Source organism: Tetrao urogallus (assembly GCF_951394365.1).
Source record: "Tetrao urogallus genome assembly, chromosome: 2".
Taxonomy (NCBI): Eukaryota; Metazoa; Chordata; class Aves; order Galliformes; family Phasianidae; genus Tetrao; species Tetrao urogallus.
Window position 1 is genome coordinate 72,491,564 of NC_136814.1, and position 72,089 is coordinate 72,563,652.

Sequence of the window (72,089 nt, forward strand, 5' to 3'; positions counted from 1 at the left end):
TTAAGAAAGTATTATTGGAAGAGTGCAAATAACATGGATGTCTCTCATGAGTCAGAAAAGAAAGATTGTTTCCTGAGAGAGTGCCAGGACAGATGGCATTTGCAAATGAAACTGCGGTGATGACAGAATTTGCCCAAGCAAATTCAAGCTACTTCCAGGGAAACAAGAAGATGTTGAATGAAGTGGGATCAATGTCAACACCTATTAGAATGGCCTATCTGAAAACATTGTTGGTTATTCATTATGTTACAAGCTGACAGCTTAGAGACAACAGTGTTGTTTATGGGTTAGAAGACATCTTTGTCCATGGAGAGATGTCTACAAAGAAGATGTAATGGAAGAAATGCACATAGCAGGAACCAGGCTGGTAGATGTAAACCATCAACCGCTACTTGCAGCTGGGGAAATACAGCTCTTACAGTTTCAATTGCTACTCTTTTATTATGAGAAGAAATATTTTTAGAATGCTTGTGTTACAGATTAGTTCCTCTAAAGCACGAGGGAAACTTCTTCTTTTTCTGATAGTCTTTAGGCACACTTCCTTTGGGTATATAGGAGAAACTGTGGAATCTGTGCATCTTACTCTTGGGAACCTCCTCTAGTAGGGGTTAAACAAGATGATCTCTAGAGGTGTCTCCAACCCCTACAATTCTGTGATTAAATATTTTGACTTCAAGATTTGTTTCCATTTCCCCCATAGGTAAGATATATTAAGCATTAAACCTGATCATACACGTCATTTACTCAACTTATCATAAAGCAACAAAGGACCGATTTAACAATAATTGACATATATATTTTCACACTTTTCCTTTTGAATATTGTATCAAGAACAATATTTTGTTTTGCCTCTGTTTAAATATCTTTTTTTTTTTTTTTTTTTTTTTTTTTTTGCACTGTATGTGCATACAGATGCGTGCTTCATTTGTAACAAGATGAGAGCATTTTTCTGTTCTGCAGATGGACTGGAGCACTTGTATTGTATTGTATATCACAATTAGGCTTGGTTGTCAAGTGTATGGTAATAATCTTAAGTGCCATACGTTGTGTAACATTTTGTATAATGCTTAATGACCTCACTATTTGTCAGAGGCTGAGAGTACTGAAGTGGCCACAAAAAGAATCACATTCCATCTACACCATATATATATACATATGTATTTCTTCCCCTTACAGTATGAAAAACCTGCAAACAATCCATTATATCAAAACATATTTTACATTCATCCACATGCAGGATAAATATGATGGCATGCTTCTAAGGTTAAGAGACAGATGTGATACAAGACAGCTATGAATATCAAGTATATTAAAAATAATTACACATATATGAGGGGGAGGGGGGGATCTTGTGGTTGCTTAACTTGAAGGTTAATGAAGAAAAAATATCTTCCCCTCTACTAATATTCCAAGTTTTTCCACAGCTCCTGTTCTACTTGTAAGTCAATTACATTCAGTTCTTTCCAACATCTGCACTATCATGTTTTCTGTTTTCATTATTCCTATCACGAACACTCTCCTGAGAGATGACAGGAAACACAGGAACAATGCACAAACTGGTATACTGATATCTGCTTAGTCATACTGTTAAATTCTTAGCGTGGTCCTTGAAATAATACTGTACTCACCAACCAGCACTCTCTGAGACAATGCCCAAGCACTTTGGTGGTTCACTTGGCCCAGGGACTCCTACTCACAGGCAAACAGGATGCAGTCCCCATTGTTTGGGACAAAAGACCACTTATTCATATAAAAATATATCATGCCAAGGCAGCTGCCAGCAGGGATAAATAGTAGTTTATAGTGTATTTTCTTTGTTAGTACAGACATACCCATAGTTTCTAGACAATGAACATCATGCACTTCCCATGTCACTATGTCTATTTGGATTTTGCACTTAATCTTAGCTTTGAAAGCGTCATGTGCATGAATCCAAAAGGCAGCAAGATTTAAGCAGTACTGCAAAAGACTTTATGTATTTATTTTTAACTAAGGTAAGCAGAAGATTAAAATCAACTCTGTTTTTTTTTTTTTATTAAGGCAATACTCTGTGATAAAATTTCCTTCATAAAAGAAGTGTTCTGTGGGAATCATAAATGATTCCATACAAATTATGTCAAACTCTGCCAAATTCCCAGAAACATTTAAGATGAACTGATGCAAGAGGCATGCTCCAGTCTGAGCAGTGCATGTCGTTTGTTTTGTGACATTCAAAGCTGAAGATAAATCCCTGAATGTCAGCGAGACATTCAGGATTCCGTATAGTAGTGTCTGCAGAGAGCGTTTGACCTTCACAGTAGTATTTGCTGGGGGCATTCTGGTCTCTTGAATGCTCATAGGAAGCCACAAATACCTGTGGCCTGTTTTGGCAGAACATAAAGTCTAGTGTTGAGCAATTTTAGGTTCCAACAGAGCTTGAAATGCAATTGAGCCATTTCGTTTCAGCACAAATACCAGGTGGTATTTTGGTTTCCAGTTTTTTGCAACATCAAAAGTTGGAGATCTACCTTTACTGACTTAGTGGATTTAGGATTAGGTTCCATAAAAATAATTTGGAGGAGGTATAAACTTCCTCAAAAACCCTGTTCTTAATCTGTTAAAACTTTCTAAGCAAATCTATGCATATGCTTTTCTAACAACTCCAAGTTATTAGATTTATCATTGCTACTTATCTAGAACTGCCTAACCAGAAAAATTCACAAACTTCAGGTGCAGGCTCTTTATGATATGAAGTAAATTAGATATTCCTCTCTGCTTAGTTTTGATTCCTGTACTTTGCATGCTTTCTGTGACAGTACAAACTTTGAAAATATTTGCTTTTGAGAACAGTGATTTCTTAGGCTCTGACTGTATTCTTTTTCCATGTACTGTGATATTTTTTCAGTAATTAAATAAATTTCTATTTAATTCTTCCTCACTCAGGAAAGTAGTGACTTTGAGATCTTTCTGGTGAAACAGATGCAGGGAGCAAGGAATACATGTTCGAAAGAGAGAACTGGCTTGCTATTTACACATCTTGATATTTGAATATATATATATATATATTTTTATATATATATATATATGAGCTAAAGGCCTGCCTTCTTAACAATGACACATACTTTCCAAGGACTTCACTCACATTCCCTACCATATTTATTTGTATAATAAAAAGTAGTTTGATAAATTTGTAAATTTTCTTATGAATGACACATTTTAAAGCATTCTGAACCAATTAATACCCACAGCATAGTTCTACAGTAGAAAAATCTTAGGAGAATGTCTACTTACACTTTTGTAATGTTCTGTTCTGTAGCAGCTTATTTAAATATGCCACTAAATAGAATACAAACTGTTTGATCAATTGTTTGCTTTCCTTCTTTGCTGTATAAAGGAGGCACTTTATTTATTTTTTTGGCTAGAGTATGTGAATATATAACTCTGAAATGCATCATGAGCTCACAGCAGGAAATTTATAACTCATGCTTCCTTATCTGCAAGAAGCATGCTCCCATTATAGAACAGGTCAAGCATTCTTCTTGCCTGGACCACATTAGACTGTTTTTGAGGGCTGTCCTGGGGCTTAAGAAGCTCTTGCTGAAGGACTAATAGAAGATAGTGGAAAGTTCAGAATATTAAAAAAAATTCAAAGCCTTGGGGACAAAACTTTCCTGCAGTTCCTACCTGTAATCATCAACATACACCTGGAAAAATTCCACTGAATTCAGAGAATTACTTTGGATTTACACCAGAATTACTATAAACAAAAATCAACCAAGTAAGTTAAGAGAAAATAACAGTACAGAATAAAATGCACTTTAACATAATTGAAAGGAAAAACTTCACAATATAAAATGTCACAACAGTAAAATGGAACAACTGTGCCACTGTTTAGCTAAAATAACAAACACATCAATGATAAATCTAACTTTGTCTCAAATATGAGTTAAGTCAAATATTTTTTTCTGAACTGTGAAAAAAAAATGAACATTTTGAACCCTTAGATTTGGAAGGAAAATGAGTCAGTTTGCCCACAAAGGCTGTATCTAGCACTTTCAGTACAACTGGAAGCAATAAGAATGCATGATTTAAAGCTTGTAAAAAGATTAGCACCTCTCATTACTGCACAGCTTATAACTTAGAAGTCACAGCAGTCTTCAAAACCTGGAACATGAGATTTAAAATATGCTGCAGGTATCTTTTCAACAAATCCACTGATTCCAAATGTACCGTTTCCTTTTTCCGCAGGTGGATGGTTTGGGTGCGATCACACACTGAAGCAAGGAACCACCTCAGCAGAGCAACTGTGGTGCAGCAATTCGCCTCGGCAGGGCAGGCAGGGAGAATGGGCTATTGCTATGTGCTTGGGTGACCGTTAATCTGCTGCCTTCCAAACAACAAAGCCAGCTGTGGTCTCCACCAGGCTGAAAGCTCCTGACAAAGAGCATGAGGCTACCCAGACTGAGTGCCTGCCCAGAAATGCAGCTGTTCAGGTGGGTGATCTACTCAGTATCGTGGTAGAGCTCAAGGAAGAGGTGGAGAGATTAAGGAGTATCAGGGAGGGTGGGCAGGAAATAAGCTCAGTACAGGGGGGATGTGGACTTGTTAGAGTGTATCTGGAGGAGAGCCACAAAAATGATACGAGGGATGGAATACTTTCCCTATGAGAACAGGCTGAGAGAGCTGAGACTGTTCGGGTTGAAGAAGGCTCCTGGTAGTGGCCTTCCAGTATCTAAAGGGGTCTGTAAGAGGGAAGGAGAAAGACTATTTAGCAGGATCTCTTCTGATAGGACAAGGGGAAATGGTTTCAAACCAAAAGAGGGGAGATTTAAATTGGATATGAAATTTTTTTGCAGTATGGGTGGTGAAACAGTGCAACAGGTTGCTCAGAGAGGAGGTGGAAACCCCATCCTCATTCAAAGTCGGGCTGGATGGGGCCCTCAGCAGCTTGATCTAGTTGCAGGTGTCCCTGTTCACTGCAGGGGCATTGGATTAGATGACTTATAAGGATCTTACAACTCAAGGATTCTATGATTCTATGATATTACTTCTAGTTTGGTTCACTGCATTTAGATGCCATTTGGAGCAAACTGAGCACTGCCTTTCACTTCTGTGTTCTGAACTCCATTTTTACGGCACATGCTTATAAAATGCATGCTATAAAGCATTTAATGTAATCTTTATGTAATCTTTAAGGATATGGACTAGCAAAGTTAATGGCATTGGGCTACATGACTGCTCTAAAAGAGTGCAAATGTTAAGATGCTGTGCTATGTGACAAGCTTGTGTGCAAGACTGAATCATCAGCATAATAGCACACATGCCTTGACTTGTTTTTGCCTTGACTTGCCCTCATAATCAGGACATATTATTATCAGGACATAATATTAAAAATAGTTCTGTATGGAGGTATATAGTTTCAGAGTCAATGAATAAAACTGTGCAAGTCCTGATTCCATTGAAAATCAACTAATTTTGGTAACTTATGCCAAAAATCACAGTCGTGGGGACAAACTGGTGATAAACACAACACATGTAAACTCCTACTTTATGTTGTTTTGAGGACTGTTTCTTCACACAAAATCTTCCTTGCCTTGGTTAGGGCCTTAAACAATTTTACATGCAATTCAGACTGAAATTTAAACACTTAACTCTAATTGTCTATAGGTGTGTCAGGTGTCGGAAGTTTTGTTTATGGCAGTAGAGAATTGATCCACAGAAGTAATATAGTTAATAAGTAATAAGTTAAATGTAGATATTATTTTACATGCTCTGACATGTCTTGTCCTACAGTTGCATCTGGTTTAGTCTCCAGCTGCTGCTCCAGAAAGGTACAATATAGCACTGCAGTATCAGCCATTCTTATGAGCATATCTTGGATACCCTCTAGCATTTTATATAGCACTAGAGAACAATGTTTAAGCAAACAAATATCGCCTTAGGTATTTATGCTCAGTTGAGATGAATTTCCCTCTAATCTCTATTAATTACATTGGCAAATCTCCACTGATTATAATGGAAAACTAGAGTTTTTTGCATACATCTGGATATCAACTTGCAGATCTTCAGTGACAGTGTCTTGATCCCATAATGAATTCCTGCTATCCATACTGATGTCTAGTTAAAAATATCTTAACATCGTATCAACAACTTACTGAGTTTGATGATTAGTTAATATTTGATCTGCTTGCATTACCTTATGGTGAAAAGAATTTACTATACTATTAGAATTGTGACCTGATTAAAAATTAGAATCATAACCACCTAAACTTTTCTGTTTTGGTAATACAGAGAGTAAGAAAGGAGAATTCCACCACAACTAAAGGATAATGCGGGCAAGAAAGTATTTAGTGATACAGGAAAGAAAATGGGAGTAAAAAGAATGAAAGAATACATCATGACTCGGCAAAAATAAGGTCATAAGGTTGACAAGTTCTTTCTGGGAACCTGAGAAAAGTTGAATTACATCAATTCTTCATATCCCTCCATACTTCTTTCACTTTGTCTTCATGAAGGACAAACTTCCAGAATACAAATTAGGCCCAATCACAATCCCATTAAAGTGAGTAGTAAAACTCCCATTAATTTTAGTGGGTCAATGGACAACCTCAAACATGTTACCTACCAGATTGATTTGTGGATATATTACAGAAAAAAAAGGGGGTGGGGGGAGGGGGCTGAATTTCATGAAACCACACTAAATTAGTTTCTGCTCTACTTACATATTTTTCTGCCTTAGAAATTCAGTTGTTCCCAAGCATAGATTGCTTTTTTTTTTTTTTTTTTCTGTATAATTAATTGAATTGTGAAAATGCCTATTCTTAGTTAGAACAGGCAAATACTGAAGGAAAGAATTCCAAGATCTGTTTGCATTAGTATAGTAAATATAAACTATATACAAATATATAAAAATATAATAATAAATATATATATAAACTATATAAACTATAATAATATATAAGCTATTTATATATTTCATTCAAAAAGAATTGGACAAGCCATAGTCATAGAAGTAGATTAAGCATGTGTTTCAAAGACAACCCATAAAGTGAGAAAAATCATTAAAATATTTAAATTTGAAGAAGCATAAATGCACACACACACACACAAAACCAACAACATTCAGATGGTTCAAATACAGTGGATGTTTGTGGACAACTTACTAGGAAAGAGAACAAAAAATGAGAAAGAGAAATAAACTTGTACATTTTATGTTAAATTATTATATAATTCTGTTACTGGGATTGTTTAAATCTTGTACTGGATGCTTTCTAGAACCAGGTTGACTTTGTGAGGAGATGGTATAGAGGAGGGAGTTCTTCAGAGCATCTAGAGTGCGACAAACCTAGAAACAGGATAAAATATGACTGGAGAGGATCTGTTTTGTTTACATTTGGTTATCAAATTTGGGGTAAGGACCTATTTCTTTTTTTTCCTGAGAAGGAGAATATGACCTGCTTATTTCCTTAAAGAGTATTTTATTTAATAGCAGAAAGGTGCATAGACAAACTTGATTTTGACTTCTACCTGGAAGTTTTGTACTGTTTTTCTGCAAGACTTATATTTACTAAGTATTTTGTAGACTTTTTTTTTGTCTGTGGATGTCATTAGGTGTTTTGCGCACTCTCTGGAACCATCCAAACTTAATGACCCATATGTCTCTTATTCATTACTAAACTTCTTTCATGTTATTTTCATACTCTTTGGTCACACATACTAGAATTCACCAATTGAAAATATGAAAAAGTCGCTGGTAATTGCCACACTAATTCAAGTTCATTTTGTCATATAGTCTGCGAGACACTGTTTGATCTACACATAGAATAACTGTAGTTTGAACTTTCTTTTTCCCTTATGTAGTTCAGCAATGGGATAAGACATGATAAACTTACAATACAGAAGTAAATATGTGACTGGACAAAGACCTTAGCAGTACAAAAATCTCAATATGTTACATAACCTGGATATTTTAATTTTTGGCACTTTTTTTTTTGTTTGTTTTGTTCTTATTTTGTTTTCTTTTTCTTAAAACTATTTATCGGTGTTTGGAATACATACTGCAATATTCTCTATTCCTGAATTTCCTCAGGCATATATAAGTGCAGTCACTCTACACCCTGTACATACATTCAAACATTATTCTCCCTAGAGATTCCTGTGGGAAATATTCTTTTCTTGCTTTGCTTCAGTCAAAATCGTCTGCCATGGCATATTGGTTACAGCATAAAAAAATAAGTCTCTACAAACCTAACTGGGCAGCAAAATAAGGTAAGTAACATAGGAATATTTTGCTGGTATGTATGTTTACTCCTTCACAGGAAGCTCTCAGGAGAAGCAGACTAAAACCTTATGATGAAAGTCTCAAAATTTACTTTAGATTGTTCAGATTCCCTACAGAAAAGTAAGGATAGATGTACAATAAATTAAATATTAAAGAATTTTCACATAGCTGCCAAAGCTTTGTATGTAAACAATTGAAATAATTTAGAAAATATGTACTATTTAAAAATAGTACGTAGGTTCTCAGTGCTTTTAAGTTTTGACTGATTGTATATACAATACTTAACAAGAATGAATATTAACTTTATGTCTTTATAACAAGTGTTAGTAAATAATGTGCAAACACTTCTTCAAATGCAGTAGGACTTTTAGGATCCACAGCTGATGTCTAACCATCTTCCCTGGCCAACACAAGAAACAAAAAATGCTAAGACAGCATAATCTGCTTAATAATTAAAGAAGATAGAGAAGAGAATCTAGTTAGGTAAATTTTAAATATTCTTTGGACTTATCATTTATACTACATACAATCTGATCTTAAGTATCAAAGCTAATAGATTAACAAACATTAATTAACTTCTTCAAAATCCAGAGAATCTGTTAGGGATAAATATGGTGTTAGTTGTCATGGCACAGGCAGGAGAAAAGTCAGCAAAAACAAAAATATATATCTCTATAGGAAAAAATTCTGACGCTTGCCTGGCTACTCAGATTTGGGGGTCTTCTCTTTGCTTCATCTGAAATTATAGTTACTGAACATTTGTGGAGATTATGAAAAATTGAAATCCACTGCAAGAAGCATAGCTGAATCCCAAGGGATTTAAGGATGCTTTCTAAGTAACACTACTGTGACAAAATTGAAAAACAGTAGAAGAGGCAAAGCATAGTATCAAAAATAATCTTTAGTTAATTCTGCAATTCTTCTGTTGATAGATTATATAAGATCTTTTCACTAAATGCTTCTGACAGTCCACCACTTATGTTTTTGGCTTGGACAGTTGCTAGGACACTCACCAGTTCAGATCTTCACTGGTATTACATTTATTTATGAAGTGAGTGGCATGTTTTGTCAGCAAGTTCTTGTGTACACTAAATCCCAGCAACAGGAAGCAGGGAATGGTTGTAATCTAAAAAAATTCCCCATACCTGTCTGTACCTCTGTGCGTAGATACTCTGCTATTGTTCAAACATAACAGAACCAAAAAATACACTCTTAAATGAATTTCTGCTATTTAGACAAAACACATATCCTTCAGGGGAATTTCACAAGGAAGATACTAAGCAATAAGGTTACGATCTGTGTTACAAATGCATAACTTTCTTCCTCTTCCTGCTTTCAGTAGAGAAGGAGTTCAGTTCTTTATTATTGGTAAAAAATAACTATTTCCTAAAATGGATTAAAGTACACAATGTATATCTAAGACAAGACTATTTGATTTATACCAACAAAGAAAAGGAAAATTAATAAACTATATATTAGGAACTTATGACAAATGACTTTGCTTACTAAAGCTAACTGTTTACCCTATCCATGAGGAAAAGGTAAGGTTGAATCATGACAGAGAAAGCAAGTCAGATGATCATCATCCTACGTGGGTTGTGGATGTGACAGATCATGTGTGCAAGCACACTATATCATAAGGTTGTAAGGAGTTGCTTTGTCTATTTATTTATTTATAACTTCCCATATGTGAACAAAACACAGATAAGTCTTTTATTTTTGTTTTTTAGGCACCTTAACTTCAGACTGGACACAAGTTCATGAAATAGACTTTGGATGGTAGCAAAGAGATGATGTTGAGATAAAAATCTACTATTTCATGCTAAGGTTCAAAAAAAATTGTAAGGAGATGGTATTCTTTCATCAGAAAATTGTCTTCTGCTCTGATTTGTTTTTAAGTTTATAAAGTTAGATTATTTTGTAGTGTCTGTGCAAACATAAGGTTAATAATTTGTTTGTACAGTCATGCATATGTACTGTATTTTGAGACTCACAGTAAAATCAGGTCATTCCACAAAGTTGTTTGGTATATGTGCATTAAATCCTGACTTTGAATTTTCATGTCTTCAGAAGTATCAGGGAACATATCTGAGTTCTGAACCTGGGATTTTAAGTAGAAAGGAATGGGTTCAGGGCAGCTCTGATTCCAGAGCTTTCTCTTTCCAGTACATCTCTTTGCAGTACAAGAACAACTGCTGGCTATGCTAAGGATATGAAGTAAATGGTATGTTACATGTAGGAGAACTGGTATGAATATTCTCAGTGGAAGGGATTTTTCTTTAGTTGTTTATTCCTGTGGAAATAACCACACATGAAAACAACAAAAAAAAAAAAAAAAAAAAAAACAACAAAAAAAGAAAAAGTGCTCTGTAATCGTGATTACTAACTAAAATTTTAAAATACTACAAAAAAGATTTGTGGAATTAAAAATGAAGTTACATAAGAATTGTAAAATTCATATTTAAGAAATTATGCTGACTATTCTGCGTAGTTTTGCAGGCTGCCACTGTTATCTTGGTATGAAGTACTCACTAAAATAACTAAATCACATTTCTATGAGTCATTAAAACTCAATGTGCCAAAATCAAGGTAGTAAGTCTTTCAACTAATCACTGATTTGTAAGATTTATAATGCTCTGTCTTATGAATGCCACTTGATTTTGGCCCAGAGGAAAAAAATTAAAATGGATTTATGATTCAAGAATATTTGTTTGAAAGTATATATTTTTTTAAAATTTATTTTATGTATTGACTTCACATTTTTTTCCTTCTCTTTTCAGTTAGCAAATGCCTTTATGAGTTATAACCTTTCTACTTCTAGCCGTGAGAATTATTTTACATGATTGATTGGTATAATTAGACTGTCTAGTGGAGCAGTGGCAGTTCCTTGTGCTGCCAAGCAGGAGGGACCTCCGTGCTGAACTCTCACAGCCTGGAGTGGCCAACAATGGGCCTGCCATGGAGAAGATGGGTCTGACCTTTGGGTAAGGTGGTGGACATGTCACTCAAAGAGCAGAGCAGCTGACTGTTAGCAGAAAGCAGCTGTTCATGTGCCTCTGATCGCTGGACACAAACTTATATATTTCATAAGGCTCAATGTAAAGGAAACTAGTGAGACAAGGATCTTTGTGAATATGAGGGCTGCAGCAGAATGGGCTGGACTTCAGAGTTCAAAACTCATGGCTCCCCTATTATGTCCCTGCACAGAGTATCTGTAAATATGAAAGCATATTTAAAAATAATGTAGCCATCAATTATCTTTTATCTTCTATTATGTTACCTTTTCCCTTCATACTCCAACATTGCAAACAGATCCTTCACATTAAGTCCTTTCATTTCTCTCATGAGAAATCCGGAAAGCGAAAGTATTCTTTTTAAAAGACAGAGAGATGTGTGCTCTTTAAAAGAGAGAAAATTATAGCCAAAATGGTGATTAAGCACCCCCTTCTAATAAAATATTTGACCATATATCTAGACACATGAATCAAATATATATATATATATATACATAAATGATTGTACTTTCTTATCTGGACTGTAAAACAAAATAATTCTAAACCTGCATATAAAAACAAATAATGTTTCCTTGAAAAAAACAAACACACAAAAAAAGAACTATAGCCTCTGTCACATTTGGTTTTTTGTTTGATATTTTGTTTCAGCAGTTCTTAATTTCATTTGTCTTACTTATTGTAGTTAAAAGTCCTTACAAAGGCAAATCAGAAGAGTTTTTGTGGTTCTAAACAGCAGGTAAACACTAGCTGTAGTTCTTGAAGCACTAATCCAATTAAAAATGCAAACGAGTTGGAGAATTTGAAGTTAAAACAAGAGGAGGATGAGTGGACAGAAGTCTTGAAAACTAAACTGTCTAAAAGGAAGTAGCTGGAAATACATGGAGAATCCATATGATCTTGATAAAACTCCTTTTAAAAGTGCATGTGTTGAAAATAGATCAGAGCTATTAAGCAGGGAGATATTAAATATTTTTGAGTGATACAATCTTAGACCAAAAGAAAATCATGTTTCTGTGTGTATGTTTATACAGAAAACAACAGTAAACTGTCCCCTTAAAAACTGCTAGAAATTTCCATATCACAGCTGCCCAGAGTGCATAACAAGGAGAATATTAGTAATGTCCAGATGCACATAAATCTACAGGGATGCCTCTTGCCAAGAGCAAAATGAAAGGGATGACAGTGTCAATCACATCCAATAGACTATGTTAATTCTTTTCAAACAGTTTTTCCACTCTCAAAAATCGTGCTCATTAATAATGTATGGTCCAGTATGAAGGAGAAGGAATGTTGCCTCCAAAACTGATAGAATTCATTGTTCATCTCTATACTCATCTAAACAATAAAGCCCCATTTCTGAAGGACAATTTTTCTTTTGTCTTTAGGACTGTGCTGAAATGATTTCAAACCTATTATACTAATTGGCCCCTTTGGTTTTCAAGCATTTGCTGCAAATGTTGCACTTTAAGGGACTTCTTTCCCTCACTGCCTCCAATCCCCCTCCTTAGTCTGAGTGGCATTTCTGGATTGTATGAGTAATTTAGCAAGATTTTCAGAATTGCTGGGTGACTGATGATGTAGAATTTTTTCTCTGTTCCTCCGCTCTGTTGTTCGAACAGCTGTCAGGAAGGTGGGCCTGTGGGTTTGCAGATATATTTTGAGACTAACAGATTGTAAACTCACACATGAGAACAGAAGAAATACTTAGAATCTGGAAAGGTTATCTACCCCTTGGAGGCTAATCTCCTAATTTATTATTTCTGTCGAAAGCACCTCAATTCTCAAAAAATCACATTATTTTTGCTTTACAAATCATTTAGAGTCATGTTTATAACTGCTTGCTTGTAAAAGAAGACATCTTTTTATGCCTGTATGAATTCAAGTTTTATTTACTTTCAGTCAATTCCCTTTGTTCTATCATCTAAAATGACAGCCTGTATTTGAAACAGTGACTTGTAATGTTCCTGCCCCAGAGGACAACCAGATCAGCAAGAGAGAGATCAGTGCACTTTCCTCACTTGCTCTGATAGAAGAAACAGTCAGAACAGAGTTGACTATCAAAATACTTTTCAGGTTGCTTGTCACAGATACTCCCTTCAGCTTTGCACCAAGTGTAAAGGATGGTTCTTCTCAGTTCCTAGACTGACTCGTCCTCTCTTTTCCACACACATATATATACAAATATACATGACACTAAGGGTATCTCTCTACACAACAGGAAAAGAAGGAGTTCAAATTTCATGGGTCCTTGATCTTTCCAGTCAGTCAGTGTTAAGTTTGGACTTTGAATATTTTTTATATCTATTTACAGTACTGCTATAGGAAGAAAGGAAAGGAGAAAAAACGTCTGTTAAAGCTGCAGCCTCATAGCTCCCATCCTCAGCCTATTTTCATTTTATAACACACAGAACTGTCCTTTCGATACCCTTCTAACATCGGTGTTGTCTCACCACAGCCCATGAGAACTCATTGATCAAAACAAGTTTTGACTCGGTTAAAATCTGTAGCTATTGCTAAATCAGGTCCTGATATTTAAAGTAATGTTTTACGAATCTGCCCAATTTTTTGGCTTGTCATATACTTTTCTTTTTTTCTTTTTTTTTTTTTTTTCTGACAAATGCCTTTTTTAATTTTGAAAATATTCCAAGCAGACTTTATATCTTGAAGAAATGTATGAATTCTCAGGTCAGGAACTGTTTCACTGTACATATTAAATTATCCCTCATACAGCCTCTTTTATATCTTTTTTATCTTTGTTTCATTATATAATATATGATGATTTTTTTTGTTACATATGCCTCACGCAATGCATTTGAATGTTTGGAGATGAAAAAGAAATAGGTAAGGTTAAATTAAAATTAATTTTGAAGATCCCAGTTAGAAAGCAAATATAGAGCTCACCAGAAAGCAATTAGTGAAACGGGACTTTCAAACAAGAGAAAATTATACAGTGTCTGGTATTTTTGGAAACTATCCAAAAACATGCTCTCCTGGCTTTTAGAACTTATCCTCAGTGCAAACTCAGAAACTGTGAAATGTTAGACAAATTAGTTCTGTTATTCATTTTTTTATGAATATTTGCATTAAAAATCACAGTGGTACTTCAAAATTTTGAATTTGAAAATGATTATGAATTGAATTGTCTGAAGCATGGATACCTTCTTTATGAACTTGAATTACATTTAAAAAACAAAAACAAAAAACAAACAAAAAAGAAAAACCAGCAGGAGATAGATATAGTACAAGATTTACAGATTGATTAACTCTTATGCAGGGGAAAACAAAAGCACAGGAGTAAATATTTGATTCACCACAGCTATAGTGGGCTGAATTAATCTTTTCAACTGAGAGTGAAAATAGAGAAGGCAGATCAAGAAAATGCTTGAAACCGGTTCAGGGCCATCTATTAGGGAACATCAAACACCAAGCATGCCTGAAATTTGTCTCCATTCTAGATTCCAGAAGTCTTTTTAAGGCACTACTAGTAATTTTCTCTCATTGATTATTATTCAAAATATTGCTAACTTTCAATTAGCACTTAATCCGAGTCTTTAGGGACTTAGAGATAGACTTCTGATATGCTTTTGGGGAATTTTTTTTCACATAGCATGACCGCTCTTATGCATTTCTTTTTGCTTTCTACTCATACAGTATACTGGGTTTACAGTTTAAAGGTGAAGTTCTTCATCAACTTACAGAAGATTTTAGAGACAAGTGCATCAATTCAAGGACTTGGTATAATCAAATACCCTTACTAAAGGAAGTTCACAACGTAAGTTTGCTTCCACATTTGGTTCCTCTCCTTAAAAACCTATGTATATATATTAGGGTAGGACTTCAGGGCCCATATATCTCCTATGACATTTTATCCAAATTGTTCTAGGATAATTCTACTTACTGTTTTCCCACTTAGGCAAATATCTCACTTCCAAGCTATATTATCTGGCTACAGTGAGTTCCATAGTTCAAAACTATGGTGAGTTTTGTAGAGAGTTGCAAGTAACAGGAAATATTTTATTTTGCAGTTCATACTGGAAAGATGGGCTGATGACCACTTCATATTTCACAGAATTTGGGAATGACAGATAGTCCATGTGTCAAGTGTATATCTAGTCCCAGGAATAAAGCGAATCTGGTAATTGCAGGAAAACAAAACAAAACAAAACAAACAAACAAACAAACAAACAAAAACAATACAAAACCCCAGTATTTTCTGAAAGATTTTAGAAACAATAAAGAAGCTGCACATACAGAACACATGAACATGAAGAAACAGAACTTTGAAAGTAAGTTTAGAAAATGATGGGAAAAAATTTCAAGGTCTGAAAATTTCATTAGAATGTTCCTAGATATTTTTATTTTCAAGTTAAAAAAAAAAAAATCAGAATGAGAATGTTATTTTAGTGAATCTCTGAAAATTGAAATGAAATAGTTTCTTACTGTCCAGTATGTTCTAATTTATTCTTTATTCTGGAATAATTTAAGCCTGAAATATCAATGCCTTTGTAGGTATTTCTCTAAATGATCCCTGAAAGTGATATTTTTTTTCTCAGAACAATTCATATTATTTAACCTGATAATGCCAGATATTTAACTAGAATAGGCTCAGAAGCCTATCTTAGTAGAATCAGTTTAAAAGAGACTAACCAGCACTGTACTGACCACAGTGAAAGCATCACTTCAAGTTAAATGCATACGATGGCTTTGTTGGGAAATTCATTACAGAAGATAATAATAAGAGTTTACTATTACAGAAAACAATTTGCAGTTTCCATCACATACTTGCTTGGAATAGGATATTGTAGTACAGTCAAGTCCAGTCATTCAGCTTTATAGGAAAGTCAGAAAAATGTGTACTTCTCTTACAAAAAACATGGATCTTATTGCACTAAGAAATCTGTGCATACACTAAATGAAAATATTTTGGAATAAATTAAGAATAGTTTTGCTCTCAAAAAGAATCCATGCACTTAATTTAAAAATAATGCAAATTATATTTTAATTTCTGGATCTATTTACTAAGCTTTTGCTTAACTATCAACTTAATGGAAGTAAAATGAAAAAGTAAAACACCAAGTAACTGTTGGACAGAAAATCTGACCCAAATAGCATCGTATAAGAAAAGCATACAAGGTTGCTGGATAAAAGTAATTTACTCGATAACATCTGGAGCCATTTATGGACTCTTCCTGGGAGTACTGATGTAAAGACATAAAATAAAGAAAGTCTATAACACTGTAGAACATAATCTCACTTATGGCTGACAAATGGACTTCTCCTGCAATTTGAGATGAACAAGACTATTTTCAAATTATGTTTTTATAAGTATTTATAAAATCTTCACCAGTGCTTATAACTCTTCACCACTTTTCTTGTGCTTAGAGGAGAACATTTCATATTATAGAGATGGATGATTCAATGTTTTGGAAATACGCAGGTCAAGAGAGCCTATGAAAGAGCATATAATAAATGTACACTGCATTCCAATAGTTATTTAAGGCCATGCCAAGCTGTATCAAGTGTTTTATTTCCTAAGGCATGTATACCACACCTGCAACCCTTAGCACCAACAGTGCTATGTGCAAATCCTTCCAACATTCTTTACCAGTGCCTCTCTAGGCAATCTGTAGCTGTGGCAGACTTCCACCCCATATTTCTGTGACAGCAGTGTATAGCAGGTCATATTTACCTCCATTTGGAGTCTACATTCAAAGAGTTGCGATGCTTCATTTGCTGCAAAATCAGAGTAGCTCACCTTCACTGAAAGACATCAAAATAAAGACAGCAGCACTCCTTTTTCTTCCCTGGCACATAGTGTGAATTTTCAAAAATCAAAGCATTTCACATAGAGTTGAGCTGCAGCTGCAATCTGTCAGCAAGATTTGTATTCCCATACAATCTACAGCCAAACAGTAGGTGTATGACTAACTTTTTCAATTCAACAACATGCATGCCACATGCCACAAATTAGCTTAGCAATCTCTGACAGTTTGTATAAATGCTTTCCATCTTCTCAAGTAACATCACACATGGCATTCATAATCTGTTAGAAGACAAACTGTGCCAGTTTTTGTCACTCTCTGAATCTCCAAACTTCTAATGAGAAACAAATGCAAGATTTGTTTGTTTGTTTGTTGAGGAGGAAGGTTACTGGAATTTATCCCACTTTGATTATTTGCACAGGAATATTTAGTTTTGGTAGCACCATCCAAAATATAGTTTGAGCTCAGCACAGTGGAAGTAGAAGAAATGTCTAGATCCTATATGGGTTACTCAGGTAGGTAGTATGTCCTTCTTGCTTGTTTTATTACTATGCTTGCAGTGGGTATAAGGGGGAAGGCGTAGAAGGAAATTACTAAAATTGAGGAAAGTCTATTGTAGTCATAAAATAAAGGCAGAACTTCTATAAAATCTTTTCTGATTATTTTCATGTAGGCATTTTCCTTTCCTACTTAGTGGAGAAGGTACCCCTCTCGAGAGCAGTAGTCGTGCCTTTTGGTAGGCCTGACCCAGGTCCCAGGTGCATCTTCCTGAGCCAGTTAAATGGAAAGACTACGAAGGAAAGGGCTTCAGTCATACCACATCAGTGTGAACATAATGGAAGAGTAGGGTATGTAGAGGCATGTAGAGGATGATGCAATGGATGACGTTTCTGAGCTGCATGACATCAAAAGATACAAAACATTAAATGTTACCAGTTGAATTTCTCTATTATTACTTTTTTTCTTTTTTTTTTTTAATAGCAAGTTTTCCTCTTAAGAGAAAGAAAACAAATACAATATTTCAGGGTGTGGAAGGTTCTTTAAACATGTAAAGGATCCCACTAATTAATTCCTCGTAGACCAGAAAGGAAGGAAAAACTTAAACCCAACATGTATTTGATAATATTCCTTCTAATGAGTATCTTATGGTGTCTTTTTTATTTTATTTTATTTTCAAAATACTTCATTACACTTCTGTATGTTAAATGCTTATTTTGTTACTGAAAAGATTGGGTATGTAAAAGTGGAAAAAAAAATCACAAAGTAACATTAACTAGCATTTGAATTGGCAGTAGTGTGTTACTAGGAAAACAAGGCAAAAATAAGTTGACTTCAGCAACATTTCTACTAGAATTAAAATACTAGGATAAGATAATACTTTCCATGTCAGCTACATGTAGCAAAAACTCACAGTGGGACATGCCTAAGAGTACAAAAAAATATACCATATATCCCAGTAAAGTTTTGATTTTCAACATCACTGTATATGAATCATGACAGTTAAGAACAGCGCAATGTTTATTTTTCCAAATTCATTTACACTTAGAGGCCATTATTAATAGTGCATTTTTACTTTGAGCTTTTCTGTAAATACTTTATGGGCTCCATGGCTACCCATAAAAGGAAAAGAGGTAATGCTAGGGCAATAAATACTTCTCCTAAGAAGTCTGTGTGCCTTCCCTCAGAAAGAGATGATTAATCTGAACATGGAATCATAGAAAGGCTTGAGTTGGAAGGGACCTCAAGGACCATCAAGTTCCAGGCACCCCTGCCACATGCAGAATTGCCAGCCAGTTGTCCTATCCCTATCTACCTATGTAAAATGTTGATTTTCCTCGTGTTTATAAACTACCTTTAGATACTGGAAGGCTGCAATGAAGTTTCCTCACAGCCTTCACTTTTCCAGGCTGAACAAACCCAGTTCCTTCAGCCCCTATTCACAAAAGTGCTCCAGCCCTTGGATCATCATCATTAACCTCCCCTGGGCCCTCTCCAAAAGTTTCTTGCCTTTCCTGTGTTGGGGTCCCCAGATGTGGATACAGTACTCCAGATAGGTCTTCATGAGTGCAGAATGAAGGGTGACAATAACCTCCCTCAACCTCTTGGCCACCTTTTTTTTCTGATGGAACCCCGGATATCATTGTCCTTCTGAGCTGCAAGCATACACTGCGGATTCATGTTAAGTTTCTCATCAGTCAGGATCCCTGAGTCCTTTACAACATGACTACTTTCAAGGATATCTCCCAGATTTTATACATAGCTAGGATTACCTCAACTCAAGTGCAAAACTTTGCACTTTGCTTTGTTGAACCTCTTTAGTCTCACAAGGGCCCACCTTTCAAATTCATCAAGATCCCTCCAGATGCATCCCTTCCTTCTGCCATATCAACCACACCGCTCAGCTTGGTGTCATCAGCAAACTTGCTGAGGGTGTACTCAATCCCATCATCTATGTTATTGATGAAGATTTAGAAGAGCGCCAGTCCCCAGACTGACCCCTGGGGGACACTACTCATTACAAGCCCCCACTGGACATAGAGACACTGATCACAACCCAATGGCTGCAATCTTCCAACCAACTCCTTACTCATCTAATAGTCCACCCTTCACATCCATATCTTTTCAATTTAGAGATAAGGATGTGGTAGGGAAACATGTTAAAGGTCTAGTAGAAATCCAGGTAGATGATATCAGTTGCCTTGCCTTGGTCCACTGCCATCACTCTATCATAGGAGACCACCAAATTGATCAGGTATTACCTTCCTGTGGTGAAGCAGTCTGTCTCAGATCACTCACTCATCCTTCGTGTGCCTTATCACGTCTTCCAGAAGGATCTGTTCCATGGTCTTCCCAGGCACAAAGGTGAGGCTCACCAGCCAGTAGTTCCCCAAGTACTCCTTCCTCCATTTCTTGTAAATGAGAGTGATGTTTCCCTCCTTTCAGTCCCTAGGGACATTTCCTGACATCCATGACTTTTCAAAGATGAAACGTTCTTGTATTTAAACAAATTTCAATCCATATTAATTGCTCATGCCTTATATGCATAGGGAAATATTTTTTACATAGCCTCGAATACTAGCTGGACTCAACACTAGCATACTTTTCACTCTCCATCCAGATACATATTTTGACACTGTGTAAGGGATTATTATTTTTTTATCATTTCAGCTTATGTCAGTCAAGAAGAGTCTTGAGTTCTTTACTGAACTAAGCAGTAAAGAAGTAATTTTATTTCTGAGTACGTTTAAGGGACTCATTTTTAAAAACCTCAGAAGTATATTAATTTAAGGAGTTAAACTTCTGTCAACTAAGCCTAATGAAAAAAAAAAACACAGGAGTCCCACAGTAGAAGTAGGAAATCAGAACAAAGCTTTTCAGTATAAAGTGCAGCTGGATTAAAGGAATTTGAGAGCATAATGACAAAACATGGCTTTGTTTGTGTCACGATTCTTTTGGGCAATAATTCATAGAAATGAAAATAGAATAGTGAGAATAGTCATTGAGAGGTGATGTGTCTCCGAATAAATTCAGTTCCTTATTTGAGATGTATGCATGGGTCATTTTATGAAGTCCTCGTGGGTGAAAAACATGAGGGTATGAGCAACAGCACCAAGCAGTGGGCAGCTTTGAAACTATCGTAAAAAACAACACCTACGGCATGTCAAAACTTCAACCTAGGCATGTAGATTTGGGCAACAGTAATACATATTTTCAAAGACAAGATGCTTAAGCAGAAAAAAAAAATTGAAAAAGGTCTATCTTCAGTTAGTAAGGCTTGAGAAGATGTTTGTTGTGTTTAAAATGTGATTTGGGAGAAGATAAAAATGTTTCCTCCAACACACAATGTTGTTCACCTCTAAAATAAAATGAAGGATGGAAAGCCACAAAGACTGTACAACTGCTTCTATGTATAATCATTTACTGGTTACAGAAAGAATAAAAACAATAATATTTCAAAAAAGTGAACCAGTTACCACTTAATTATATAGGAAATACAAAGTTGAAGGATACTGAAGTTTCAATAAGAAACTTGGTTTTGAACCAAGAAAAGAACAACCAAACAGTTCTCATTGGATCAATCATTCTGAGGAGGAAATAACATACTATTTATTAGTGGAATCATGTACTTCCATGCAAGTGTTTTTAATAATGCAGGTAGATATTGAACTTCAAGGCTGAAGCAATTAATAAATACCAGGTAAAAAAATCTAAATGTTTCTTAATAATCCAAATCCGATTTCTATACATGACTTTGGAATTGCTATAATTTCTTTTGGAGGAAGGTGAAATAGAATATTATATGAACCATGGTACTTTAAGTGGTCAAATGTCATGTCTGATTACAAAAAAAAGATTAAACAAACCTAAAAATACGGATTGCAAAATGTTCGTAGATATGGCATGGGTGAAATTCACCAAATAGCTTCTTGTAAGATATTCATGCATTTTTTTGTGTGTCTGTAAGGCATCTCACTCCCAAAAATCTCTCATCCATGTACACAGCTAAATATACATAGATACATGTCTTCCCAAACAGTTGAGTAGATCTCACCTTTTCAAATAGCAAACAGTGTTTGCTTGCACTGGCCGGTACATACATTGAAGAGCAATAAGACACATTATTCTGTTTGAGTACCCATTTAGAAGTTTTAGACAAGCCCATTAAATTTCTTATCTGTGAAAATTACAAAATGAATACATAACAGAAAATCCGATAAGCAAAGAAAACAGTATCCAAAATTGAGTGGTAGTCCAAACTTCATCTTTATTTACACAATACATTTAACATTTAGACAGTTTTCTAAATTTGCAAGTGTTTGCATAAATAGTCTTTTTCAATTACTGACCTGTAATTTAGTCCAATTATTTGCCTCTGTGTCACCCACATTAGACGTGCCTCTTAACAGATTGGTTTATGTTCACATATAATATAGACATTTTAGCTTGAATAAATCCCAGAGGCCTGACCCTGGATACAGCCAATAAACAAGGTCTCAAAATCTGTTTTAATGCAATAAGAATGGATTTTTGTGTGCTAAACAATCTTAGAGCTTAATCCCTTCAGTGTCTGATTAATCAATAATATAAACATTAGCTGCTACCTTCTGTTCCATAACATTAAAGCAAAAGCAGTCTTCCAGTTTTAAAATCAGGACCTAGTTCTCTGAAAATCTTTAAGTAATGTAAGTTCATATACAAGAAATTATGAATACTATTAGAAATATATATATAGAAATATATGTATATGCGTATATTTAATCAGTGAGTCATGAAGAGGCAATGATTAGTTTGGAAAAACTGTAAAAAAGGGGCATGTTTTACAGGATAATCAGCATGTTGAAAAGTGTTTTGAAATTATCAAGATTCTGCCACACCATGTATTCATAAAATTTCTTATTTTGCAATCAGATATCTATGGGTGGAAAATGAAGACAGATTGTGGTCTTTCTAAGTATGCATGTCAGAATTTCACTAATAAATAAGGCTTCAAAACTTAGGACAGCTCCTGTCTATGTGCCTATTATTACTGTGTCAGTGAAACAAGGTTGGACCCTTCTTGCCACAAGAGAAAATTTGCTTCCACTGTGAATGAAGTGTACAGTGAATGAAGGATAAATCCTGTTCATGAGCATTTGACTACATTCCTTTATCATCTTAAGGAAGCACGGCCTTACTCACCCACACTTCTTAGATCTGCTCTGGTAATGTATTATCTCTATACCATGTCTGAGTGCTACCTGATGAGAGCATGCTGTTATGTGGAAAACTGCTTCAGGAACCATGCTGACAAACTGTGCCAAGACTTGAGCAATGCTGATATCTCATTTTGCTCATGAGTGCTGATAATCTGGGGAAACTAACTCACAGCTCATCTCAGTAAAAAAAGTTTTGTTTATCTGAAGATATGTGGAATTTTGGTACCTAGTGCCAAAGATGTCCTCATGAGTTAGCAGTCCCCATGGCACAGGCTGAGGCTTCTTTGGCTTACTGATTACATTAGACTATGATCTTTTACAGTGTCTTCAGTTTTCTAACTCTCTCTCAAGTAAATAATAAGGTCTTAGTTTAAACATTGTTTTGACATTCTTCTGTGCAAAGGCTTTTTCCTTGTAGCTATCTGCCTGACAGTCTATTGAAGATGGTTGAAATTTGCTGATGTCTGATTAGCAATATAAGTCTAATCATTAGTCTCAGGTAATACAAAAAATTCAATCTCTTGTTTCAGATGCAAACACACTAAAGCAAAACATCTCATGTCATCATTCTTTTTACTTTTTGTTTTTCCTACAAGAAGAAAATCATATATGGCCAATTAAGCCTAAGTATGTATATTTTTAAAAATATTCAATTATTTCTACTTTAAGATGCTTCATACTGCCTTTTTTTTCTCTTAATTATGTGAATAACTTTGTTTTCTTTACCATGGTGCACAGCTATTTAGACTTAAGTTTAGACTTTAAGACTTAGTTGTGGTCCCCTTAAGACCTTTAGACTAAGTTGTGGCTAGCCTGCATTGGATGAGGGGTGTGTATGTATGGAGAAGGGAGAGTAGCTTCAATGAAATAATTGTGTTACTTCTACCAAAAAGCAGCTGGACATTTTAATGGAGTGAACTGAAGGGAGGAAAATATAAGCTGTCAAGTTCAACCTACAATTCAGCCAGCAGCTAAGTCCAAGTTCAGACAGTCTATGTGAGCTATGCTGGATCCTACAGCAGCACAGACTTTGCTTCACAATATTGAAGCCAGGCTATATTATAGGCCAGTCTGTTGCATGAAGATAATGGTACTACTTTAACCATGGCAACTGCAGTACTCCCAAACTCATTTTGGAATATTTTGTTCATTTCTGAACAACCTTGACTTCCCTCCACAGGTGTCTCCTATCTCAGTGTCTTCATACTTTGCTCTTCTGTAAAGCTTGGACATTTCTTTGGATTTACAAATTCAAAGACTATTTCTTAAGTCTGTCAAATAAGCCAAGAGATAATTCTATTTCTAGCAAAACAGACTGAGAGTTACAAGCTTCTCCCAACTGAAAATCACAAAATACCTATATATCCCTGATAAGATAAAGCAATGTGATCATAATTGGCATGATATTTTTTATTATTCAAGTACTAAATTATGTGAAAAGTGAAAAAATAGAGAATTGTTTCTGTCCCACTTATAAATGGTAGCAGAATTGATTTTGATTATAGAAGTTAATTAAAAAAATAGAATAGTATATTTTCTAATAGAATGCTCAAGTTCCATTGTGTTCATGAAGATAGAACTTAACAAGTGGTATGATTAACATTTTCACTGAAGTTACTAAGCTATTTCAAAACAATATCCTTCCTGCACACTCTATTTACACTGTACTTTTCTCTAATTTTTGCTTCATTTTTGTTTGGAAAGCAGAAATAAAATGATATTTTTCCCAGAAAAAGACTTAGATATTTTTGTTTTCTTTTTTTTTTTTTTTTTTTTATTTCATTTACATGACTTCGTGAACTAATGAAACCTCAATGCTAAAGCAGTCTAATCTGTTAGTTGTCACTACTCACAGTTGTGTTCAGTAGTAATGAGAGTATAAAATTGTGTTGAATATCTCCTGCTGTTGTTTCCATACAGTAGCTTTAGTTTTGCTGCTGCAGCATGGATGTTTCTTCTTACAAGGCAAAATGAATTTAGCAGTTTGACTTCTTTTGAGGAAATAGATTCTGACAAATATCTGGAAATATTCTAGGGAAAGAATGCCTCATGTCAAATACACTGCTCTACTGCACTGACACACACTGTGCTGTCAAATTCAAGACAGAATTCTTCCCTACCAAATTACCCAAAACTTCAATGTATTAATATCAAAATATTTTGCAGTTAAAATCTGAAAATTAAACTAAAGTGCAATTATTTTTGGTGATCTAGATGTATAGAATGAGGAAATATTCCCTATTATTTACATGACATTTTCTAGTTCACAATATCTAGTAGTTTATTGGCTATGAGTTACTCATGTTTGTCATGACTGATAGAAAATCCAATGCAACAATAAGTATGTACACATTCAAATGCAGATAGCATGTTTTCCTTAAGACTGAACGTGGCCATTGAGTTACACAGATGATATTTGAGGTCTCTTCCAACCCAAGCCATTCTATGATTCTATGAGGTTTTTATGGCTTTCATTTTATTTTTTATTTTATTTAAGTTACAGGAAAAGTCTGTACTAACTGTAAGTTACAATAAATGCTTAAAAATTATTATTAGCATTTTTCTGTGTGTGAGATATAACATATTAGTGAACTGATGAACAAGGTGCTATAATTACTTTTTAAATATTTTATGTTAGAGAACCTGTAGAGTCATCACATTTTATACCATTACCAGCCAGTAAATCTCCTCCTGTACCTGTCTTCAGGTAAAACATTTAAATATTTTATATTGTGACTAAGTATATATAATGGAGAAGAGATATCTAAACACAGTATTTGTCTTGTTAAAACAGTAAGATACATAGAATCACAGAATTGTGATTCTTCAAGCTATCAAGAAGGGTATCTTCAAGCTATCAAGCCATTCAAGAATCTTAAAGCTACGGCAGGGGAGATTCAGGCTGGACATTAGGAAGTATTACTTTTCAGAAAGGGTGGTCAGGCACTGGAATTGACTGCCAAGGGAGGTGGTGGAGTCACCGAGCCTGGGGGTGTTCAAGGAAAGGCTGGATGTTGTGCTGAGGGCTATGGTTTAGTGGGAGCTATTGGGAATAGGTGAACGGTTGGACTGGATGATCTCTTAGGTCTTTTCCAACCTTGGTGATTCTATGATTCTATAATTGTAGGGACTGGAAGGGATCTATAGAGAACACTGAAGCCAATCCTTCTGCAAAGCAGACCCACTGCAGCAGGCTGCACAGGTAGGCGTCCAGGAGGGTCTCAAACATCTCTAGAGAAGGAGACTCCACAACCTCTCTGGGCAGCCTGTTCCAGTGCTCCATCACCCTTAATGTGGGTTCTTATGCACATTTGTGTGGAACTTCCTAAGCTCCAATTTGTGGCCATTCCCCCTTGTTCTGCTGCCATGCAGCACATTACTTTCAAGTAATCTTGAAAGTGTATACTTTCCCAACACAATAAAATAGTAGGTGTTAGTTTTGGAGCAGCCTTCATGATTCCAATTGTTCTGCTGTGGGCAGGGTGGCCAGGCTCCTATCCATCTTGACCTTGAAGGCTTCTGGGGATTGGACATCTACAGCTTCTCAGGGCAGCCTGTGCCAGAACCTCTCCACCCTCGGAGTGAAAATTTTCCTCCTAACATCTAATATCTAAATCTCCCGTCTTTTTTTGTTTAAAACCATTTCCCTTTGTCCTATCAGTATGAGACCATGTAAAAAGTCTTTCTCCTTGGTATTTATAAGCTCTTTTCAAGTACTGGAAGGCCGCAATGATGTCATTCCAGAGCCTTCTCCAGACTGAAAAAGCACAGCTCCTTAGTAAGAGAGGTGATCCAACTCTCTGATAATCTTCATGGCCCTCATGGGGACCTTCTCCAACAGCTCCACACTTTTCTTTTGTTGGCAGTCCCAGACCTGGATTTAGTACTCTAGATGGACCAGACAAGAGAGTGGTAGTCACCTCCCTTGCCTTGCTGGCCACCCATCTTTTGATGCAGTCTGTTTTGCTGTTGGCCATCCAGGCTGCAAGCACACACTGCTCCTAGGGGACGGTACTTATGACTGGTCTCCATTCAGACCACAACCCTCCAGCTGCTATCATCCAATCATTTCTTTGTCCATCAAGAAGGCCACTCTTCAGATCTGTATCTTCCTAATTTAGAGATAAGTAGGTGGCGTGGAACCATGTCAAAGGCCTTGCTCAAGTCCAGCTGAACAGCATTAGTTGCTCTTCATTTGTCCATTGATGCTGTCATTCCATCGTAGAATTTATTTCTCATTCTTCACACACTTCTAATCTCTCAATTTGATCATCATGTCCTTAGTCAGCCATGCTGGTTTCCTGTCTCCTCTGCTTGACTTCTTACACTGGGGAATGGAGAACTCCTGTGCTTTCAGAAAGGCATCTTTAAAGAGTACAAGAGAGACATGGATATTCTGGAAGGAGTCCAACATTGAGCCACTCAGTGATGAAAAGCCTGTTGCATCTCTACTGTGAGAAGAGGCATAGACTGCTGGGAATCTTCTACCTGAAGGATAGGTTCAGAGGAGGTAATATCAATTTCTATAAATACCCAGTGAGGGAGAATGAAGAAGAGAGACGCAGACTCTTTTCAGTGGTGTCCACTGACAGGATAAGAGGCAATGGGTACAATTTTAAAAAAGATAAGAGAGAAATGCAGATGTGGTCTCTGCTTTCAGGAATGAGAGTGCATTCAATAAAAGATGAGGAAAAAAAAAAGGAATCCTGCAGTTGTATCTTTCTTGAGCATGAACACATGTCCTAACTACTAATTTACCACCAGACTCCCATTTACCTGGTTCTCTGACTTCTACATTACTCAAGGGATAGCTGCTCAGAAGCCTGTGTCATTGCCAACACTTAGGGCAGAGCTCAGACCACCTCACCCCACATCCAGATACTCTCACCACAAAGTAATAGCCTCTTCTCTCTGTCTTTGCAGGTAAGAAATTATAATATAAGGTAAAAGGAAACATGCAATATCTTCAGTTTATTTCCTACTTTCTGAAAATGAGAGATAACTATTTTTAGCAAGCTAGATCATGCTATGAGGGTCTCTGCAGAGAAACTGAAGAGAGGAGTATCTGCTTTGTAGGGGATGGATGCAGAATTCTTCAGACATGATGACCTCTATTCATGGAATAAGTGTACTGTGTGCTGGTCCACTGACTTCATTGCAGTCATGTATGAAACTTTGATTTGAAAATAATCACCTAAGTCAAACTTAGTAAAATTCCTTTCCTGCTAATGTAATTCATTTTTCCAAAACAAACACAGAAAATCCTTCCTTGGAAAACCACACTTAATTTTTTTTCTTCCATTGTACATCTTAATGAAACTTTTGGCATAGCAATGTTTTAAAAGTTTTTTTTTTTTTTTTTTTTTTTTTTTTAAATTCTACACTTTTTTTCATCTGTAGCTTTAAAATCATTTGCCACGTTTAAATAGTGGATATAGTATCCTGGGTTTATTCTTCTTGTCGGTATTCTCATGCATTTATTTCCCAAGAATCAGATTATCTGGAAACTAAGCTTCTATTTCATATTGAGCTGAAGTACTTAGAAAATAGTTCTTTGCTCATGAACTGTAAAGGAAATAGCTTCAATGAGAGATTAAGCCTAATAAAACTTTACACAGTACAATAGCTCTGTTACTTTCAATATGACTGCTTACACTGCTAGTATCTAAAACAAACATTTCCTGACCCATTTTTGGCTCCTTTTCAGCATTGTGTTATACGTAATGTGATGCTTACAGGCCAAGTCAGTTTGGCAAAGCTGCACTTCCTCTGAACGTGTTGGTTGTCAGGGAGCTGCTTTTCAGGCCAGTAGTTTTGTAAAAACCACTCTGAAAGGGTAGATATGGCAGAGTGTGGACATACCCATTCCTAAAAGTGCTTCTTGTTTAAACTGTGCAAGTACAGTATCATAGTAACAGTAACTCACCAGGATGTGTCATAGTAGATTTGAGTATTACATAGCAAAAGACTTGTTCTGCTCTGTTTTGTTGTTTAACAACAATTCCAGAAATAAACAAGACCCATACACACCAGAAAGATTTATTTTCCTTAGCCTCTGACCAGGACTTAGATACTGGCCTCACCACTAGCCTGCAGCTGTAACCATCATACCTAACCATCAGGCTGATGGCAGATGCAGATTTGTTGTGTACATGAACCTGATAGGTCTAGAAGGGCACCTCCTGTGTTCTACTACTTTTAATATTTATGATTTTCCTGAATAGGGTATAAATATATACTGCTACTAAACTACTTCCCCCAAACACCATTCAGAACTATTGAGAATAATCCCTACGTCTATGACATCTTATACTCTTCCTCTGCATACCTCTGCCTTCATCCTCATTTTTACTCCCTTGTCCATCCCTATTTGCTCCTTTACTGTCATTGTGATGTAAGCTAGTTCGAGTTGCAGCCTTATTCCTCATATTTCAGAATCATCTGAAAATCTAATAGTTTCTCATCCCTAAAACGAATAACTCCCACACCTATCACTCACCTCTCTCCTAAGCTTGGTTGTGCTGCTTAGATAGCAACATGTTTTTATGCTTACTGCTACTCTAGGGTTTCCAGAAGACTCGGGTATTTCTTTTTTCCATACTTCAGGCTTTTCCTTTACTCTTACTGTAAAGGTTAGGCATAACATATTCAGACAATTAGCCTTGGTTTGTGTCACATTCCATCAAAACTTTCAGATTCCTGATTTCACTTTATCTTCACACTACCATCAAACTCAGCAGTGGTGAGGCCACACATGGAGTACAGTATCTGTTCTAGGTTCCACAGAACAGCAATGACGTACTGTGTTCAACCAACTAAGGCACAGCAAGATAGTCAAGAGACTAGTTCATCTTGATGAGGAGAAGTTGGGAGAACTGGGACATTTCAGCCTGGAAAAGGGAAAGCTCAGACGGAGATCACCAATGTCTATACATACCAAGAGGGAGGGTGCAAAGGAGACAGAGCCAGGCTCTTTACAGTGGTGCCCACTGCCAGGGCAAGATGCAATGGGTACAGATGGAAACATAGGAGGCTTTTGTACCAGCTGGCCCAGGTTACTCAGAGAGGCTGTGGGTGTCCTCCTTGGAGATCTCCTTGGACCTGGACACCCTGTTCAGATGTCCCTGCTTGAGCAGGAGTTGGGCCAGATGGACCCAGAGGTCCCTTCAAACCTCAGTCATTGTTTGATTCTGCAAAGCTTCACTTTGCATGATAACATACACTTACGGTGATAGGCTACTCTGCTTAAAAAGCTAATACTACTTACAGTAGAGGAAAAAAAATGTTTTAACTGAGGTTATATTTTAAATTTATAAATGCAAATGGTTACATATGTGACAAATACAATGTTTTGTTTTCCAAAATGTTTTAAAAATCCTTAAGAAGAATATTTCATCTCTGTGGAAACTCAAAACCATCAAATTTACTCAAATAGCTGACAGAAATATTAACTAATATTTAGTGAATATCAAAGAAAAAGCAGGTTGGAAACTATGATGTAGAGAGTTATATAGATATATTTTTTCTACAGGATTCAATACTCAGATAAAAGTGAATTTCTATGTTACATTTCAACAGTCATGTATCTGAGAAACACTGAATCTTTTTTTGGGAGGGGGGCTAGAGGCAGCACAGACAGGGTAGATACAGAGAAAAAATGTGTGCATCCTATTGGAGGGCTTCACAGAGGAAAATATACATTTTAAATTAATTATACATAAGTATTATCTAGTGTCAAAGTTATATATGTTTACAGTAAATCTTTTACAGCAATTCTTCATATTGATGCTGGAAGTGTAATTTGCATCCTAACAAGAGTATTAATCTTCCTTTGAACTTGAGGAAATGTGCCCCTTTGGGTATGATATATTCTTACATATGGAGCAGTTTATCCTTTTGCATTTAGGATTTTAATTTGAAAAATAAAAAATAGTACTTAATTTAAATTTCTCATTCCATAAGCAAAGCAATAGATAATGTAAAATTAAATACATTCTAGCAAGCAAGTAAATCGTACTTACAGAATACTTTAGATACTGTTTCAAGTATTTCAGTAAAGTGGTTTGAAACTCAGAAATAGTATATGAATTACATTCATTATAGTAAGAGGAAAATAAGAGTTAAATGATCTGTTTAAAAACTTATATAAATTACATATTTTCTTTTTGGCCTAAGTCTACAGTCTGCAGTAGATACAATATCTCTACTGAGCTTTGCATTTTATTTTATTTTTCCTCAGTTTTCTCCCTTAACACTTTACTTCTGTTTCTATGTAATTCTGTTATTACGTGAGAGGGAACACAGAGTATTTCATAAAAAATCCTTTTTTTATGGCTGTCAAAAATCTTCAGAGCTTCAAGTAATTTAGATGAATTTGGATAAGAACTTAAACCATGAATTAAACTTTCAGCATATTTGTCTTAAACAGTCTGAAGTCCAGCTCTCCCTTTATTTGTTTTGTCTGTAGACAAAATCTCTTCATTTTCTTTTTTAGTGGCTTAAGATCAGCTATACAACTTTCTCTGGAAATATTCAAAAGATACTTTTTACACTTTATGGCATAAAAAATACAGAGTGCAATTGCTGGAAAACATGCTTGACTCTCATTAGACCAGACAATTTGAAAATTCAGAAATGTACACTTTTGCAAGGGATACACAGAAGTAAATTACAGAACATTTGTAATCTGCCATCTGCATGTACTTATACATGCATAATAGCTGATTTCACAGGAGACACAGAAGGACGTATGTATGCATCCAGAATTAAGCCATCAGACAGGAGACAGTAATACATTCACATAAATAACAATTTTCTGATAATTGCTTTATAAAACTATCATCAATTGTTTTAAATCTTTCACAATAAATGTCTAAATCTCAGCAAGTTAAGGAACACAGATTAAATTGTCTGGGCTGATGAAGTGCAGAGGGACAAATAATTACAGGACTAGTATTTAAAAACACATGTATTGCTAGACAGAACAATGACAAATAATACATTATTCATAAAAGTTGCAAGGTTTATGGGGGATACAGGCCTGGGGTACTGCCTAAAGGAGCTGTCATAGTGCCTGATCCACCTTTTTTTCAGTCTCAGTAAACTTTAGGCATCTCAGATGATACAGAATTCTGCTGAATTTTAATTTCAAACCACAGGGCCTGTATTTCTTCTTCAACTGTCTGTGGAACATCATTTAAGACTGTGTCTTTCTGCAGGGAGTTTTAGCATCAGCTGTCACTCATGATGATATTGTCATTCCCCCTTTGTGCAACGTGAGGCATAATTAGCAGTGCTTAGTAACCTGTATGCTCTGGTTTGGCACCATCCTGCTTTGTACTGCACCATTTTCTTTTGTTGCTGATTGAAAAAGCAGATGAATTATCTTTGTGCTTTGGGTATATTCTTTCCTATCTTCCTGGAATTTAGGCAGTGACTGTATCTCCTTCCTCAGTAAAGAATCTATAGGATCACCAAAAACAATCGTAGTGTTTGGTTGATTGGCAAGCCAATTCCTTCCCAAAGTAATATGCAAAAGCAATTATCAGTTAGCGCTAGCAACACGTCTCACAAAATTATGTTAAAGAGGTCAAGCTTGCACTAACTTAAAAAGTCGTTCTGTACATCACAGAGTTAAACTAAATCATGATCAGTTAGATTATTTCATCAAAATTGGAATTGAATTTAATTAAGTTTTTGTGTATTGGCTTTTTATTAAACATGTTCCTTTAATATTTTTTGTTTAATAAACTTTTCTTAAAGAACTAAATAAGCCCATTAAAAAACAAAAACAAAAACAAACAAAAAAAACCCCGAAAAAACTATTTTCTGACATTTTTAAGTAAAATATACTTTAATGTAAAGTTATTCTATATTAACACTTTATATTGACCAATTCGCATTTTAAGTTAAAACCAATTCTTTGAAAATAAATCATAATTCAATTTGTAGCTCACAAAATACAGTATGCCCAAATCACATTCATATTATTTCTATCTCAGTAACACTTTTTAATCAAATCAAAATTAATTGCTTTCTTATAAAAAATCTTAACCTCTCTATTTTTTCTTACAGTTGTAATTAAAAAAAAAAAAAAGTATTACATAAATAACAATTTTCAGAAAGATTTACTGTTTCTATTCATATGGAAAATTAATGTTTTACTAGTGGCAAATTAATTGATTTTATGAGTTATTTTCATTATCTAATTGCATAAAGTTTCAGTTTTATACTCAGAGGACTTTTACTATGCAGTTATACAGAAAAACAGAATTAGCTTGTACCAAATTGTAGAAAATATGAAAGTTGCATTTTAATCACCATAGAATAATGAAATCATTTGAGTTGGAGGAGACTTCCTTAAAAGTCATCTAGTCCAACACTTCTGCAATGAACTGAGTCATCTGCAGCCAGATCATATCGCTCAGAACCTGATCCAGTCTGACCTGATCAGCCTTCTCCAGTTCTCTCCACTTGTCCTCATAGAAAGGTGTTTCATCCTTTGGATCATTTCTGTGGCCCTTCTCTGGACACATGCCAACAGGTCCATGTCTCTCTTGTATTGAGTGCTCCACATCTTGACACTGTACTCCAGGTGAGGGCTCACCAGAGTAAAGGGCCAGGATCACCTCGCTTGACCTGCTGGCTATGCTTCTTTTGATGCATCCCAGGCTTTCTGGGGTTCACATTGTTGTCTCATGTCCACCTTGCCATCCACTAATATCCCCATATCATTTTCAGCAGAGCTGTGCTCTGTTTTTACATCTCCAATCTTGTACTGATAGCAGAGGTTGTCATGACCCAGATGCAAGACCTTGCATTTGGCTTTGTAGAAATGCTTGAGTTTCACCTTGGCCCACTGCTCAAGCCTGTCTAGATCCTTCTGGAAGGCATCCCATCTTTCAAGCATGTTGACCACACCACATGGCTTGGTGTCATCCATAAACTTGCTTAGAGTGCACTTGGATCCCTCTGTCAATATAATTGATGAAGATGTTAAAGAACAGCAGTCCCAGTACTTACCCCTGAGGGACACCACTCATCACTGATCTCCATCTCCATTGAGCCACTGATCATCACTCTCTGGGTACAATCTCATAACAAGTCCTCATCCAGTTTGATTTTAAAGTCTTATTTATTGTGACTTGCAGGTAAATTTACGTACAGGAAACCAGGAAGATTTGTCTGCCACATTTTCCAACTAGATGCTTAAAAGAGCCAGATTACCTCAAATGTGTCAGAGGTGTACATCTGCTACGGAATCACTTGGCCTGTTTCTAGTAGGAAGTGAGCAAACATGATCACATGTGTAATCTAAACATGAGAGCTTAGATGTTTAAATGAAACTTGTCTGGTGGAAATATTCTAACATTGTTGTAGCCAATAGAGGTACATCTGTCAGCACAAGTACAGAATGCTCCTGTCAAGCTTCATTTCAAAACATACACGGTGCTGATATTTTGGAAAGAATTTTTCCAAAGCTTCATATATTTGTGTTTTGTTCTGCACGTTCAGAGACATCTATTCATGAAGTGGAAATGAAAACTATTGAAATTATCCAATGGTCTCATCCTCATCCAGTGAGGATGAATTGCAAAGAGCTGCAATAAAAAGTAAAGTATATAGGTAACACTGAAAGTAAATCTTTCTCTTATTTCCATACAAACTACAAGAGATACAAAGAGTATAATAGCACTGTCCGATAGAACAGATTCTAAGCTACAAAAAAAAAAAAAAAAAAAAAAAAAAAATTCAAGATAGTCACCATTAGCTACGCATTTTCAACTATGATGAATAAGAGCCTGCATGCATCACTTGTAAAAATCTGCACCAGCAGAAATGACCCACTCTCACATTGGCCACTACTGAAACACACCACACACCACCTTGCTGAGCTCACACTCACTCTTTGTTCTCCATAAATGTTCAGCAAGCATCAGTGAATGTCTATGCCTGCAATATTTTCTGCATGGAGGAATTCAAAGACACGCCTTTGTTTCATACACACTGCCATGTCAGATACCATTGTGTCAGACTGCCCCTCTGCTGCAGTCAGGCACGCAGCAGCAAAATTTAATGGAATGTTGGTGAGGAGGTTCAACCTCTACTGCCATACCATTAACATCAGAACATCTGAAGTTGTGGGCCAACACAATAAAATAGTAGGTGTTAGTTTTGGAGCAGCCTTCATCATTCCAATTGTTCTGCTGTGGGCAAGGTGGCCAGTCACTACATCAGGCTGCCCAGGCTCCTATCCATCTTGACCTTGAAGGCTTCTGGGGATTGGACATCTACAGCTTCTCAGGGCAGCCTGTGCCAGAACCTCTCCACCCTCAGAGTGAAAATTTTCCTCCTAACATCTAATATCTAAATCTCCCGTCTTTTTTTGTTTAAAACCATTTCCCTTTGTCCTATCAGTATGAGACCATGTAAAAAGTCCCTTTCCCTGGGACTTTTTAAGCTCAAGTACTGGAAGGCCATGATGATGTCACTCCAGAGCCTTCTCTGTAACGGAATACTGACAGGGAGGTTCATCCTCTACTTTCATACCATCAACATCTGCCTCTGATGTTGTGGGACAACATAATAATATGAGTCATACTTTTGGAGCAGCCCACATGTATACATATTGCACAAAATATCCCCCAATTGATTCAGATTATAGTTTTTGTTTTGTTGGCGTTTATTTTTTCAAAATATTTTATAATGAAACTTCTTGAAAATAAAGTATTAGATACATAATAATATGATGTCACTTTGAAAATAAGATCCTATTTTATAAACAGGTCACAGTCATGATGGGAAGTAAAATTCAGTCATCATTTCCTGATCCTTTCTTTTCAAAGTTTTCTTCTTACACCACTAATTTATTAAACACTATTAAAAACAAAGCAAAACAAGTTTTCGTTTAGTAATCCTGGCATTAAACATTCTCTCTGAAATTAATCAAATTGTGTCCCCCGTGATACACTTTGAACTCTCTGAGGAGCTTGTTTTCTGTTGTTTTTATGTGGTGTTTTTAGACTTCTTCCTGGAGAAAATCCCTGGTCCAATATATTTCTTAATCACTTTGAAAATATGTTTCATTTTGGTTTGTTTGAGATGTGTTTTCTTTTATTCTTTCTTTCTTTCGTTCTTTTTTTTTTTTTTTTTTTTTTCCTTGAAAAGGTGTTTGAAGTCCTTGAATTTACCCCTGGGCCCAACAGCCATCCTAATTCTCAGTTCTAATCCCTGAACACCCTTAATTAAGACTTCAGTAGTTTTAATTATTATTCAAAATCTTATTTAGGATTAAAATTTTTCTATGATTGTACAATGAATACAGATCATGAAATACTCATTGTATAACCAAAATTAAAAGAATAATCCTTCCAACAAAGTTTTTGAGCTTAAACTACCCAGGATTTAAGAGAACTAAGTGACTGGAAAGGAGATCTGTTGCTTGGTCAAATGTCCTCAAAGTTAAAACAGATTTTTAAGTATTCTCAGGAAAAAGGAAATTACCATGATGTACCAAATGTGAAATCTGTCAGATCTGATAGCCTGTCTCTTATCATGGCCAGCTCAAAGAGTTTCAGAAAAAAAAAGGTCTAAGAACTTCACAGCAGGAGATTGTAGAAAAATCTACAGTTACAGTTAGATGTCATCCTGATCTTTGATATCAGAGAAAACTTAAACCCCAAAGCCTGAAGCTCAAGATCTCTTCAATAAAATTGGCATTAATTATAAAAATCCCTTATACTCTTGATATCAATCAGTAAGTCCATCTTTTTTTAGTCAAGTTTATGAACTCAGAAACGACAGTTTCCAGAGGACTAACAGAATTACAAAAGGAGCAGCATAACTGTGTATAAATTAAATATTTAAGCAGATGCGTATTCATCATTACAAAACCAGCAATGAGGACTAAAGACATAAAAATGCACAAAAGGTGTACAAAAATGAAATGTAAATCTAAATTTTCTTTTCCTCTATGACTAAAACGTACTTTTATGAGGCTTATTACGTATATTATCATTAGACAGAAAACAAGTATCTGACTGATTCAGTAAAAATACTTGCATACTTGCATACATGAAAATACTTTTTTCAATGCTACAGAAGTACAGAATTAGTTGAACTCAAAGTTATATGCAAGAATGAGAAAGATAGAGGTGGCACTGGTCCCTTTATGCTGCTCTCCAGCAACCTCTTTCCGTAGCTGAGTGTACTATATTCACAATCCTGTACAGGCTCCCATGGACCCAGTGTAGCAGACATTGCCCTTGAATGGGCTTCTCAGGAATAAAAATTTTGTTGGCCTAGATGAAATTTTGAGATTACAACATTTCAAAGGTTTTCACCTGCAATAGACTTTTCACATCTCTACTTTTTTCTAGCCCTTCTTTTCCTACTCTGAGCAGCAGTGTGTGTTTGGACTTGCTATCCTGGACTATTCTATCCTTTTGCCTCTTCATATCTCTTTAAATAGAAGGCATTGTGTGATTTCCCATTCAAAACTCCTTTTAGTGTTTTCCCCATTTTGAATTCATTGTGCATATTCAACTGCATATGTGCAAACCCACAAAGTAACGTGAGAAGGAAGTATTCCTATTTTGCAAAAGCAATTCTCCAATGTGAACAATTGAGAGCCTTAAGAAAGTTTATTAGGAAAAAATGGTCGCAGATTTTCAGACCACTCTTGAAAAGTCTTATCTTTAAAAGGAAGACTTGGAGAAGGAGTGAAAGAAAGAAATTAAACCATTCAGAAGAGAATTTCTTAGCAGTTACCTATTTATGCCACAAATAGAGAAAAACAAATAAACGAGCAAAAATTTAAAATAAGACTCAAGGTGATTTATTAAGTTACACATTCACTAATGCATGAAGATGTCATTAAAAGACTAAAGTATTGAGAAATATTCCATGAATGAGATGTTAGCCATTGCATCACACTGGGAGATATCATAATGAGAGACTGCTTAAAACCATGCTACATTGTCATAAGTTTTCACTGTGGGATTTTCTGTAAGTTTTCAAAGACAGTAATGGAACCTGGAGATTGTATGTTTTTGAGTAAGTGGGTCACCAAAACATCACAGATGTTCATAATCATATGAATTTATGTCAGTTTCTAAAGCCCCAGTTTACTGTTATCTCTGAATTCACCCTCTACAGTGGGTGGAAGAAAAACATTATTTTATTTATCTGAAAACTGAATTTGGATAAGCAAAGTGATGGAAATAATTCCTTGTAGCATGAAGACAAGTATAACAATTTATTATTAATTATTATTTCTTTCTATCATAAAAAAAAATTAAGTTTTATACGAGCAAATAGAGAAAAAGTGAGATATCATATATGTCTGGTTTTATACTCTACTTGTATTCTATCCGTATGGAAACCAAAGGTGATATATACACAGTCTTCTGAAGGCATGTGTCAGGTCACCCACAGAGTACCCTGAGGAGATCAGTTCCAACCTTTAACTACATGGGTAAGAGAGGGACTTGTTAGATATGGTGTAGAACTATACTAGCAGTTGCAGCACAGGCTTGAAAATCACACAGAAACCAATATTCAGTAGAAGAAACCTTGTTTGCAAAGGCCACATGTATACGTTCTTAGAAACTTGCATTCATCTATAGCCTCAGATTCTTAGTATTGGTTCTTCAGCAGCTTTGGCTGAAGTCAACCAGCACTCTTCCATATATTTCCAGTGGTTAGCATGAGCCAAAGTAGTTCCCACAAAGTACTAGTTATGTCTGAAACTCCACACTGAAATTTTGAGGAACAAATACACTTCTGATTTTGACTGAGTTTAATATTTCTCCAAGACCTGGTTTAATACAATAATTAGGTTACTATGTTCATTAAATTGAAGAAATGAATGAAGAAGAAAAATGAAATGAAGAATTGAAGAAATGAAATTTATGGCTGTAGCTCTCTTTGATTTTCTGCAGCCATATTTTCTATTCTAATAATTAAATTCAACAGACAAACTTTTTTCAATCACATTGTGGTGTCAAGAATTTGATGGAAATAATGAGAAATGCAAAACTATGTCATATAAATATTGGAGGTAGGGATGATGGTATTGTTGAATTTGTTTAAAACCTGTTCAGATCTCTAGTGAATTAGAGATGTTATAGGAACCAGTGGTATTGACTGTGCCCTGTACTCCCAGGGAATAATTTAACCTTTCCAAATAAACTTCCATCAGTACCTAAGTAAAATAGTTAGCACTAATTCAGATAATATTCTGTAACTTACAGGCTGATGGCTAAAGAAGCTGTAAGGCTTCTTAATTATTTCACAGCATTAATATGGGAGATTGAAACATATGGCACAAAGTAATCAACTTGGTAACAATAATAACTGAGTAATTTATCTCAGTAAGCTCTAATATGATCGTATTGGCTTTACCTTCATTTATAAGTAATTAGTTGATTTGAAACAGAAACTGAAACTTTCAGTGGCCAAGGTAGTTCAGCCAGACATCAGCTCTCCAAGACACCTGGGAGTAAATAGGAATCAAGGATGTTATAACTCCCTTACTGCCATCCTGTAAGTACAACCCTTACTTTCTTTATCGATGTTTGAAAGATTTGTTTTGATAAAATAACATTATTGATGATTTTTCATTATATGGTATACTTAGTAGGAGCTGATCTAATTGATGGCCCACTTCACATATCTATTACTCAAGTATTTCCAGTGTTACCATTTCATTTCAGTCCTCAGGGACAACAGTTGACTAGTAACCTTGAGCATTTCAACCCTACCCTTTCTCTACCTGTTGAAAGATACTTCTGTAAGCTATTTCTATTTCAAAGTTATAGTTTTCGTACTCCAGAAAGTACCAAGTTAAATCCTAACCAGCTGAATCTGTCCCAGTTGCTTATTCTGTGTTAATTACTGCCTAGCACCCCCGCTGAGGCAAAAGGCCTTGCCAGTGCCTCCTGCAGTGGTCTATGTCTTAAAGGCATACATTAATCATTAATTAACAAATTATAATTTAAAAAATAAACTCCAAACAGCTAATTATGGTGACATTTAAATTGCTCTATTCAGTTAAATAGGATGACAGTTTATTTAATAATGATCATGTTTTTCTTCCTGTGTTTTTTGCCCCTTTTAACAGCATTCTGTTTTTTAAAGAAAGTTACTGTCGGCAAATGCAATTCAGATAGCCTCTTTATGAAAAAAAAACTTGCGAGAGTTGATTTGACTCAGACTTACATTGCTTCTTGAAAGATGGGAGGATCTGGAAGAACAATCTGTTTCTTTAAGGAGCCAACTCTGCATGCCATACTGTGTAAAATATTAATAATTGAAAATAATATCTGTTTGGTTAAATGAGGATTGTAGGATTCAGCTGACTTCACAGTTTTAACGGTATTTTTTTTCTTTTTAAGAATGATTGGGCCTTGTGAAATGCGAGGAGCAAACAACACTGCAGGATTTTTATGGATAGAAGTACCCTTCTGTATGATCCCCAGAGGAAAAGCTGTCATGCATCTTCTGAATAGGTTTTATCCTCCTCCCCTTTGATGGCTAGTTTTTTGAAACTGCAGAAGACTCCAACTAATTCTTTACAGTTCCCTAAATAAAGACATCACAGCATTGGCAGAAACAGTACATGAACAGAAACGAACAACTGTTTCCAAAAGCAGGAAAAAAGAAGAAGGGAAAAAAAAAAAAAAAAAAAAAGGCAGTTACCAGCTTAGTAAAAAGCTTAAAAAAAAAAAGCTGTGAAATTTTATTATAATGTTATTGTTGAGTGCATGTCAACATGATGCGTCCTTCCAGTTTAAAATAGTGCTTCAAACAGATTTCTCACTTAAGACATATTAGCCTAAGTATATGAGCTGTTCTGTGGAAGGAGTTTTACCAGTCCATCAAAGGTAATTAGAAGCACAGAGTAAACTTCAAAGACAAAATGTGAATTGAATTGGAATTAAAAAAAAAAAAAAAAAAAAAAAAAGAAAGGAAGGAAGGTAAAGGAAATCTTTTCATTTGAGAATATTACAGAAACCATCTATTAATATCATCTCAGAGAGAAGGCTTTAAGAATGACCACAAATATAAACTATCCCCTTATTTTTTATTCCATTTTATATAACTGATGTAAAATATAGATAATGCTACAGCATTTAGTTTAGAGCTTTCTTTATAGTATCTTATTATTATTAAATAACATATTCTACTAATAAATATTTGCTGCTGAAATTGTCACCCTCCCCACCCCCCCCATTTTTTCATGAATAAGTTCTATTGCTTGTCAAATAATCCATTCCTTATGTATAATGGTGTTTCCTAAATAGTTGTGCCAAGTATTGAGTTTGTTCTGTGAAACAAAAAACTTTAACATTGTCTTGTCTCTGCTTGTGTTTGTTATTGTACTCATTAATTACAGGATCAGACAATATTTCTCAAATAACATAGTATGATTTTATATTATTTATTTTTTTGATTTTTATTCTTTTTTTTCTGGGAAGACTCAAAGATATGTACCTGCAAAATTAATTTTTTAATGTAATTGCTTGAATTACTAAAACTGTTCAAAAAAATTAACAAACAAACATTCTTTAATTCAATAAAGCACATTCTTCCTCTCCTCTTATCTTGGCTGCTTTCAAAACTGGCCAAATATCTTGCATAAACCATCTTACACAGAAGACTGTAAAAAGTAACAAAGATAATGACAATATCAGTAAATATCATAGAGAGATTAAACAGGAAAAATTTCAACCTGAAAGCTGAAACTTTCAGAAAATCTATGAGAGACTGCAACAAGCTACAATAAAAAGTGCTACCTGAGACAACAGGGATTTGTACAGCTCCCATTTACTGTCTCTGTACTGTAGAGCAATGGCAAATTGTTTAAATATACCATCGGATAATTGAATGAAAATTTATTTACCTATTGAATAATCTTTCACTGCATTCACATTTTCAAAATCATAATGCATGAAACTGTGCTTTAAATATTAATATTTTTAACATGTTGTGCTCCAAAAACTTCTTCCATCAAAGTATCTGATTGTATCAAGTCAAGTTAGGGTTAAAGGTCTAAACAACGATATTGCTCTTTATTTACGATTCAGCAGTGGGTGAAAATCTTCCTTTTCTCCCACAGGGAAATAGCCGATTGAAAGTACCTGTTTCTTTTGATCTTAGTCCAAAATTCATCAAAATCAATATTTGTGTTTCCACTGACCTCGAGTATGACTAGTACCAGCTATTTTGAAGGATAAGTGGAGTAGATTTCTGTTTGACATGAATACAGCTTTACAGAAAACTGTTGGTAACTTTGCTTCCCAGCTGCTTGTTCATAGTTTTCAGCTCTTTACATAGAGCAAGATGAGCACTTAAACTACAGGAAAGGAATTAAAGGAAGAAAATGGATAACAGTAAAATTAGAGTGTCTTTTGTTTATATTTTTTTCTATTTTGAGCTAAATTAAAATCTATTGGCAATATATAGAATATAATATATTTCTGAAGATAGGACAGATTTTTATAGAAAAATAAAACTCCTAAAAGCAATGTTGAACTAGCCAGGTGTTGAAACACCCAATCAATTCAGAGTCTGTAAAACAATTATTTCATAAAAATTGTAATCAGTAGAGATTTAATATAAAAACGAAACCATCAAAAATATATATTTTTAGTTTTTATATATATGCATATATATAAATAGAAAGGATTATTATTAAAAGTGTTGTAAAAATAGGTAGTCTTTAGTTATTAAGAAATAGAACATATCAATAAGCAAAGAATAAAAAGAAAGCAGAGATCAGAAAAAGTAAATGGATAGAAATTGGGACAAAAAAAATCAACCTTTTTTTTTTTTTTTTTTAATTTTAACCAGAATAATCAAGCATCAGATTGAGTAATTTGTATAAACTCTATATACTTACCTTAATTTTCTTCTCTACACTGCTATATTTCCAGTGTTAAATTAGATTAATTTAAATTAGAGGTAATTTTTCTTAGTGTGTAGTTTTATACAAGACTTCGTTCAAGCTACTCATATACATGAAATTAAGCACAGTTATTTGCAAATGCTTGCTCTTTTATTCTTTCCTGTAAAACTTTCAGATGAAAGTTATTCTCCTTATGTAGAAAGTTGGAGGTTTTGTTTGTCTGTTTGTTTGCCTTGGTATTATTATTATTATTATATTTCTTTGTTTAAAAATAATAATAATAATAAAAAAATAGGGAAGAAAGCATCTTAAGTCAGGATCTTGATTCATCTCAATAGATTTCTGGTTCCAGGACAAAGTTTTACTTTTCAGCTCAGCCAATGGTTATACACTGAGAAAAGTATTTTCTCCTTCTGAGTGTTATTTCTGCAGATATTTAATAACTGTATGCGTCCTGGTCTCAGTTCCAAATTTTTCTTCTTAAGGACAAAATGAGAACTGGATGCGTGAATTTTTTTTTCTCCATCTGTAAGTTGATTATTATAAATCTGTTATATACATACATCTATATATATGCACATATACATTTGTATTTATTTATATTTTCATATATATTCATATATATATGTGTGTGTGTGCACATATATAAATATATATACATACGTGCAAATGTGGATACACGATTCTAATAGGGAAAGTGCCAGTAGATGGCACTCAAGAATGTGTATAACTGATGGGTGTGTTGGCTGCCTTTTCATGAAGAAATCAGTAAGACATCTTATCAGATTGTTGAAACAATGATGGTTCCCGCCCTAAACAGGGTGCAGAGTCTCTATGTGAAACTAATTAAATGATTCCCTAACCTCCAAAAAGGCTTTCTTTGCTTTGTCAAGGGAGAATTTGCAAGTACCAGTGCTTGGGTGGCACAATTTTTAAAGCTATGGCTCCCATCAAATGCTTAATTAATGGGTCCATTTGTTTGGTTCTTTGATTAGTCTCTGATCAGCATCTGCCCTGATATGAGTTAAACTTTTTTATCATCCGGATAAAGCAGCTGCATTCCATCTGATGCAGCTGGATCCAAATTCCTGGTAGAAGCTTACTCAGCCATGTCAACCACTGCCTGATATACCTGACATACTCTGGAAGAAGAATAGCTCACTTGAGATAAAACTGTGAGGAGAGGAAATTGCTAATTGTTTACATATATAACCCCATCCTTGGAACTCCTTAGTTTTCTGATACAGATTTCTTACTTTGCTTTTGTAAGTGACATTATTTCTACAACAGAAATAATGAAAACCATCAGCAGAATTACACTGATAAGAGAACAAACTCATCGGTAAAGCCAAGGTAAAACAGATTTGAGAGAAAGCTGTAACACCAGTAAAAGGGATTACTTCTTCTTTATTAATCTTTCTAATCCAGAAAAAGCAATTTAGTCTGCATGCAGGATAGGCAAACGACACCACACCTAGGCTGCAGTCTTGGAAACCCAATCAGAACATCTTCATGTCGGAATGAGACGCAAGTAAAATTGGGAACAACACGCCTTCACAGCAGGCCTAGATAAGTGGGAGATAAGAATCTCTCTTGATATAGACAGAGCTAAAATTAAAAAAAAAAAAGAAAAAAAAGGTGGAAGAGAAAAAGAAATCAGCTTGAGATCTCAATGAAAAACTGCAAGGAGACTGCAAAAGCATAAGCACCATGGCTTTGAAAAGATGTCAAATCATTTGTGGGACAAAAGTAGTTTGAAGTTGCAAGTAAATAAATGTGAATGTTTTTGTTTGATTGTTTATTTCCAATTTTTTTATTTTTATTTTTATTTCTCTTGTGCTCAGGAAAACAATCTTTTGTTCTTTTGCTTTCATGAATCTTATTTCACTACTGATATTCCCCTCCTATGAGATATTTCTTTTCAGGTCTGAAAGCTCAATATGATTACTCAGATCGAGAGAGATACCATTAGCATACAGCATGGGTTTGGAAGACCAGGGAATCTATGTTATGAGTTGTTTGCCTTCTGAAGGTCTGCAGGTTTGGAATGCTCTCATTCAACCTTAAAGGAAAAAAAAAAAAAAAGAAAAAAAAAGAAAAAAAAGAAAAAAAAACCACCAGTCTTACTGGCTCTTAATTTGGTAGCATGGGCTTTCAAAATTCTTGCAGAGAAAAAAACATATTCTTTATTTTTTCATGTATTTCTGACTTGAACTTGCTCCTTGTCAAGTTTAAATTCTCTTTATTCTCCACCCCCAGTTAGCTTCATTTTTCTTAGAAAACCTTGTTTTGTTATCTAAAAACTGTGTTTCATCAAATGAATCATCAGATGAATTGTTCTAACTTACATTAATAACTTCAATAATAAACGCACCATGAATACACACACACACAAAAAAAGAGAGGAATCTGTGTATTTTATTCCATAATATAAAATATTTGGATCAGCTATAACAGTTTTCCATAAGGAATGTTTTCACTTGTCAAACATTTTTAAAAAATAGAAGGAAAACCTCCAACTTGAATAAAACTTTGTCTGAAAGGCAGCAGAGAAGTCAAGTGATGCTCATTTCTTGTCAATTAAAATGTCTCTTTTTTTAACACCTACAAGGTGTGCTATGAAAGCAACTATGATTCCTGATCTAATTTTCACACATTATTTTTTTTTTTTTTCAGCTATAATAAAAATACCAACAGAATAAACTGAGAGAAAAGTAGAGGTTAACCAATCGAGAGTCTCTCTAATGACTACTTATTGCATCGTTTTGCATAATGGCTTAATTAACTAGTTATAATGTATATACATCCGTAGTGAATATTTATTTAAACTTTAGTCTGTATTCACAAAAGCAACTTCGAAAATAGCTTAAGATATAAATGAATTTTGTTGTTTTTTGTGCATTTTTTTCCTGATGCTTTTTCTCCAATTCTCTTAGCAATCAGCTAACCCTAATTATATTTAGCCTACAAAAGGCTGCTGTATGTATTACACCACCTGAGAGAAGTCTCCTTGAACCTTGGTAGAGTTTAATGAAAAACTAGTTAGTAAAGGCTGAATCCCGGAAAGAACTAACACCACAAAGTCTCTTCTGTTACATGGGAGTTCTCCTTTGTGGCACAATCACGTGCTACTCCTAAAAGCTTTAAGTGGTTCAGTAGATTCCTGTTTCTTGCTACATTTCCTGTTCAGCCACACTTCTTTAAGAAAAGCTACTTTATATTTGTAGGAGTTGTATCATTATTATATAAATTACTTAGACATCTTTATGTAAAACAGAAGAGTTTATTTTCCTCCTTATCTCAAAGAATTTAAATCTGCTCCCTAAACCCAGGTGGAAAATTGCTGAAGTTCTTTAAGAAAAGATAATTATTTCATAATAAAAAAGTATGCTGAGACACTTTTCAAAAACTACATAATGACTCTGAGGCCCAGCTGACCTAAGGAGCTGACTAGTGTTAAAGATTTAAAGAGTTTCCAAACAATTTTTCTGACCATAATTAGTGCTGACTTATTATTGATGAATCACTCTGTAGAGCAGTACTAATACTCTTAAACAAAAAATAAAGCAAATTAGATTGTGAAAATGCAGTTATGCTAGTTCCAATTTGAGTTGTTTTACTTAAAAAAATCTTTGTATGTTGTGTGTTTTACCACAAAGGTAGCTCATACTTGAGGGAGGAAATTTACAAGGAACACCTTTTTCTTCATTTTTTTCCCTATGTTGTAGACACATTACTGACAATCAACCTGTGAAAAGAGTGTTGTGTTCTTATTAAAGGCAGAACTGCAACCCAAAGTAGGTCAAAAGAAAGAGGCACCTAACACTGAGTGCAGAGACCATAGCTAAGAAAAAGAAACACGCATTTGTAGTACTATTGCTAATGACATGCTGAACTTAGCCAAAAAGGCTCCCTGGAGGAAAGAACTAGGAGGAGGGGCAGTGAAATACAGTGGCGCATGCTTGCCTGAAGAGTTTCCTCCTGCTCAGCCCTGATACCCCTCCATCAATCACAGCTGATGACTGCATTACATTCTAATTCCTAAGGCACATCTCCTGTCATCTGAAAAGATCAAAGGGGAAGCTTGCTTAGGGACAAGGGAACATGTTAATCGTAATCCCACCCCTTTGTTTGTAAATCCTTTGCAAGGTTCCAATTGCAGAGAATTAATTAAACTGGTTCTCACACAATGACGTTGATGCTACTTATGTTTCTGTCCTCTTTTTTTTCTCTCTCTCTTTTTTAATCCCTTAAAAGAAATATACATTATAGTATCTCTGGCAAACAACATTTCAAGGATATGAAATGATCTTGTAACATTACGATTGCAGAGCAATCTACATGCATTTTTTCTCACACGAGAACTGCATTAACATTTCACTTACTTAACCTCCCAATAGAATTGTGAAGGCATCATTTATAAGAATTGTATAGGTAGTATAGGAAGAAGAGAGGATTGATTGATTCACGGGGGAAAATCATATTTCTTTCAGGCATATTCCTAAATTGCTTGACACACATTTGCTTATACGTGAAGGCTAAACTTGAAAGAAAGCTGACAGCTGAGTTTGAATAAAATATATTTCAAGGTAGAACTGGCAGAATTACTAAGAAGGGGTGAAAACTGAGATTCAAACTACACAGATATTGTATATGCAAGCAAAATATCACAACAGATTAGCACCAAACTTAATTTTTTAACCCAATACTATCTCATTAAACACATTTATTTCAATTTCAGACTGATTTACTGAATATTAATTTATGTCTGTTCATCCAAGTGTGTTCCCAATTGACTTACATTATGTCTATCTTAAAGACTTTTTTCAAATAGCCAACATATGGAGAGTGAATTTAAACTCATACATCTAAGCTGGTGTAAACAACTGCTATAGATTCTTCAGTACCAGCAAAAATGTTCTTTAATTTACTTTGAGACGGGGAATTTATTGTATGAAAACAAAAAACATAAAACCATGACAACCGAGGTTAATTTTAACAGTGATTCCATTAGGAATATTTGCTGGTCTACTGTATTGGTGCTTCCATAATGGTAAAATGTTAATAAAGATTAATACAGATGCTTCTTAACATTAAAATGAACTAAACCCAAAATAAGAGCAACATCTCACCTGTATAAATACAGCTAAATAATAAGTAAATAAATAAACTCAGTTTAAACAAATAAATTAAATATTATTTTAAAAATCTCTATGCCATATTGAAATAGAAGGAGTTTGTATATCCTAATATATATTATTTTACAAAGGAAAAAAACTATTTCCCTTTGTAGGTTTTTTCTTCTTTTAGACAATAATATTAAGTATTTTTCTACAGATATGATATATTTACTTTAAAATTGGAATATCATGAAGATACAGGTACATAATGATTTAACCAGACAACAAAATTGAACTTGTAAAAGTTTATTTTTATGGCTTTTTCCAAGTAAAGATGTGGAAGGAGACAAAAATGGACTTTAACAAAACATAGATTAGTTGGGGCTTTAAAGTTCTTTAAAAGGGAAAAAAAATACAACAACCCAACATTTGAATTAGATTTTAAAATAACATCATCTCACCTTGTTACTGTGCTACTCACAGTGGTATTACATTTAGGTCAAAGGAAAATTACCATTGTCTTCATATTTAGATTCTTGTGTGAAAACTATGCTTCGCTTTATACCATGAGTTTTCAGAGTGAATTTTGCTAAGAATTTTTAAGAATCAATGCTAGTGTTTTTTAAAGCTCCCTTGTGAATTCATCAAGGCGAATTGTACTGGTAGTTTGACACCAAACTTCTTCATGTTAAAATATTATAATTCATATTATTTATGAATAAAATATATTCAAATAATTTTGCCTGATTTTAATGAAATGGTTTGTCCCTTCCTGCCTGCAGGAATTTAAAATAATGGTGTTGTTTTCACCTTTTTCTTTATAAATTAAATTATTGTAGTCTGTGAATAAACTTTTACCTTTTGATTTGAGTGCAAAGTCCTGTTCAGTGGAAATTGCTCATGTCCACATAATTGTTTAGCACACAGGAGGCTACTACAAGAGGGAAACTACTTTGTATCCTCAGTGGTCAGGACAGGTAGCAGAGGATTTCAACAGCAGCAAGAGGGTTTCAGGCTAGGAGGAGAGAAAATCTTTGTAAGGTAATGTCCACAGATCTCTGAACTATATTAGAGGCTGCGTCCAGCACTAGAGAACTTTCAGAACAGTGTAGAAATGTATACATTATACAAGCAAAGTTGATTATGACTTGGCCAGGGGATAAGTTATGTAGCAGTCTGAGAACTATTTTAGATCTGTTGTTCTCTGATTTTATTATTCATAACTTCCTTTAATCTGAGCTTTTATTGGGCAGACTTCTGGCATCTCCCTTTAGAGCTTATCTCTTTATTTGTGCTATATACTGACTATAATGTAGATAATTTAACCTCTATGACACCTATCTAGCTTTGTATAAGTGCTTTTAATTAATCCACATTTTTATGTAATTATTCATTAAAAAATTTCAGTTACTTTTTTTCCTTTTTTTTCTCCATGAGACATTAGCCTAGCTGTACATTAAAATTGAAGATTTTCTATGTTAGTACAGTCAGAATATTTTAATTACGTATTAATACTACTACTACTAATGCATGAGAAAGTCTCATTTTGGATGAGTTAACACACTAAACATCTTTTACCACAGTAGCTAGAGGAAGTAATAACTTAGATATTGATACACCAAACATAGTTTTGTCAATATTTCTGCTACTACTGCATTAAACTCAAAAGGGTTGATCATAGAATCCTAGAATCATAGAATGGTTTGAGTTGGAAGGGACCTTTAAGATCATCCAGTATCAATAATGGATATTATATCTGATTCTTTATAAAAGGTGACATGCATATTTTCGTAATGCGAATGATAACCATGGAGCTCCTTACAGTGGGCATAAAAAATTTGGAGTCAAGATAAAACTGGAGGTGTAATTTTTAAATGCAAATGAAATTGAGTATAATAATCCTGAACTGGCTCTTCATTTGTTTTTCTGCTTAGGTAGTGTTTTTTCACAGGACTATTGTAATGCAAGACTCAGTTTATTTTCCATTTCTTTACAAAGAGATGAAATCAAACATGCTGAGTGGAACATGTAGATTCTTCATTTACCTGTTTCATCTTTCCACAAAGTGACTTTGGAATTGATGAAAGAGACTACAGAAATATTTTTTAAATTAACAGGAGTAGCAAACTAGAATGTTTAACTGATTCAAAAACTGTCACAACCTCTTTTCTGAAGTTCTGAAAATGAACTATCCCAGAAAGTCTTCTAAAAAGACATATCCCATACATATTTTTTGTAGTTCAGCACCAGATTTTTAAGGATCTTTGGCAGTCATTCAACTTATCTAACTCCTGACACTAGTAGAATAGAGATGTGCATTCAAGCTATATATTTTGTTCTATCTTTCTTCCAATCAGAGTCAGTCACTCCTTGTAGGAATTAATTTATCTGGTTCATACTAGGTGGCTAGTATAGGATGACATGGGCTACTTTCAATGAATACCTATTTGTTTCTGATGATGAAAAAAATGAATCTTCACAATTAGCTCAAAGATGAGTGCATATGCATTTATAATGCTTGAATTGATTGAATGAAGCCTAATCTTTATTTGTTGTATACTGTGATTTTAACAGTATGGGTTTGTATAGGGCCTGAATAAACCATCAGCAGATTACTTTAAAGTTCTAGGTGTGTAGTTCTGTGCACTATGAAAAACATAAAATGGAACTTGGTATGACTATGCGTGTTTATCATTTGGGTCTTTATTGCTTAGAATTTAGCACCATTTAATAAATTTGCCTTGCCAGTGAGCCACATCATCAGCACAGCTGTATTGGAAATGCATATTTGAATTTCATTAGTGAAGCATTGGTAGGAAGTAGATGCTTAATCTTCCACTAAATGGCTTTACACTGAACTTTGAATTACATGTCTAATTCAGAATTTGAGGTTCACAAACCTAAATGGACATTCCCTCCATAAAAACCAAGCCACATCTCAAATTGAGTGGTGCTATCTGAAATGAAACTAGAAAAAAGGAGAATCTACTTACTGAATAATAAAACTGTATTGTTCTCAAATCATTAGATGACTGCATGACATACAGCCCTAAACCTAAATCCAGTGATGAGATTTAAGAAACAGATGTATTAGCTCTTTCCCTTCACAGTCTCTAAAACCTCACGTGTTTATTCACTAATTATAAGATGAAATGAACTGTTTGTCTTGAAGTACTATTATTTACCCCTATTAGCTATGCAGGGTACCTATAAAATCAGTTTAGATTTTGTGCCTTTTAAGGAGCTGTAGAAAGGATGGATGAATCCCTTTTGTAGGCAATCATTTAACTCTTTAAATTGAGCCTGGGTTCTACAGGACCACATAGGCAGGGAATTATTTTCTGAGAATCTGACAGACAAACAGAAACACCCATAGTGACTCCTTTTGTTCCCAAACCCAATTAGAGAATTAAGCTGTGCAAAAATAGGTGTTTCATCCCCTACGGTAATAATGCAAAGCAGTCCCAGGTTATTCTATGCTATATCTAATATTTCACTGAAACGACATGAAAAGGTTTATAATCATATCTAGAAAGCCTTTAACAATTCTCTTACCTTCATGAACTCCTCTAAAAATGCCATGTAGAAGCTCTAGAAAGCTCCATTTCAAGGGATCATGACACTTAAGAAAAGGTAGTGTGATTGCTTAAGCTGTTTTGAAATATTGGCTTGCTGCCTACACAAAACTAAACAAAGGCTTACTCAGCTTTTAGGTCAGACCAGTATAGGCCAAGCTTGAGCTCTGATTTACCCCATACAAGGAAATATAATGGAGTGGAAGCAGCAGCTACTTAATATAGGAGTTAAAATTACCCGTGACTGAAGTGAGCACATCAATCAAAAGTTTTGGCATGTAATGAGCTAGAAAAACTGGTGTGGTAGGTTTGGGGGCAGGAAAAAGCTTCACTCTGTATTCAGCAGTTTCCAAATTACCATGACATCCCTTTGCATAAACCACCCGACTTCCAGCAGGTGGATTTTAAGGCATTGTGCTGCCAGCACAAAGATGGATCAAATGGGAGCATTCAAAACAGCTTCCTGTTTTGTATTCTTCAAATCAGAATTCCATGAAGTCTAACAAATTTTCTAACATTTTTAGAAGCTATGAAATTATAAAGTGACCAGAAAATCAAGAATGAAACATATGTCAGCCTTAATACTTTACATAAGCAAAAGTACTCGCCTTATCTACTGGGGGAGAAAAAAAATAAATAAATTACAAATATAGAGACATACATTAAAACGTATCAGAAACAAATGCTAATCTTTCTGAGGTATCTTCCTAATGTATGCATGTCATTCACAATTCATTGCAAGAACAAATAGCATCTCCGCTCTTACCACCTGAATAATTTTGGATTTATTATTCCTATTTTGATCTTTTAGAGAAAGATACTGACATGTTTACTTGTCTAAAATTATTAGCTAAAAAACCCCTCCTAAGTATACAATGATTGCAAAAGTGCATTTGTGAGGAGATCAGATGCATATTAAGACACTATTCTATAAATGCCCTCCAGGCATCTATATATAGGGGATCACATTCTTTTTTCAGATTCCCATATGGCAGTGAGAGTTGTGTAGGAAACCCTTACAGTCATCCTAGAGAAGATCACAGGCAGTGAAGGGCTTCAGGGTGTGCTTCTGTGTTAGCACATTGGAGGCCCTCTGTTCTGAGAGATTTTTCTTTTTTGTTTTTTTTTTTTAACAATACATTCTAAGGTTTAAAAGCTGTCTCTTCATTTACTGTTTCTATCCTCCCTGTTTAAAAAAAAGTGTAATTCAGCTGAATGTTGCTAGCACTGTTAAGACATGTTATTGAATGAATCTTATGCTAGACCCTGCTTGGTTCTGCAGGACCTCTGCCGTACTCAACTGAATGTTTACTCTGAATCACTACAAAAGGCATAAAACAAATGCTCTCATAACTGTTCTGTATTAGAAAAATAGTTCTACAGTTTCCAGCTGCTTAGAACAATGGTCTGATTCCAGGATATACTAAGCTGTAAAATAAAGCATTATGGAATAGAAACAGCTTATTTGGAAGCGTTTTCCTTTTCTTCTTATTTCGGTCCACTGCAGGATACTGGTTTAAAACAAGACAGGAGCTAGAAAGAGTGAAGGAGAAAGAAGATGATTTGAAAGAAGAGGAAAAGGAAAATTACAGATCTATGAGAACTACAGGAAAAGACTCTTTGCAATTCAGTAGTGTTGTCCAGAAGCTGAAGAGAAAGTATTTAGTAAACAAAATGTTTTAAATTAGAATCAGAATGTAACTTCAAAAATGCTTTAATTCTAGAGCTTAAATTGGACATATAATTGTTATGTTGGAAAAAATGCATGAAATCTAGACTCCTTTGCAATCAGTAGATGTTTGCCATTGATTTCTGCGAAGGTAGGATTTTTCCCCAGCTCCTCATCAATAATATTGCTGGAAAATTTCCCTCTGTTGTTCCTTTGTAACCCATGAATGCAAACTTGAGTGGAAGAGACAACTGTCTCCATACAATTTCAGCTGACTCGCCACACTCCTGTTCTTCTGCTCTCATGTCATCTGTTACTCCGCTTCCCACAAACAAATTGCTTATGAACCATTTTCTCTTCATAAAAAATGCATTTAGTAACAAGCTTGAAAGAAATGATCCTCATCAGCCATTTAATTTGTTATACTATGCATGAAAGAACAAGCTAAGAGTAGTATTTTTGAAGTGCGGAATATTTCAGGATTGGCAACGTTCAAAAGCAGGTAATCTTTTTTGTCTTATTGGTTTGCTTTCATAATTACCACTTCTGTTTGGTCACAGAAGAATTATAAAATATATATATTCAATTAAGAGCATGTGTTTGAAGTCTGGCACTCAAATGATATGCACTGACTCTAGATTGAGAGGATTCTTCTAACGTCTTTTCTTTCCTGACTCACTAAAGCTACAACCTCTTCCCAAACCCCCATCTATCTGTTTCCCTACCTTTAATGGAATAAAGTGCTCTGGATTAAAGCCAAAAACATTTTGAATTTAATCAGTGGTATTGACTGTTGATGTTTCCTTTTAAGATTTGACTGCAGTTTGTTGGTCCGCATATTTTATGCAACTTAAAATGAAATCCAAATATTTCAGATTAAACAGATTTTAAAAAAAAATGATTAAGTTGTTACCTTAACTGCAATAAAGACCCTATCTAAATAAATGATTTCCAGGGACTTTTGTGGAGCTTTGTCAAATTCTGTGTTCCTTGTATTCAATTCTGTCTTTTCCATTTTTAAGAATGTGAGCAAATAAAATAAAAAATTTGGAAAATAATTTTCAAATTTCTGAAAAAGTTCAGAATCTATTAAAATTATTTAATCATTACACAAAGATTTAGATTCCTCAACCTCTATATCCACTATGATACTTTTAATATTGTTTTCATAGTTCAGTGGCTTTTCTGAGGGAGGGAAGGGGGGAGGGAGGGAATAGAGAGGCCATGCCTAGGCACAGGCAATGGATGAGCCCTTTGGAACAGGGTACAGTCAGATGCCTACATTAAAGTCAAAGAAAAAAACAAACTCAAATGATTAATGAATATATAATTAAAGAAGGGTGAGAACTTCACAATTAAGATTTTAAAAGAAAATATCTCAGAGAAGTTGGTTAAATCAGTACCTGCTTTTCTCTTTTTCTGTAAATGAAAACAAGATGGAATACTTATTTTTCCTACTAGCTAGGGATAATGCCTCTTTAAGCTAAGGGAATTAAACATCTGCTTTTATCCGTCTTTTTCCCCTGCAGTACATAATCACTGTCTGTCACACTTTGATGTCATAATCATCCTCTGAACCTCCAGTGTTAAAGAGCAAATCTGCTTAACTGGAAAAAAGAAAAAAAAAAAAAAAAAAGAAAAGGCACCAAAACACTTGCTTTTTATTGCCTCAGTGGCAATAGTGTTGAATTACAGGCTCACTAACATCACAAATGTCACTCTGGCCTTACTGAAAGCAAAATCACATTTTTAAAGCTGTATCTTAACCTGTTCAAGTAATAATAGTAAATGTTTGCTACTAAGTAAGCATAAAGACTCCTTTCTTGTGAGTAGTGCATGTGAGCAGCATGACCTCAGTATCAAATTGTAGTTTACAATATCTTTTTGCAACCATTTTTCCATATAAGGATGACATTGAAACCTTGGTATAGATTTCAACTGTGAATGAAATGCTTTTTATGTATTCAGCCTTTCAGAAAGGTTGGTTTACATTTGGAACAACAAGCCCAAAATGAAGACAGTATTTGGTTCACTTCTGGAATGATGTAGGAACTTGCCATCCATTTGACGTTGTATTATATTTAGAATTCCAGTGGGAAGTTTTAGCTCTAATTTAAAATTTTCTTTTACTTATTTGCACCAGTCTGTTTTTTCTATTATTTTACTTCTTTTTGATACCTCTCCAGTTTTTATCTTACCTACAGAACATACAATTCCCTACATCCCTCTATTAAGATTAATTAAAATAATCAATGAAGATAAAGGATTTCCTCATTTCCAGTAATTGTTTGCATTCTCCTGCTGGATACAATTCTATTTGGTCAGCTATTATAAGGAAAAAAAAAATCAAAGAGAAGGAGGAAAGAAGAATGAAACAATCTGTGCTCATTATCAGTAGACCACATTCTTTGTTTTGCAGCTTTTATAATTGAGGGTTTGCATAAGACAATTCCAATTTCCCTAAAGGAACCAGCTTCTCAATGTACAAGTGCAGCTGAATATTAGCACCAAAACTTAGGAAGGTGCCTTTGTGCTGTTTGATTTTATCCTTGATATATAAAAGATATAAATAATATATAAAAGATTTTTTTCTTTTTCTTTTTTTTTTCCTAACAATATTATTATTATTATTAACAACAATAGGAATAAGAAAAACAATGCATTTCTAACATTATTCTAGTACAATGTTGTTGGCAAGAACCCCATACTGGTATTTATTTCATAATAGTGAGTTTGCAGAGCAGCTGTATTGGCATGCCAAAAATACGTCTGCTCCATAGAATACATAGTGTTCTTTTTCTTATATTAAGAAGTTGGCCATTTCAGTATCATTATTCTTTTGCAAGATAATGCTTACAGTTCAAACTGCTTTCCCTAGTACATTTGTCTGGTGTTTTTCCTGCCTACTGGGCTTCCGAATGATATTTCTCTTTAAGTACAGGGGGAGAAACTGTTGCTCCTATGTATTTATGCTCAATACAGACAGTTGGTATAATGTCAGTTGCTTCACTCAACAGAGTAAGCAGAAAAGTTTGTTGCATTTTCTTACCCTGATTATGGAACAACTTTAACCTAGTCTAGGCTTTAACTGCTTCAGTAATAGCCAGAATAATCTAGGAACAATAAGCTGATTTGTGCAGAATCTCTACATTAGATCAACTGCACTATAAAAGACAAGGGAAAACAGATAGACAAACAAAATCCCAAAAATATTGGTCAAGGACTGCAGGCACTTGTACCAATGTCAAATAAATCTGGTTCTGAAAACTTCATCTCAAACTTGCCAGTGTGAACCTAAAACATTTCTCATTTTGTATCTTAGTTACAAAGCATTAAAGAGAACATAGATAAAAGGAAGCTCTTGTAAACACAATAAAGTGATAATTTTAATAAAATGAAGAAAGAATTGGAACCATAAGGCAGCTTATTTTGGATTAATGAAAGACACACTCACTGGCTGTTTTCAGCACAACCGCCTGTCAGCTTGAATATGATGATCTAATTTTCTCTCCTATTATTCCGAATACACCAGTTTAATAACATTATACTATAATACATAACAGTCTACAGAAGTAGGAAGGAAATAAATTATATGTGGGTTTCTTCTAAGATCCAGCAACTATTGTTTGAGTTTCTATGCATGTTCTTTCATTATTCCAAAATGAGTTCCTTTTCGGAGCCTGCAAAATGGTCTGACACAACAAAACAAATAGCTCTCCTCCCTGTCCCTATTAGACTCACAAGCCATGTGCAGGTCTGCAATGCTGCACTAAGCACAGTGTGTTTTATAAGTCAGTCAATTCGTTCTTCTCTACAGCAGCAGACTCAGCTTAATGGTGCATTCCACTTTTAAATGTAGAACTTTAAAATTATTTCCTCCACTCCCCCCCCCTCCCAGCACTTGTGAGGAGCCAGTAGCATTAGCTGAACACAAGCCTTCTGCAAGGGAGTGTGTCTGAGTCAAACTCCATCACTGCAAAGAAAACATTGTCTTGATTCATGAAATATCTTCTGTCTTTAGGAGAAGTGAGGCCATGCTAAAGAAGACTGCTACATAAAGGATTGTCTGGTGCCTACTGAGTTATAAACCTGCTTCAGTAGTAGCCAGAGCATGGGAACTACATAGTAAAATAAAGATATTAATTAATGCATTTTTAAAACAGTATCAAAGAAGAGAGGTTGTATCCACATCACTGTTGTTGACTTTCTGTTTTGCAGTCTGATACAATTCAGGCCGCAGTTCGGTAAGGTGATTAGAGCAGAGGGGATTAGATCAATTGTAAACATTTAAATGGCTTTACTGACTCCAACAGAATTGTTCATGTCTCAAAGCCGTAATTTAAACTAGTTTTACAACTTGGAGTAATGTTTTCTGATAAACCTAGTGATTTATTTAGAGAGAAAAAGATAAACTTTTAGGCACAAAATCATTTTTCACTATTGAATTACCAGTTAGTTTAGCAAATAACTATTTCCCACAAGCCTTTCTTCCTTTTGTAATCTTTAATCTTTGCAGCTTCTACTCCCTTTCATTCCTAATTTTAGACACTTATTTACGAACCTGCTGTATCAGAGACAGGGTGAAATATGAGATTTTTTACAGTAATTCAAATGAAAGCCAGAATATCAAGTTTCTAATGCCACTACTGATGTGGCTGTATTCTAATTATAATGTTTCATTACATATAGGGATTCACCATGTGATTCCTGGCCAAGCTACAGCAACAGAATGACTTGGACTACTGTAATGCCAGTAAATTAGAAATAAGTATATAAAAAAAAGAATGCTATCTATATTCTGTTTTACTCATGATGTCAAAATCTTTATCTCCAAATATAACCCCTACATACATGTAATACCTTGTATTACCTTGTATAGCTTTATTTGTGTTACTGGTTAAAAACTGATTAAGAGAAATCTTTCAGATTATCAACCTTTTATATTGCAAAAATATTTTTCTCTGAATTCGCTCAATCAGTTCTGAAAAGATCCCAGGCAATTAGGAAAGAGATGTGGAAAGGTAACAAAGATTGTTGCAGGCATAAAGTGTTTCTGCATGAAGACTATAGTTAGGAAAAAAGGCAATAATTAGACACAGGACACAGTTCTACAAAAATATGATTTCTAAAATGAAGTTTAGCAGGAAACCTGTTTCTTCCACTGCAAGTTCTGCATAACATCTAATGAAATGATCAGGCAACAGGTTTAAAACAAAAAGAATCACAACTATTAAACTAATCTATTGTCTTTGAATTATATGACAGGGATCTTGTAAAAAATGATAAACAATAACACAACTATTTAATGTTATTATTTCTAAAAATTTTCAAAAATATACATCATAAATGGAGGTAACATAGTGAGTATTTTACTATTGTAATCAATTAATCTATAATTATTTTTCTATTTCTATAATTATTTTTGCGTATGTGCGTGTTTCTGGATATCATCACAGTGGTAGGTCACAAGGTAGAACTTACACTCTTGAAAGCAAAGTCTGAAAAAAAGAAATGTAAGACATTATTCATTTTTGGCTTTTTAGAGATAGTTACTTCAATGTGACTAGTACTTCTGAGATTTCTTTCCTGTTTGTAACACTGCTTATTTGCCATTTTAGATTTTGAAGTTCTGTATGCATAAAATAATGCAGTTTGAGTGCAGAGAGCAAATAAAACTGAAGTCTTAATAACCCCCATACAAAAAATCACAGAATTTGAACAACTTTTTTTGTTTGTTTGTTTTTAATAGGCATTGCTACTTTTTTTTTTCTTTACTTGCACAATTTCCAATATTTACATTGAAGTGCACTGCTGCATCCCATACAACTTTCTAAGAACTCAGAATGCATCCCTTCTATGAAATTGCTACAGAGATTGCTGAGGCATAATTTTATCATACATTCAACTCTAAAACATACAACTGTGTACCTTTCCATACAAAGAAGTGTTCTCAAGTGACTTATTCAACCGGGTGACCTAAAGATAAACTTCTTCTCATAATTCAGTGTATCTTGAAGTCTTTGAATAGCTCTGCTATTTTTGCTGTGCACATTCCATAATGCTTGGGTGCAACATCAGTGAGTTATATGAAAAGAGTTATCTTCTAAACTAATTTCAGGTACATGAAACTGATCTTTGATTTTTCTCACAACAAAGTTCTTTCTTCTATCCACAGTCATTCTTGATTTTGAATGGTAGTACTGTCCCATGCTTACTGTATTGATAACAGATACCTCCTTGCCTGTGAGATATCTTAGTGGCTAATCCATTTTGCAAGGAAATGCTTCATGTGTTTGAATAGTCATATTATGAAACTCAGTGAAATTTGAGCTTTTTCCATTTCTCCATGTAAGAGAACCAGCAAATAAACATTTAAATAAATAAATACATCACTTAACTGTCAGTCCATCCAATTTGCTGAGTAAAGATATCTCCTCACTGGCAGAAAATATTTCGTATCTCAGAAAATTTGTCATGTTCACATTTTTGTATTTTTCCTGTTGTGGCCAAGCAAAATTTAACCCCACCTCCATGTGTCCTTTATAATTAACAAGAATCTTGCTATAACTATTTAATTAACCAAAAAGATACCAATTTCTTCAATGCCTTAGGGATTTATTTCACAGAGAATATCTACAATATATGACCACTGACTTTTTTTCCTTGTTTAATTCACTGATAGTAGCATGACCCATGTTTCAGATCCAACACAACACTATTCTACAATACGTGTCTTATGTACAAAATGATGTTGGAGTCTATTGCCATTAATTCTAGTATCAGAACTATAACAGAACCAAGCCAATAGAACTTTTACCCAATTTTCTTGATCCCTGATCTTTCTAACTGAGCAGTGCTACCATTATTCTAGTTCCTGATGTATGCTTGTTAAGTATAATTTTCATGTCACTCTTTTTTGAAGAAAAACAATTTCTCAGTGTATGATCATCTTGAAGACCCATCATAATTCTTACATGCATTAAAGGGAATGCACACAATCTTTGCAAAAGTCTCACATAAAACAAATATATATAGATGCTGTCTATTGCACAGGAGTTGGAAGTGGGTCATTTATAAGGTTCTTCAGACCCAAGCCATTCTATGATTCTGTGATTCTGCTTCAGTGATGTTGTGCTTCCAAAGAACTGTGATTCACTGTAGTGGCCTTGAACTGGAAGGGATGTCTCATGGCTTTTTCCTGATGTTACATCTTCATACCTATGAAAATTTTCTCTACAGAAATGATAAAGAAGAGTATTAGAATTAAAAGTGTTTGTTAGAATGAATTCAATAATGACATCAAGTGTCTTAATCATATGTACAGTTCTCCCTGAAAAACCGAAAGATCTTGAGTTGAAAATGCTGCACTCAGTTTAAAAGTACATGTCAGATGTCTGTAAGATTATGAGTAGTTCTGGAATAATAGCAATAAGTATAATAAACCATCTTTAAATATATGTATATATATATGTATATATATATATATATATATATATAATCATTTTATCATCCATGTGTATTATCACCAGAGGTATCTTCTAAGCCCTGTGACTCTGTGATTCTCTGATTTTGGAAAAATCTTGCTTTATTTTTAAAATTGAAAAAGGTTAGATCCATAAAGATAATACATTAAACCATTTACTTGTTCAGCTGTTTCATATGTCCTGTATTAACTACATATGTCTGTAGTTAAATGACATTTTTGCATCAGAACAGCATTCCACTCTGTTGGATGAATCATTAAAAAAAAAAAAAAAAAAGGCAAATCATAAAGCTTCTCAAACATACTTTTCTATAAATGGAAGTATGAAAATGTTCTCATATTTTCTAAATACAAATTATTAAATTTCATTATAAAGAACTTCTGATGAAATATAATGGTCTTTCCTTCTTTGTGAAGTTTTTAATGACATTTTAATATTGCTTTTCATAAACCTAGCTCTTTCTTTTTTTTTTAACAAGATATACTACTCAATTCAGTTAGTTTATTTTTATGAGTGGTTATTGGTATCTTTACTTGATATTTCTGTAAAAGCTCTTCTTGGCCATAAGATCCAGGAATATACATTTACATATTTTATTCATTGCTTTGCATTCTCTCTAGTAAGAGAGAATTTTCCAAATCCACATACTGGAAGTCCTTGTTAATTCCTGTGTAAGTGTGAAACAATTAAATGCATGGTCCTGGCACAGACATACAGAAATGATTGTTTGTTGTATCAGTCATTAATTGTTAATCATACTTTTTTCTTCCTGTGTTTTATCAGCTAGGACTTTCATTATCTTAAGGACATTAATTCTTTGAGCCATGGTCTGTCTTTTTCAATAGTATATGTATATGGCCAAGTAGAGCCAAATCTCATTCTGTTATATAGCAGTAAACAATAAAAACAGAAATAATAATAAAAAAATATTGATCTTTATTGATTTAATGGATAAACAAAGCATGTTACCTGTTTAAACAAAACAAACTAAGCATGAATCGTCACTCTTCTGTGTGCAAAATTTCACACACAAAACTTCTCCTCAGTCCTATAGGAACAGAAAAATTTACTCAAGATAACATAATGATGTCACAATCTACTACAGTCAATTATCAGTTGATACAGCAGAACTTGCACAATATTCCTGTGATGTCAAAGAATAAAGATCTACAGGAGAACTGAGTCAAAAAGAAAAGCAAATTCTGTAGTGATTTGATAAATTACAACCTTGCAATTTGCACAAGCTATGAAACTAAATACAAGTCAGAGTCTATATAAATGTTTAAGGTCATTTTGATTTGTTTTATAATTAATAAAAAGTGTAGAGATTGCAGGATTGTGACATGATTTGTTCAGTAAACTTATCATACTGAGAATAATGTGAGATAAATTGTTTGGCCATTGGCTATGCAGTACTTAAGAGATTCAGTTTGTTAAGCAGAGTGCTATAGATGAAGGAATTCATTTATTGTACATGTTTACACTGGGTTTGTAGTGAAAAATATACATGTTTTTTGAAGAGGTAACTATAGAATTCCAGGTAGGTGGAATGACGGCCTTTATGCTTCTAAACAGAAGGACCTCCCTCCAGCAATACTGCTGTGTGGGTGCAGAATAAAACTTGTTCCCATTCATGCTGCTTTTCCTGGCATGTTTTCTGTCCTGCTTGGTGTCCACACAAGCCAGGAAAAGCAAATTCTAAAGACTCAAAGCTACAAGTTCCTGGTGAGGGTGGACACCTCACTGCCCATGAAAGAGCTGTTGTTTTGTGGGCCAGATGTCCCAATAGGAAAGCTAAAGTCCCTCTGAAAATAGCAATGCAGAGGTATGCTTACATGTATGAATTTGAACAAATAAGTATTTATGCAGCTTTTCAGTTCATACCTATTGAATCAAAGCATGTCATGCAGTAAAGAACACAATGCAAATTTGCACTTGTATGAATTTATATGTGTAGACTAAAAAAAAAAAAAAAAAAAAAAAAAGACAAAAAAACCCACGACAAAACATAAACAAAACATAAAATGGACTCAGCAATTTTAAGTATGATATCACCTTTTTCTGCAGTTTTTGACAGACAGAAAGACTAGGCTTAGCACAAACTATAGCAACAATTGTTCATCTGATATTTCTACAACAACTTCAGAATGAAACAAAGCTGAATAACTAAGTTGCCAGGTAATCTTCAGATAAGAATCCATATGTCTAAAAGAAAGTCTTTATAGACATAAGTCTATAAAGGGATGCTTATCACTAATACGAACATGATAAATGTCCTTGTAAATTCCCCAATGAATACATTACTCTTGATATAAATGGAATGGAAGAAAAATTAACTTATGAAATGAGTAAATAGATATTTCTTCTTGTTAATAAATCCTGGAAAAAAAACAAAAAATATCGAAAGAATATTTTTTTTTTTCATAGAATATTTTCTGTGGTTATAATTTAAGTAATTTAGAAACATACAAATAGCTGTTTAAAAAAATAAATAAATGTAGATCTATTAAAAATAGTTATCTGACATTTGTACACGTCTTGTATGCTAATACATGCATACTAAAATTATATTTAATACAAAAGGTACTAAACAATATAAATATGTCTATATGTCAAATTGATTATGTTTATGCAACAATATTATCAACTATCTTTTGATTTGGGGGCTATCTATTTGACTTACCTGGTACATGCATTCTCTTGATGAATTAGTTTAAATAAGTATCAATGAAATTTGCACTTCATGTGAAGTTTAGAATTTAAAATATGCTTTCAAAAACAATCAAAACCCCCAAACAAATTCCAGTTAGAAATATTCTTAAGTAAAGTAGAAAACTTATAAGACAGGAATAAGATTTTTGTGTGTATTCTAGCTGCAATTCAGGTCAAGCTCTGAGTTAGCACTTTGAAAGGAGAAAGCTGTGGATTAACTATGTATGATTTCACTACAACAAAATAGAAGGTATTTTATTTTGATCCATTATATATTCAGTGGAGAAGTTTGAAATCTTGAAGAAATGAGACATAAACAAAATGGATGTTTTGATTATCAAGGCAATTAGCTCTTGTTTACAAATTAATGATTGCTAGCTGTTTGCAATACTTTCATAATGACAATAGTTTTTTTCTTTCAACTTCTTTCCTGTCCTCTGAAACAATCAGTTCATGAGCTTTCTGGCACTCTGACTGCTGAGAATTGGTTGTGTTGGCAAGCTATAGATCAGAATAATGTAACCACAACATTACATTTAATCTCAGATCTCTCACTTATTTAGTTCCATAGATAATGGACAAAATTGACAAAAAATGATGCCATATTTTAATTTCTTGTTTCATGCTTCATTTTTCATGTAATGTGTGAGAGAGATGTTTAATTTCTGCTTCTGTAGCTGCAGTAGTTCGTGGATCATGTGTAATTATGCAGAAGAACACTAGATTATTATGAAATGATGAATTTCATAATTTAAAATAAACAAAAAGATTTTATGAACAACCAAACAACTAGTAGTCAGTGGATTTTTTTTTCAGATAGTCCACAAAGCCATTACAATTACAGTGCAGAAACATTACTTTATATACACAGATATTTGCTAATCATTATAGACACTCAAAGCTTATCTTAAGTTTATTAATTCTTCACCGATAATGTAACCTTCCTCTCCTTTCCAAACAAAAATCTCTGTAACATGGAAAGCTACTTTGTATATTTGCTGCTACTTTAAGCATTATCATGTTTCAAGATTTGAAAAAAAAAAAAAAGAAAAAGAAAAAAAAAAAAGGAAAGCAGCTGAAAAACTCACTAAGAAAAAAAGTAGTGTCCATTTGCTAAAAAGAAATCAGAAACTGATAGTTGTGAAGCATAAATGAATGCAAATTCTGAACAAAGTTGAGATTTATATATTTACCATGTCAAAAACTTAAATTAAATCTAAGATTTTATGGTTGTTTTCTTCCTCTGTCTACTCCATTTCATCCGTGCCAGAGTAGTTCTTATTCAGATCACATTAATAGGTTAATTATCTACTCAAGAAAATTAATTAGGATTTCCCCTGTAACCTTTTCTCTGAAGATACTGGAATTTACTCAGAGGCCATGATTTACTATAAAATTAGTAGATTAGGGTCCAAAATTTTCATTGTCATAGAACATACACCTTGCTTTGTAGGTTAAAATTCTACCAGTGGCCTTAAAGTAAATGGTTTTATATGAATATGGGCATTACCCTGGTGATTAAATTGCCTCTAGGACTATATTTGTTCTTTCTGAAGGAGCAGAAATATCTGAGACTAAATTAGAAAAGTCACACATCTGTGTCATCAGAAGGACATCAATGAGCGCATAAGCTGCTTTGTTGTTAATGAATTAATTTTAATGGAACGATGTCTTTTCTCTCCTGTATTTATTCTCTTCCATTGTGGCTATTTCCTATATTCCATGAAAGGTTTATCTACTTTAGTGCTCAAACTGAAGGAGAATATTCTCCTAGCCTTGCACAGCTTCTCTCAGCCAGTGTGTTATTTTGTACAGAAGAGTTGTGCACTATTGTCATTTTCATTATGGAACTGTTTCCACAAAATTAATAAAATAATTTTCTCTTTTAAACATGGCCAATCTCTCTCCCAAAAGGACTCACCCTTTCAATTATTTTTGTATCAGTAGCACCTTTATTTATATTACCTATGCTGGGTCAAGAGAATCAATTCAGCACTTGATCTGTGGCTTGTGGTTTAGAGAAATGCAGTGTATTGAAAGTTTAAACTAGGTTCTTTGCTATGGTTCATAAGATTAACTTATCCCATCTTCTATGTACAATCTCTGAGAAATAATTAATAGGCATGTTATTATCAACAAAGAGAGAGGATTTCAAAGTAGGAGTAGTATCTTTCTGTTAAACAAGTAGAAAGTAGTATAGTTCACTAGTAGATAGTGAAAAGACAAGTTTGCGGAAAACAATCTCTTCAAGAGATTGCCTATCTGATGTATTCTGTCTGCAATCTCAGTTGCATTTCCTTAAGGTTGATTTTCTTTACTTAGAAAAAGAAATAACAAAGGAATAAAGTAATCTCACAAAAGAATATGAGCAGTATTTCTGCCTACTTTTACTAAAAGATGACCACTTTTAACATCTGCATGAACTTAATGGTGAGTATAGGGTCTGGATCAGAGCTGAAGATGACCATGCATTAATCAACAAAATTCTATACAGAGGAATAATCAGAAATTAAACAAGATCGGGTTTTGTATTCCTTATTCTTGATACAGTCGAATTTTTAAAAGCATTTTATCCTCAATATGAAACAAAAATTTCTTGATTAGGGTTACTACCTAAGGTTAGATTATTTAATTAGCATTGATGAATATTTTGCACAGTTGTTCTCAAACATGTGAAGCTATGCTTTAGAAAATACTTAGCTCAGTGGGAAAAACTGGAAAGAACTGAAGAATCCATTAGTGCTGAAGGGATCATGACTTAGTCAATAACCTAAACTACTTTGATTAATCTGATCATTCCTACACCTAATTCATATCTCGAGGTGAAAATTCAGAATACAGATATCTTAAGGACAAAGGCCTGACCTGTGACCAGAGATCTGAAAGGCCTACACTGACAGTGTAAACAAATCTCTCTAATGAGGGCAAGCCTATTATCCACAAAACACTGTAAAATATTTGCCACATATCCCAGAAATATGAGTCTCTGCCTAATAGTAAGCAGGATGCCAATGATTTGCTTGGATATCCCAGGATCAGTATATTCAGGATATATGTTACAAAAGTGGTTTCCGAAAGAAATGATTGATGCCTTTTATTGCAGCAAGAATACAATCCAATATTGGAGACAGATGATTTAGAGCCAGGGTGTATGAATCAGTATTACTCATAAATTTAGTTTTCAATACTCAGAACAATGTATTAGCAAACAACAAAATGTGGCTATATGAGAATAGTTTTAATGAAGAATTTTATTCAAGTTTATTTCATTGCTTTTTTTTCCTTGATAGTGTGAACTGTGAATTAAGTTGAATACAAAGGGTTTTCACCACACTGAATTACCTGTTTCACCTTGAAAAGCCACACAAAATGAAGCTCTTAAAGCCTTTTGAAAATGACCTTTTTCCTCAGCAATGATTTATCTTTCCCCTAGAAAATCCCTTTTACAAAAGGGAGTATGATTAAAGGAAGCCAAGCAGCACAAACACTCGGTGAAGATCCTGCTTATCTGGAACTCACTTGACAATGTATGTTTTTGGGGTTGGGAATGCTGCAGGTTCAAGGGATAATTCTGCCTTTCAAACACTTCAATTTATTTCATGCCTGAGCACTGTCATTGTACACAGACAAGATGAAACGCATCGTTGTGTAAAGAAATTGAAATGAAATCCTACTTGACCCAGCAGGACGGGGCATTATGTTTGACTCAGTAGTGATTCCTGGAATAATATCTAATTCCAGGAGGAAAATTTCTTGATATGGCCACCTGCTGTGAGTGTCTTTGTCCAGGGATCACAAGTTGTTCTGGGTGACTGGACTCAGGACATGCCTAGAAGAAAACAGCCAGCCTCCTGCTGGCATTTAGATCTCTTCATTTTCTGTGTGCTGCTATTCAGTGGGAATGAGTGAATGAAGAACACTGGAAAGCTGAAGCATTTCCACAGGAAGACAAATGCTCCATCAGAAATGCAAGCTAAAAACCGTTTGACCCAGGTTTCACATGCAGGTTTCTTGAGGGGTGGAAACCTGAAATTAAGAGTCAGTGGTTTTTTCTTGACAAGCAAGTTTTTAATTTTTTTTGTTCACGTAGGCTGGTCACTGAGATGTCATCCCACATTTGGTCCCTGTGAAGTGTTTACTTTGAAAAGGCTCCACACTACTAGATTAAATAAAATGGGAGCACTCCATGTCTCACAAGAGGGAATTGAGCAGACAGCTTTATTACTTCTGTCAGAGAACAAAGGTTTTCCCAGCATGAAGGGGATTATTAGACCAGCAGCAAATAAACCGAATGTGCAGTGTCAAAACTTCAAATATGACTAACAGATAGAAGGGGTGGGGGGAGGAAGGGGGGGGGAAAGAAAATCCATAATTGATTTCTCTACTGCTACAACATGAAGAATTAAATTGTTCAGGTGGTATCATCTGGTCCACTTCACTATTGTGAAAGGATCCAATTTTGGTGCAAATTTCCATAATTTCCGCTGATATAATTACTAAAGAAGATGATAATTGCCATTTTTCCACCCACAGGAGAGACCATCTGTACAGTATCAAAATATCAGTATGCATATTAGAAATAATTTTTATTCCCGTGAGGAAAAAAAAAGACTAGCATTGCTGGTTTAAAACTATTGGGAAGTTCATGAGAAAATGTAGCCTTTATTTATTGAATCAATAAAATAATTCTTCTTTTTTAGTATACATTAACACCTGTTATTCTTTTTTTTTTTTTCTTTTCTTACTTATTTTTATTTTTATTTTATTTACAGTTCTTAAACTGGAATATCTCTCTCTCTTTTTTTTTTTTTTTTTTTTTTTTTTTTTTATTTATCATTGTTTCCATTCTTAAAAGTTAGTGTTTCCTATAATTGCTGATTGGAGCTATAGTCAACAAATTTTTTATATGGTCATTTAGTGTGAACTGGGATTTTCTTGTATTGGCAGCTTTATATGGTATAGATAAGAGTATTGATGGTATAAACACTATTTGCACCATGGCATTGTTGAATTTATGAATATCTTAGGAATTATAGCAGTGTACGCCTATACAGTAAATGCACTTAGCAAAAAATTAGCGAAGATTTGGAGGATGTTCTGTCTGACACCATCCTGCCTTCTTTCTGTATAGTAATAAAATAAATTTGTGATTAAAACCATGTATAATTAAAAGCTAGAGAGAGAAAAATATTTGTGGCAAACATTTCCTTTCTCTTCATAATCATTTTTGCTTTCTGTTACATCCTTACATCAAAAACAATAGAAGTACAGTGACCTAAACCAAGGAGTAAACTCACTCTTTGGTATATCAACTGAATGCAGACCCTATAGTTATGAAGCAGGAAAATAATTTTTCAAGCTCAGTGTTACCATACTTGATTTTGCAGAAACTGAGAAGGTAAGGACACAAAATGTATTAAGAGAGGGAATAAGCTTAAGATTTTTTATTTTTTTAATGTCAGGAACAGTTTAGAGCTGTGAATGCCTTAGGCCATGAAGTAATCCTAGTGCCCATAATGAAAAGACCTTGTCAAAATAAAGCATGTCAGTAGATTTAAAAGGAACAGGAGCCTTACTCACAGGCACAGTGTTTAACAGTTAAAGTCCAAATTCTGTTCCCATTCAGATCAATGGCAGACTTTGCCATCAACATGAATAGCAATAGGAACAAAATCCTTCAGGACATATTTTTAGTGCCAGTGTCCAAATCTTAATGGAATACTTGGCATCAGCAGTGTATCCAGGTTATGTACACCTGCGATTAATTATCAGCACAATAATATAGGCCAGTTTGAATCCTTCTTCCATCTATCCTTTAGTGTGCTATTAAAATATCACTAGTCTTAACAGCAGGCATTTCTTTTCACTTAGCATAGCATTCATCCCTAAATAAACCTGGAAAAAATTTATATTTGTCAGAATCCAAATGATACTGCGCGTGTGCCACTGTAAATGTTTTGTCTGCCAAGGGATAATCCCTGAACTGCTGATTTAAGAAGTGTAAAAAGCAGCCTTGCTGTCTAATCACACTACTACTTAATGCAGTAGATACAGTGCTACTGTTTTCTAGATGCTTGTAAGATTTTAAAGGCATAAGAGGAAGAAAATAAATACATTCAACTGTTCTAATCTGGTTGTAGAAAAAAAACTGTATACGTTATCATAGAATCTAGACTACTAATCAAACTACTGACCTCTATTTTTAGTGAAAGCTCATATCAAGATAGCCCATCTGTTCATAATGCTTTGGTATCTATTATGAAAATTGGCATATATGTAGGGAATTGAATAGGACAAAGAACAACGTATTTGAATCTTTTCTGTCTGAAATGGTGATTTCAATTTGGTTCAGGTTTTCTACTGCATATATTTAAATACTTCCAATTGGAAAAAGCTGGGGAAAAAGAAAAAAACAAACAAACAAACAAAAAAAACAACCAACCAACCAGTGAATCAAAAAAAATGACCTGCAAAGCTCCTGTCAAGCCTGGAATTTCTATCTATTCACTGTTTGACTGTATACAGAAATATTTGAAAATATTAGCACAAAATTAAAGAAATTTAAAAGGATTAGACATCTGTTCACAGAATCACAGAATTTCAGGGATGGGAAGGGACCTCAAAAGTTCATCCAATGCAATCTCTCTGCCGGAGCAGAAACACCTGGATCAGGTCACACAGGAAAGCATCCAGGCAGGATTTGAATGTCTCCAGAGAAGGAGACCTCACAAGCTCTCTGGGCAGCCTGTTCCGGTGTTCCATTACCCTTACCGTGAAGAGGATTTTTTCTAGTATGTATGTGGAACCTCCTGTGTTCCAGCTTGCACACACTGCCTCTTGTCCTATCATTGGATATCGCTGAGAAGAGCCTGACTCCATCCTCCTGACACTCACCCTTTACATATTTATAAATTTTAATGAGGTCATCCCTCAGACTCCTCCAAGCTAAGGATACCCAGCTCCCTCAGCCTTTTCTCGTAAGGGAGGAGTTCCACTCCCTTAATCATCTTTATGGCTCTGCAATGGACTTTCTCAAGCAGTTCCCTGTCCTTCTTGAACTGAGGCGCACAGAACTGGACACAATACTCTAGATGCAGGCTCACCAGGGCAGAATAGAGGTGGAGAAGAACCTCTCTCGACCTACTAACCACACCTTTTCTAATGCACCCTAGATGCCATTGACTTTCTTGGCCACAAGGGCACAGTTCTTGCTCATGGTCATCCTGCTGTCCACAAGGACCCCCAGCTCCCTTTCCCCTACGCTGCTCACCAACATATCAGTCCCCAGCTGGTATGAGGACTGGTACCTAAGATTGTTGTTGCCCAGATGCAAAAGACTCTACACTTGCACACCTATTCACGCCTAGACAAGTAGATGAGAAAGGAGAAAGGTACACACTAGCAGAAAATCTGAGGGGAGTTCAGAGAGAAGTTATAATTTCATGGACATACGCAAATATAATCCTTCCCTACCAGTAATGACAATTAACAATATATAAATAAAAATCCCAAACAGAACAGCCTATGAAAAATGAAGGTGCTAGTGTGGAAACCCCATTTCTCAAACAAACTATATGAATAGATCAGATTTATAGAGATAGACCCCAACTCGCACAATTATGGACTGAAGTTTCACTTTAGTTCCTTCTCTCATGGAAAGCCTCTGTAAATTATTTTCCAATTTAAATTTCCAGTATTAACACAGGAGAGAAATAATATTTAGCATACACACGCTTTTGGCACAGAGTGATAGAGAATGCTTTTGAGTTCAGAGCAGTAGAACACTACCGTGCATGTTTCTTTCTGAAGCTAGATATCTTTGAATAAGATGCACTGAGAAACAAGAATGTGGTTACTCTTAACTGAGATAGAATTTGAAGGACAAGCTGCAATCTGACAAGCATTTGTCTTGAAAAGGCACTTCATTCAGTTTTGTTGGAACCTCCTATTTCACAGCTGGTATGTATGTAAAAACATTAAAAAGTTACATTAAAAAAAATACAATTTGAATCAGATTTCTCCTCCAGCAATAAAAAAAATCTCACCAGCAGTCTTAGATATAAATATTGGGAAAACCATCAGCAATTAGAATATGTCCAATTTTTTTAAGTGGATAAGTTCTCTGGTGGACTGGTAGGTATTTCTGGTGTGTTTCATTTTCCTGTGGAAACAACAAATAACAGGGCCTGATTTTAAAAGAGTTAGAAACTTAGTTCACTTAAGTATCCTAAATTAACATTTGAAATGAATCTAATCTGAGAGCTGAAAATTTTATCACAGGTAAATGTTCTATTTTTTTACTAGAACCTTATTCGGTACTCAGCCGTTCTCCAACATTCACTGGCACATATTGGCACTTTATATGATCAACCATTTAAAGCTTCTGGTGGAAACTAAAAGAGATCATGCCTTTAATTTTGGCTGTATATTTCTATGTATATATTTGGTGCTACAAGATAATTAATAAATATGCTCCGTATTTTCCTAGATGCTTCAAATGATTCAAATTGCAGAGTATGACTTGGAAACCCCAGAGTGCTTCGGATTTGAATGCTTCTAGGGCTTCAGAGAAGTGCCAAGTGCTTTGAAGTAAGATTAAAAAAGAAATGCTCAAAGCACCAGGAAATTTGAAAGGCATTGCAACAAAACCCAGCAGAAATGCTCACAGACCTGCTTCAGTACAAGAAGTGTCAGCTACAGAGGTGCAGGTGGCAAGGAAAAAAACACATCTTGTCAGTTCTGAGTATAAATGAACAACTGTAACATAAAAAAATCTCAGCGTCAAAGGCAGATGAACCCAGGGGACTTTCCTCATAATTTTTCTGGATATTGCTGCTGCTCTTCCCCATTTCCAGGCCAGCAGTGGGACTGAGCACATATTCCAAAGA